This window comes from Colossoma macropomum, unplaced genomic scaffold (assembly GCF_904425465.1).
Source record: "Colossoma macropomum unplaced genomic scaffold, Colossoma_macropomum, whole genome shotgun sequence".
NCBI lineage: Eukaryota > Metazoa > Chordata > Actinopteri > Characiformes > Serrasalmidae > Colossoma > Colossoma macropomum.
In genome coordinates, this window is record NW_023495350.1 from 89,430 (window position 1) to 161,518 (window position 72,089).

The 72,089-nt window shown below is 38.8% G+C and overlaps 1 protein-coding gene across 1 annotated transcript; it reads right to left on the reverse strand.

Annotated features, from left to right (window-relative positions):
* Nucleotides 1–10,318: 10,318 nt before the first annotated feature.
* On the reverse strand, nt 10,319–43,964 carry LOC118801854 (CD209 antigen-like protein A). Its single transcript, XM_036562245.1, has 5 exons — nt 43,757–43,964; nt 15,411–15,680; nt 11,985–12,127; nt 11,697–11,803; nt 10,319–11,595 (listed from the first exon to the last, which is right to left on the reverse strand). The coding sequence occupies exons 1-5, from the start codon at nt 43,905–43,907 to the stop codon at nt 11,448–11,450; spliced, it is 819 nt and encodes a 272-aa protein (XP_036418138.1). The 5' UTR covers nt 43,908–43,964; the 3' UTR covers nt 10,319–11,447.
* Nucleotides 43,965–72,089: the final 28,125 nt, after the last annotated feature.

Genomic DNA, 72,089 nt, shown 5'->3' on the forward strand with positions numbered 1-72,089 from the left:
AGCAATGCATTGCACTGAACAGAAAAAAAACAATCCAGGAAAGATCTCACTGTTAGTGCAGGCCTATTTCTAATACTCACAAGACACCAGAGGACACTTTCTACTTCCTCCCTGCCCTTGTCTTGCTCCTTCCGATGAATCCTCGGCCGAGTGCACAAGTTCTTGTGTAGAGTGTGTGGTTTTGGGATGTGCTGCTTCTTCTTTCTCTAAACACACCACCACCTTCACTTCCACATGGCCAAACTTTTCTCTCTCCTTCCTCTTCATGTTTCCAGTCAACTGTCCCAGTGACTCCTTAAAAACACCTCTCATGTGGCAGCGTCACAACATCACACATAGACTAGATTCCTGAACCCATATGTGTTGTACTCCAGACCTAGCAAGACCTTTTGAGTTGATTTAAGCATCAGAAGAGGAAATATCTTCAGAGTCATGGCCCACCAGGAGCCAAGACCCCTGTCCTAAAAGGTTATGGGTTGCTGAGCAACTATGTACTCATGGTCTTCCTCATGTATTTTGTTATTTGTTAGTGTTATTGTCCACTTAGACCTTTGAAAAACCCAAATTCAATATAATTTCTACCCATTTTAGGTCCCTTAGTTGACTGTGCCTTTTTTCAGTGATAAACTGTATTTTGATGAAAATATATATGATTTACAAAATGAGAAGTGAAGTGCATTTTCATTTTCAAGCAAATCAACATTTATAAAAGTGTTTTATTGTGTCTAAATGTTGTTTTCTTAGTATAGAAGTTGCACATGGTTTTATCATTGCACAGCTGTCTGCGGTGGTGTAAACTTTTTTTCACAACAGTTGTTCTAACTCCTCCTTGCTCAATAACCACAACATTTCACACACAGACAGCCAACATTGTCCTTGCTACTTGTCGTACTGAAGTGTGTATGTATATAATGTGTGTGTGTGTGTGTGTGTGTGTGTGTGTGTTTGTGTGTGCGTGAATGTATACAAACACCTAAGTATTCATTTGTATAATAATTACATATTATGACCTTCAGTATTTACAAGAGGTATGTTATGATCTATTTAAACCCAAGGCATTAATAGACAGTAAGAAGATAAATATTATCAACATTAATAGAGTACTTTCTACTGAGGTATCTCTCAAACCCTAACCCCTAAATTTAAACTCGTGAAAATAATAATGCTTATTACTTTTTTATTGATTTCTCTTAAAGTGGTTAGAACATTTACATTTATCATGAGTTTCATTTTTAAATTAAAAAAAAAGAAAAATTTGAAAAAACCTCTCCCTAGTTTCATGTCAACACCAAAACACAGGTTGTTTCTCAATATCAAGAACTCAAAGAACATATATGTTCTTTGAGTTCTTGATAAGAACATATCACTATCAAGAACAACAAAGTTATATTCTTGGGAAGTACACATTGACGAGTTACCATGTGATAGTGAATTCACAAGAACACATGGAGGAGACACATGCAGAAGTTTGAGAGAGATTGCAACTCTGAGTCCAGCTGATTTCACCAGCGTTAAGCTACAATTTAGTAGACCATAACTTCAGATTATTACACACAGAATCCAAAAATGCTTTTTACAGTAAAAATGACACAACAGAATATGATATGAGCTCTTTGTGCTGTTTTGCTAGAATAAAGCTAAAGTTCATCAGCTGCAACTGTGAAAGTTATGTTGCTGGATAAACTGATTAAAAGCCTCGATTTCTAATAAATTAATATAACTTTAAATAATTTAATAAATATATTTGCGTCAAACAATTCATTTCTTAATGTAAGTTTCTCCAAAGTCGACCTCCAAGTGTCCATCCTCAGTGTGTGTGTCTCAAATGAGTGTCATCATCAGTCTGGCCCAGATTCTGCCTTGAAAAAATAAATAAATTACAGAAGGAGTCTGTATGATTTCACTCTGATAGTTGGAGTGAAGTGTGAACTATTAACAGCAAATATAGACCTGTGAACTTGGCCATTGCTAACTTAACTAAGGCCAACGCAGTTGGGTAACATTACTGTTAATCTAAACGGAGCCTCGTCTTGAAGAAATGTCAGAACAAGCTTTCATATTCGGTGTTGTTTGTATGAAATGAGCAAATATGTGATAACTTTAGTGTCAAATGTGGAATTAAGTAAACATTTTTGTGTTTTAATGAAAATATTGTGATTTTATGTGTTTGAGTTTGTTAGTCATGTGACTTCCGAGACGTTTGGTAAAAATGGTAGTAATTTCTGAGACATTTGGTAGTGACCAAATTGAACATTCAGTATATAATATACAACATAATTAAGGTATAGGATCACTCAAAGCCAAAGTGCAAGTCCATTAAAAGTCTTAAATGTGTTTTGAACTCTGAAATTATACTACTTCGATAGAATCATTATTTATTGTTGCATCAGTGCAGAAGAAGACTTGGAGTCAGGAAAATGCTCTTCATTCAAACAGCAGAGTGGGGAACTAAACTACTGTGGTAAATGTGTAGGAAAGTCACCAAAAGACAACCACAGCACGAAGAGCAGTGGTGGACGAAGTACACAAACCATGTACTTGAGTTAAAGGAGAGATACCCAAGGTAAAATATTACTCCAGTAAAAGTAGAAGTTCCTCCCTTTAGACCTCCACTTGAGTAAAAGCACAAAAGTATTTACCTTCAAATGTACTTAAGTATGTAAAGTAAAAGTACTAAAAGATTAATTATGATTCTGATGTTTATTATCATTTTTGTAAGAAGACTCTTGCTACATTAACTCATTTTAGGTGAAAATACTCCATTGTCACTCTTGGTAAACCAATCCTTTAATAGAATGTCATTAATTAGTCTGACGCTGATGTCTATTAAAATTATCATAAGCACAAAACACTGAAGGCAAACAATTTCCATTAGTTAGAACCACAAACATGCTTTCCTTTACTATAATGCATCTGTAGGTTCTCTGTTCATAAACATAAACTAGCAAAAACAAACCTACTATAAAATGAAACAGGGTTTGTATAAATTCAGAAAAAAAGACACATCAGTCACAACTGCATATGAGTACATATCTCTATATTGTGGTCTATTTACACAAAGTTAGGTTAGAGTCAGGAGTTTCTTCCATCATTTATGTTGAATAGACCCTCCCAAAATTTTACGCTGCTGCACTGATGTTGAACCGTATGCTTGCGCTGGGTCGGTATGTCCAACAGGTCAAAACAAGCTCAAAACTAAGTGCGCTGTGCCCTGATTGGTGTTCTTGCTTTGCGCTTCTATCATTTTGACATGTTGTGTTTTTATGCACACATAAGTCAAAAGGAATGACAGATTTCACATAATGTAGTGGAGTAAAAAGTAGGATATTTGACTTTTAAATCTAGTAGAGTGAAAGTAAAAAGTTGCCTAAAATGGAAATACTTCAGTAAAGTACAGATACACAAAAAAACTACTTAAGTACAGTACGAATTACAATTACTTAGTTATTGTCCACCACTGATGAAGAGGGTAGACACTTCCAGTCACTACCTTCACTATGAGAGAACATGAAAAAACACAACCAAGTTGTAACACATACTACACATAATAAACCACAACCAATTAAAACTAAGTCAGCAGAGTGTTGGCGATTTTATGCACTATGCCCCTCAGCACTTTGGTAACCTGCTCTGTAACTTGCCGTGGTTTCTAAACCCTTCCACTTTTCAATAATACACTCACAGTTAATTGTAGAATATCTTGGAGGGAAGAAACTTCCTAAACGTACTTGTTGCAATGGTGGTGCATCCTATTACACATTCGAATTCAGTGAGCTCTTTAGAACGACCCATTCTTTCACAAGTGTGTGTAAAAGCAGGCTGCATGGCTAGGTGCTTGATTTTATGCACCTGTGGCAATGGGACTGAATGAACACCTGAATCTGAATTCTGTGATTACCAGGTGTGTCCTGAAACTTTTGTTCATATAGTGTATCTTCAGAGTCATGGCCCACTAGGAGCAGAGACTGTCACCCTTGTCTTAGAAGGTCATGAGATGCTAAACAACTATGTACTCTTGGTCATACTCATGTAATTTGTTATTGTTATTGTCCACTTAAAACTCTGCAAACTGCATCTGGTTAAACTTTTTTCACAGAAGCAATAAAATAAAATTTACATATCAGTTCCCTCAGTTGGACTGTGTCTTTTTTCTTCTTCAATGATGAACTATATTATGATACAAATGTAAGATTTACAAAATAAGAAGCAAAGTGCATTTTCATCTTCAGGTGAGTATATCATCTTCAGGTATATATATATATATATATATATATATATATATATATATATATATATATATATATATATATTCAATATTTACAAGGATTATGTTATGATCTATTTAAACCTGAGTCATTAATAGAGATAGTAATAAGTTAAATTTCTACAATATATCAACATATCTAGGGTAAAAACACAAACACAATACAAATGACAAAACCCAGTCTGATACGACCACTTTGTTGTGTTTTTCTTTACTAGAATAAAGCAAAAGTTCATCAGCTATAACCATGACAGCGGCACTAATGTTGCGATGCATCCTAGCCGTTCAGGGTAGAATGAGAACACATCCGGGTACTTTAACCGTTCTTTGTACATGTGTTCTTGAATACTGGAATGGAACTTGGGCACTGAACGATGACATCGAGGAAGAATATGAGAAAGCAAGAACACACAAGTACAGAGTTTTAGTCCATAGGTGGACATTTTTAGCCACGTCCCTGCATTTCAGAGCAGGGAGTGAAACTGCATCCCTCATTTTGATCAATTTGGTAGAATCATTTTTTATTTATTGTATCTTCAGCACAGAAGAAGACCTGGAGACCATTTTCTGCTCTGGAAATACTCTTTATTTAAATATCAGATTGGAACAGAACTGCAGGGTGAGATATGGGGAAAGATCACCAAAAAAACAACCACAGCACAGCATGAGAGTAGTCATTTACAACCACTAGTTACACCAGGTATGTCAAACTGGGGATCTTCCAGGCCAACGTGCTGGAGAGATTAGCATTTACCCTCATCAAATGCTCTGAAGTCAATTTATGAAGACCTTGCTAATTAGCTGATGGACTGAATCAGGCAGCGTGCTGAAGTCTGCAGTGCTTTGGCCCACAAGGACTGGAGCCTGACATATGTGAGTTATACTATGAGAGAGCATAAACAAACACAACCAAGTTGTAACACATGATACACCTAATAAACTATAACATTAACAAAACATTTAAAATAAACATGGCTGCAGAGAAGCACGTGGCATTCTGAGACTCCTCTACATGCTCCTCTCCTCGCTCCCAATGGGGCCAAAGTCTGGTAGCGGTGACATACAGCACCACCCTTAAGGGTCAGGGGGAATTGAAGGCCACACTACCAGGCAGCTTTGGCAACTTTCAGCCTCGTCTCCACTGCTAGCTGCCGCAACCGGCTTCATCTGTGCTGTCCCCAAGCCCAGTGTTTGCTTCTTGAGGCCCCCCCAGCCACCACCAGGAAATCCAAACCGTGAATGCTCTTTGATTTGAGAAGGTTATCAAAAGACAGAGTAGACTTTTTTAATCACCATGAGAGAACATGAAAAACACAATCAAGTTGTAACACATATTTAAGCATTACTACAGTGAAATATCTTCAGAGCCACGACCCACCAGGAGCCGAGACTGTCGCCCCTGTCTTAGAAGATAATGAGATGCTGAACAACTGTAACTCATGATCATACTAATGTTTTTTATTGTTATTGTCCACTTAGAAGTCTGCAAACTGGAACTGGTTAACCCTTTTTTCACAGTAGGTATAAAATACAATTTCTACTTACTCTGGGTTCCTCAGTTAAACTGTGCCTTTTTTCTTCAATGATAAAATATATTTTGATGGAAATGTGTATGATTTATAAAATTGAGAAGTGAAGTGCATTTTCATCTTCATAGGTGAGTCAGCATTTATGAAAGTGTTTTTTCTGTGCATAAACAGTTTTTTTTACTGTGGCAAGTGCACATGGTTTTATCTCAGGACTGCCGTCTTGGTGAAGAGACATAAACTGTTTTCACACAGTTGGTCTCAACCCTCCTTGCTCAATAGCCACATTTCACACACACACACACACAACCAACAGTGTCCTTGTTACTGCTCTTTACTAGTTACTCTTTACAAGTGTGTATATATATATATATATATATATATATATATATATATATATATATATATATATATATATGGTTGTTGTTTTTATCTTTGCTAGAATAAAGCCAAAGTTCATCAACTACAACCATGACAGCTGTATAAACTATAATTAAAGCCTTGATTACAAATAAATGAATATAACTGCAGGGTGATTCAACTTGTGAAAATAATGCTTAAATGATACATTTTTTTTTATTTCGTGTAGAGTGAAGTTTTAAAACATTTAGATTTATCTAACAAACTTACAAGAAACACAAGGATGGAGACTGCACGTACAAGTGTTTTGGATGTGATCTGTTCTTGCTGTTGCACAACACTGAGTCCAGCTGATTTCACCAGCATTAAGCTACAATTTAGTAGCCTAGACGTTCAAACTATTACACACAGAATCCAAAAAAATGCTTTTGTACAGTTGAAATGACAAAACAGTATCTGATATAACTGTTTTGTTCTGTTTTTTTTTTTTATCTTTGCTAGAATAAAGCCAAAGTACATCAGCTACGGTTGTGACGGCAGCAGTGATGTTGTTTAAATGTTTATGAGCCAGGGGGACAGTGGGTTATATGATTATGATTAAAAGCCTGGACTTCTGATAAAGTAGTATAACTGCAGGGTACGGGACAAGAGGAGGAGTAGGAGAAATGTAGCGAGAAAAGGTGCTACAGTCGTCACTGCTGAGCTGAGGTTCTGCCTGTGTGATGTGTGTGTACACATAGGGGAGTCGGATTCTGCTGTGGTTGGATTCAGCTCTCCTATAAAAGTCGATTCGGCTCCCAAACGGCTCTTCATTCTGCAGCAATATTGACCATCGGTCTTGTTCCTTGCATAGAGGGATTTCTCCAGACTCTCTGAATCTTTTGATGATATTATGTACTGTAGACGGTGGGATATCCAAAGTCTTCGCAATTTTACGTTGAGGAACATTTTTCTGAGTTTTTCACAGATTGCTGAACCTCTGCCCATCTTTGCTTTTGAGACACTCTACCTCTCTAAAGTGTTCTTTTTATACCCAGCTGTTTGAGTTAATTGCAAATTGCTCCTCCACCTGTTTTTTTTACTTTCCTTACTTTTCCTTTTGTTGCCCCTGTCCCAACTTTTTTGAGATGCGTTGCTGTCAAGTTCTAAATGGGTTAATTATTTTCATGAAATGGTAAAATGTCTCAATTTCAACATCTGATATGAGTTCTATGTTCTATTGTGAATAAAATCTATAACACCGTATTTTTTTTACAAACAGTTTCAAATGATGTGAATGAGGAGGTGATAGTCGGGGCCAGATTGTACCAATCAGTGAGGTACAATCTGGCCCCCTCTTTAGGGTGGTAGATCACCAGGATCAGGATTGAGCACCCCTGATGTACAGTATCTTTTTTTTCTTTGACAGTTAATGTAAAGTGCAGGATTTTATTTATTATGTGGTAACAAGCAATATAAATGTTTTTTTTTTTTCAATTCAAATACATTCAGTGTAACAATGCAAAGCAGTAGCTTACACCAGTTAAAACCTCGCTTCAGATCACCCACACTGTTCCACATAATCAACCAAAAAATAATAAACTTTAATAAAATAATAATAAAAATTACAATACAAAACAAAACTACACAGCAAATAACTCTTTACAACTTCATAGATTTGCATAAAATAGTGGATCTGTCTGAATGCTAACAGTTGTTAGTGTTTCTGAGGTGATTATGCTGGGATTGACAAAGTATTCCTGTTGTAACAACACTAGTTGATGGTCAGATCCTGACCATTCCTGCTCTGCCCCCTTACTATCCCCACACCTGCTGTTTGTTGTTTGTGGTTTTGTTCTTGGTGGTTATTAGCTGTGTTTCCAAGTGTGGCCTTAGAGCTGCTTTCCCTTTTTCGGTGAGCTCATAAATAATTTGATGAGTTTTGCTCTGATTGGTTTACAGAGAGGCACCATGATGGCTCTCGTAGAAGCAACATGTCAAAATAGACACATGCAGGAAAATAAAATTAACATCCATATAAATAAGCTAGGCCGTGATACTATTTAGTTAGCTATTCTAGTTACTTGAAGCTTGCTAGTAGCTAACGTTACCTTGACCACAACACAAAGTAAATTAAAGTCATTAGCTCACTATGAAACTTTTGATTTATGATGATCTGGCTTCAGCTGTCAAAAAGTGGATAAAATCTCATAGCATGGCTGATACTTATAGGCTGCAATTGGGCTGTGATGCTAATAAAGTTGGTTGGTGTAGTGTAGTGGGTAACACCTCTGCCTTCCATGCTAAAGACTGGGGTTCAATCCCTGCCTGTATGAGCACCCTACATTATACCAATAAGAGTCCTTGGGCAAGACTCCTAACACTACCTTCACCTACCTGTGTAAAATGATCAAATTGTATGTCGCTCTGGATAAGAGCGTCTGCCAAATGCCGTAAATCTAAATGTAAAGTTGGAACTGTCCCTCTCTTCAGTGTCAAATGTGCGGCGCAAACTAACAACTTTGAATTAAAGTTGTCTGGGATCCTGTTAAAGATGTGGGAGCTGAAGATGGCTTCTGATATGCCAGCTTGTTTTGCAAATTTTACATTCCACCTTAAATGGTGCTGCAGTTACATTCTTGCACTGTACATTCCAGCACTTGGAACGGAATATTCGACTAAGAAGCTGGCGAATAGGAAGCCAAGTTCACTTTCTTTTAAAGATGAACATCAGCCATGCCTGATGACAGTTTAGATCCCTGGGAAGGGCAAGAAAAGCACCAAGACAGCCTAGAACGACACATTTCTTCACAGTATGCCAATTTCATTGCTGTTGATCCAATGTCATTGTTTTGTTCTTCACAATATCTGCTGGGCTAGAACACAGGCTGGTGTATGTAAACTTTGGCTGTGTAAATATTAGTGAGTCAGGACTGTTACATAACAGTTTTTAGATTTTGGAAATGGCCCGTTTTACTACCCACTTTTGCAAATGCAGGATTTTCATTTGAAGAAGGAGACAACAGTGTTTGAGGTTCACCGTATGTCAGTTTCATGTACTGAACTCTCCTTATTCAACTGTGTCAATGTAAATACAGTTTTCCATTCTATAACATCTTTAAGTCGTTCTGTTTTTTGACTTTAAATCTCAGATGACTCCCTACTCCACTACATAAGCCATGAAACTCTGGTTTCTACACTCAAATATTACACTTCATGTTAATTAGGGAGTCATGCAGCCTGTGGCTGAATCTCATTTGACTTTCTATTAGACACATGATGGGATACATAGAGGGATTCAGCCTCAGGCCAAACGACCCCCTATTTAACATGAGCTTCTGCACTATTTGAATGCAGGAATTGTTATTGCATGACCTACATAGTTCACTACATAGGCAGTAGGGAGCAAAATGAGATTCACCTTTAGTGAAACTGCTTCACTCAGTGGGTTCAGCTGAGTGGCTCCCTCTTGTGGTTGTTGAGCTACATGCACTTACGCAGGTCTCTTTTCTTTGATGTAGCTCTGGTTAAGAGGAGATTCTTATGGAGTTTTTCAGAGTTTTTATTGAAATAATTTAAAGGTTAAACAATAATATTTGAGTTTGAGCTAAACGTATTGCTGGTATATTATACAGTTAAGTGTGTAAAACTGGTTAGTGTTGGATCTGCTTTTCAGTTTTTGTTTGGTGCCCTCTTATGGTTCATTGTGATGTGGCAACCAAATTTAGCCTGTTTTAAAAGCAGGTTAATCAAGGTTCTTGAGAAGATTTTGAAACCAAACTACTGATCATACTCGTGTATTTTGTACTGTTATTGCTCACTGACTGATACATTAGAACTGTGTAAACTGGAACTGATATCTGATACTCAGTCAGAAAGAGTAGAAGTCGTACATTTACTGAAGTTATCATCGGGTTTGCAGCATTTAGGCACTGTGTTCATAACTCAAAGATAAAGATTTGATCCATATTTCCTTAATAATACATTATATATACATCTTATGTGGAGTATAGGTGTCTCAGAGTGTGTCTGATGATGTGTGGACAATTTTTAGTGAATTACACTCACATTGATCGCAAAATGTGCATAGATCCAAACAGGGTTTGTGTGCTTTTGCTATAAGGTTGTTTTTGTTAAAATGAGTCTCTGAAACCAACTAAATATTAATGTGTGTCATTTCTCTGAAGTTTTATTCATCTGAATGACTGAATTACTTCATCTGAATCATACAGGAATATGGTGATGATTGCACAACTGATGCAGTGAAACACCACCAACATAAAATATCAATACATTTTAAAAAAAAATAAAACATGACAACAAATATCATCAGCAACACATATTCATGATTTATTGCTATTTCTATTAGATAATCTATTAGCTCCATTAAATGTATTAGACAATTAAAGTTCTTACACAGATACATGCTTAACATTTCAAATGGAATTCATGCAATTCAGTAAATATGATCAAAAACAGTAAAATGTAAAAATTAATAATAAAAAGCAGATGTATAAGACAAATATTTAAAAGACTAGATTATAAACAGGTCCTGCACTGACTTCATTCAGCCTCTAGGGGGCAATCAAACTTTCTAAACACACATCTGATGTCTGATCACTTGCCTGAACATAAACAGTCAGAAAACAAACAAATAGAAAATTACACAGAAGCCTCAACAACTAAATACAATACCATATTTTTCTTGCTTTCAAAGAAATCTGCAGGAATAGAAATGGGTTGAATTTTCTGCTTGATGTTGAGGTCTTTAACCTCTGGATTCAAGGTGAGCACTAACCTTTTGTAATCCTTCTTTACTGCCAAATACAATTACTGTTGTTATTTCTTTATTCACCTAAGGGAATTTAGCAGCCTCACCTGGATAGTGGAGCCCACTGAGCCTGGAGTGAACTGTTTGGCTAAATTAAGCTAGGCTAATTCAAATCAGCTCACTTTGTTGAACACCTCCCAGGACAGACTGAACTGTCAGAAACTGATGTTTTAAAGCTGTTTGAAGGATCTTGTTATAAACTTGCCATCACCTTCAAATTATCATCATCACACAATTCTGAAGCTTTTCAAAATCTGATTCTAGGAGTTGCCAGCACTGTCTGACTTCCCCTATCCTGTTTCTCTTTTCTCTTCTACCATCAAAAAAATAATAAGCACACAGGTCAAATGTAATTAAAAGAGTGACAGTTATGAATGAAATACAAATATGCTGTTATTCACTCACATGCTGGTGACCATTCAGATAAATATTCCCTTACAGATCCAAACAAACTGCTGATATTCCTGATATTCATTCTAAAACACTCTCAGTTTAAAATACTTTTCTCACAAATCCAAACAAACCGGTTAATACAGGGATAATCAGCCCAGTTATTTACAGGATCAGACTTGTCACCAGTTATGACACAGTCCTCATCTCCTGCTCTACTGTTGGGTTCTCCACTTCCCCAGAACCTGAAAGAGAGAATCAGAGAATCCACTGTGTTTATCAGAGCAGTGAGGAGTGACAGTCATTAACTGTATCATGACCAGAGTTCAGTTCAGTGATCTCTTACCCAGTGGTCAGTGCTGAGCCGTCCACCCATTTCCAGGCCCTCTCTGTCTCACTGTCAGTCAGACCAATCCAAGCTTTCTGTCCTCGTCTCAACTTTTCAGTAAAGTTCTGTTAACAACCAGATGTACATTCTCAGAAACAGAGAGGAAAAGTAACTTACTGCATACATATATGTGCTTGTGTGGTCTGACATAAATTACCATCCCTTCCCCAAATATCTCTCTCTCTCTCTCTCTCTCTCTCTCTCTCTCTCTCTCTCTCTCTCTCTCTCTCTCTCTCTCTCTCTCACCTGTTCTTCTCTGCTGTTTATGATCACCAGGTCTGCTCCTCTCTCTCTGCAGTCCTGTTTGCTTTCACTCCAGCTCTTGTTCTCAGTAGAGATGAAGTACATACTGGTCTCAAAAAATGTCCAACCCTCCTGCACTGCCTTCACTATGAATTGAAAACATACACATAAAAGCAGAGATTCATTATACACTTAAATATCTGAGTTACTTTCTTCTTTCACAGCTGATGCTAATAATAGTACCAATACATAAACATTTATAAAATTTACAAACTGGCACAAAGTCTACCTGTATTAGCAATACAACACTATCTTGAATATTTATTACACTTATGATTTTTAAGCAATTATCTGCCAATATCGATATGATTCCGATATCATTATGCATCCCTAATTGCATCACAGTGTTCCCTTGTGGTGTTAAGAACAACTTGAAATGTAATATGATGGTCTTGAATATGGAAATATAGTTGTTTCCATATTGCAGTGCTTTTGTTCATTGATGTTTTCAGAGTATGTCAGTTACTGAGATTCACAGAATTAGCACTTCAGGATGTGTGAAATAATGTGTGGTAATCACAAGTAAATGGAGTTTAACACACTTAACACACACATGAATAAATATTACAATCACAGTTAAAGGCTTTCAAAACTGATTCCACTCATTATGTAATTATCATACCTTCACAAAGCTAAATCACATCAGCTGGACTGAGGCAACCAATTGTAAAGTGCTATAAAGCTCCACTACTGAGAGTGAGGTTTTCCATCAAAAAGCCAAAGACCACCCTTTCAATTAGGTAGTTCTTAGTAAATTACAGGATGTCAGAAAAAAGCAGGAAACATATATTTAACACCAAAGACTCCGACACTAACTATAATTTATCAGTATTTAATATTTATCTAGTGCTTGGCAGTAGTTGTCATGCTTCCCTCTGACCCTGCTGTCACCGCTTCTTAGCCTCCAGACTCCATTTCCCAGAATGCCCCGCCAGATCACATGACCCCAGACCTCCCTCACGTGACTCCCCAACGCTTCACCAAATTATTGAATCAAGTCACCCATTTAACACACTACTTAAACCCCCCCAGTCTGGCAGTTTATTGCGAAGTATTGTCTTTGTCTCACAGATCGTTAACAAGCCTTCCAGTGCGTAAGTTTGTCTGTCCATCTTTGACCTTTGCTTTGTTTGTTTTTTACCTCGCCTTAGCCTAACGTTTTGTGTATTGTTTGTATTTTAAGCTTTCTCTTCTGGTTTATGGACTCGAAAGAAAGACCTGACTGCAGAGAAGAAGTGCAGACGTTTCGCATTGTGCCTGTTTTGGCCAATAGAGGCCCCCCTAACAGCATCAGGCCATAAATCTCATTTGCCAGTCTACCCAGAGCCAGTTTATGAGGAGCCTGGCCACTTCCTATTTCCCCCATTATATTAAAAACAGGACTGCTAATCAGCAGAGGGCGCCCGCAAGTGAGGCCTCAATGAATGGGAGTAAATGGTGCTCAGTGGCTAAAAACGGAAAGTTAAAATAGTTTCTAATCACTTTCCCAGAACGTTTCTTTAATTTCAGAAAGTAGAAGGATGTATTTCACTAAAAAAACAAAGAAATCTCATCTATATGTTTCCCTTTTCTACAGTGGGTTTTGGGTAGCAGGAAGCGGGCATTACTGTTTATTATAAAACATTCAGTGACTAAGAAAACCAGCTAGCTGTTTTGATTGTTAGTAACGTTGCATTACATTTTCTCAGTCGTTTACTTTACAGGCATTTCTTTTGTCAACAAAATCACGTGTTTGTGTTCTTACTGTATTTACTAATAACATGCTGGCTTAAGCGTTTTAATAACAACACTATAAAATCGCTCAAATGATTTACTTAACTACACAATAAACAACAGGGAAAATATTATTAAAGCAAGCATTTAGTTTTTTATTCAAAAAACTGCAGAATGAAAAATCTTGGGCTCTATTTGCAATACCACCCCATGACACTAGATGGTGGCAATAATGGCAACAGCGCCACCTCCTCTTTGGGGCCTCAGCTAGGTACCACAGGAGAGCCTCGGAATGAGATCTGCAGACCACTTCTAAAACCGATAGTTCCAGTCATAAAATCTGATTGGCTGAGCCGCGTTCAAAGCCGTTAATACACAATATAGACACCAACTGACCGCCTCACAGCACCTGAACTCTGTATTACAAATGACTAGTTTTTAACTATATCATGCACTGTGGTGGTGCAGGATCTAGTATTTAAATTCCTATATAAAGCACTATGTAGAGAGCAGGGAACCATTTGAGATTCAGCCCCAGCACAAGAAGTGGGGTGCTGTGGGGTTGGTGGTAATTTGGTGACCAAAACGTACTTATAAAGTGAAGGTTTTTGCTTTAAACAGTGCTGTTTTTATATGTTCATCCTTATACAACGGAAGGTTGAAAAGTTCATGAAATGACTGCAGTGTAAGTGATTTTTTTTAAATATGTCCCTTTTAGTGATTGACTTACACACCCCTGCTCTACAGGAACTACATTTCTTGGTGACAAATTATTTTCTAAAAATTGTGTATTTTATCATTTTATGTTGGCTGCCATTTTATAACAGCAGTAAGCTTAATTCTATCACTCGCTCGTCGAGTTTTGGAGAATACTGCTGTGTAAAACTCGACCAGAAGCTACCAAGTGTCAAATGAGTCCACAACATCACCACAAAGTCTTTTGAAGACACGAGGTAACCCAGGGATTAAAAGCAGGGGTGGTTACAGGACTTGAATTGTATAGGCATATAGTTTACTTGTATGTTGGCTACTAAACGTGCTATTCTATAAATAGCACATACTTTTTAAAAACTGCATCACTTTTTCAGCCATCCATATATGACATATCAGTTTATTAAAGTGCAACAGTTACCATGATCAAAATACATGAAACTAGAACTGTCCCCCCTTTTTTATTTGATAGATTAAAAACATTGGATATTTTAATCATATATTGACCGCCAAACTGGAAATGTCTCCGGTTTTCTTTTCAGAAGTCTGGTCACCTCACTGTGGTGTCATCTCTGGCCTGCTAACTAAGTTATTGTTAGCTCAGCTGATGCCACAGAATAGCTAAGCTAATGCTAATCAGGCCTTCATGTTTATTCTGTTTATTGGTTCTGTATTTATGCCTGTATAACATGAACTAGTTTCAGATGTGAAGAGTGCAGGCCTGAGCTAAGCTAGAGCTAGCTGTTGTTAGCCTGCAGCCTTGCCTATTTGTCAGGCTGTGGCTGATACAGCCTTTAATAAAGCACAACAAACTGTGCAGTAAGCTATGTGTCTCCTATAGCATATAACACTACAATGTGTATTGCTTGCTTACAATTTCAATTTGCCTAAGTTACTCCAAAAGTTAAAGTTAACCGTCTTAAACCTTAGAGATGATTTGCTCACCCAGATTACAGAAATTCTGAAGACAGTCTTTCTGATTCTGAAGCTGACGCGTCACAGAGGCGTAACTGGTCTTCAGTTGATCTCGTTCATTTCTTACATCCAGTAATCTGGTCTGTAACTGGTCTTTCTCTGCAGTCAGGTTGGTGCAACTGGTCTGTAACTGGTCTCTCTTTGTAGTCAGGTTGTTGAACTTGATCCAAAGCACTGTGATGGCAACCAGCAGGAGAACACACAGCAGCCCCAGACACACTGCAGTCAGTCTGTAGAATCCTGAAAACAGTAACAATGAGTGAAAACAATGTACACACTTGATGTCTTGTAACTTTTTACTTATAAATATATGAATAATATATGAATAAAACGTCTATATTCATAAGCATAACCAAAGATATTTTAAAAAATGAAAAAGGAGAAGTATTTGTTCTCTATCTTTTCACATATGTAGTCTTTCAGAACTTTCTAAAGGATGCATTATTGAACAGAACAACTCTTGAATGGAAAAAGCAAAAAACTACACAGGTAGAACAGAGACTGCATCACCAAGCCTCTCTAGGAGGGGCTTGCAGGGGGCAGCAGAAGTCAAGTGCTGATGCTTGACATTTTATTCTTCACTGTAAGACAGCATAAAGCCGTTAGCTTGCAAAATCAATTCCTGAGTTTCAGATTACTTGCAAAAAGTTATACCTCAGCACTGCATCATACCTAGACAGCTCACTTTCTATCTGTAATCAGTAGCTACAGTAAATAAGTAAATACAACTCATGATTTTTTTTTTGGACATACACTCCCTGAGAACATTATTTGGTACACCCACACTCAGTGTTCAGCTCCACTTGCCGTATAGGAGCACTTTGTAGCTCTACAATTACAGATGGTAGTCTGTCTGTATCTCTGCATACTTTGTTATCTCACCCTATTCATCAGTGTTCAGGACCGCCACAGGACCACCATAGAGCAGGTATTATTTGGATGGTGGATCATTCTCAGCACTGCAGGGACATTGACGTGGTGGTGGCGTGTTAGTGTGTTGCACTGGTTTGAGTGGATCAGACAGAGCCTCAGAACAGGCTGAAAGGACTAACAAAGTATGCAAGTTTCTGTTGAAAAAGTAAGTACACCCCTGGCATCAGTTCCTGGCTTCAGTACCTTTCCTTTAGCAGAAACGACTTTAACTTTACAATAACTGTCTACCAGTTTCTGACATATACTTTTTTTGGGAAATTTTTGTCCACTGCTCCATACAGAATTTAGATCTGGTCTCAGATCTGTGCTTCTGCCTTGCCATTTGGCCATTTCTTCCTTTTGAGCCACTCCTTCGTGAATTTGCTTGTATGTTTGGTATCAACTTCAACTTCTTTGACAGATGGTCTAACATTCTCCTCAAGCACTGTTTTGACAGATAATTCATAGTTGATTCTGTGATAGGTTGGCCAGGCCCTGAGGCAGCAAAGCAGCCTTACATGAATAAACCACATAAAAGATGACAAATTTTCATTTTAAATGTCACCTGGCAAATTATATCATCTTTGTCAATCAACAATGTTAAAATGGAGATGAGACATCTTTATGTGTAAATATGGGGTGTACTTACTTCTTCACATGACTGTACCTAGCTAAATAAAATACCTTGACACAGGAAATCGTGTGAAATCAGTCTATCACATACACTGGAGATCAGGTTGGATGTAATTGCAAGGTGCTTTATTAAACACTCATAGAGAACACAATACACAGTCCAGGTAGGTGTGAGAAATCAAGACGATGCAGAAATCCAAAAAATCAGAAACAGAAAAAAAAAACAGACAAAAGGTCTAATCCAAAAAAAAGCAACAGGGGAAAACATACAACACATGGAAACTAGCTTGTATGACAGAGACTTTACAGAGTAAACTCAATTAATTTGCTTGGCTGTTTTAAGTAATCTTGTAGGTTTTGGCACCAAAATAATATCAAGATGTCTTCTGAATCTTTTCTGATAGAAATGAGTGTCAAACTAAGGCCAGTTACTGGAACTGATCCTTTCGCTAATTTAAAAGCTTTAGTTTGACACCCATCTAACATCAGGAACCCTTCCTGTCCTTTTACCTGCTTGGATCATCTGCCTCCAAGTACAACGCAATACAGTACAGTTTATACAGAAAACCTTTTTCAGAAACAGTAAAACACTTTACTGCCCGGTCCAATGCCACCTAGTCAGATTCTGCCAATGTGCTTCTCAGACTACTGTACACCAGCCTTCTTACCTAACATGTCCAGCCTTCCTTCCTGACCAACGTCACTAACCAATATAACTAAGCAAACAGTATTAAACTACGCTGTTAGCAAGGTAGGTGCAAATGTGTGCCTTTGAGAACGGTCAGTCAGCAAAACAATAGCCTAAACACCATAGCTGTGCAAGGCTGTTAAATTTAGTAAAAAGCCATTTACATGGACAGACCTACTGTATAGCTTCCTCTACTCAAACTCCACTGATTCCTCTGCCACAGAAAGCTTTAAATAACGGCAAATCATCCAGGCTACTTGTTGAGGTATAACGTAATTTAAACAATATACTTCTTCACAAATAGCAGGAATGAACCAATGAATACTTACATGGTCATGAAACTCAGTAGAACGATATGAGGAGGACCATTTAAACGCACTGCAGCAACTGTTAGTAGGTTACTTCTTACAGTCATCAACACATCAAATAGTTAGACTGAGACAAGTCTGAATATAAATACTACCAGGTCCAGCACAAGTCTGAGACCGTTAAAAACGTGTCAAGTCCAGACCTGAGTTTACTTGTGGTTTTGAAAACTTCTGCCTTAAATCACGGCAATTTTCATGGTGTGTGTCTCAAAGAGCTCTCTGCTTCAGGAGTCAGGGTTCTGCTCAGGGAATCAGACATTTTGAGGAGAGTCTCACTGTCAGAATCGCTCCAGTGCACCAAATTCCCTCAATGCACTGTAAAAACCAGTAAATGTAGACTGTTCACCATGATCCACACCAGAAACAGGGTCACACATTAAGCTCAATTTTCAAGAAAGTTTTAAAAGGAGGATGAATGCTGTATGTCATCTCACTTGCCTCTCCACATCGAAACAATATTGTTTATTATAAGCAATGTATGAGATTTTTTTTCTAGTAAGACACCAACTGAAACATTCATAGCAACCTTCCCAGACAGACAGCAAGCATATATCGGCCACAAGTCTTTTTTCCTGGCACAATATTACTGATTAAGTAAATCAGCATTACATTGCAAGGGCATGAAACTGAGTCCAGCCCTTGTCTTGTAATTGTAATGAAATTTCTGATAATTCATTAATTATGAAATGTTCACACAGTGATGCCATTGAGTTTCCTGCAGATTAGTGTATTGGTTATTAGCCTATAATGTGGTTGATGTACATCAATTCCATCAGACATTATGCATTATAGAAAGGGTCCTAATTAATATATTAAGTCATGGTATTAATTAATAGACTGAGTTAGATTTATGTTAATCATTAATGACTGCCTTTATTAATTATTCATAGTTCATTCAGTTCGTTATTAATGTATACACTTCATTATTTCCTGATGTATTAAGTATTAGTCCATGAATTAATTTACTGTGATAAAAGCATTAGTTATGTATTAACACATGCTTATTTGTGGACCAGTATTGTAAAGTGTTACCAGTGAATCACACTATATGTGAAAACACTCTTGGGGATTCAGATCAGACTTTATACGATTTGGTGAGTCAGTCCTCCTTCTTGCAGTAATTTTCCCCCTGACTGTGAGTTTGCTGTCTTCCATATTGTTTATTTCTGTTTGCTGTGAGCAGTGAGCCCTGGTTAATTTGTTAAAATATCTGATGTTTCTTGATGTAAAATTCACATCTATTTATTGCCCAAAATGATGCTTCAAAATGAGTGATGTGTCTGTTTCAGGGCTTTAAAAGCATATTGTAGTGTTTTCAAGAAATGTTTTTGATCTTCAACATTTATTTACAGTTTATGCTGTTATTGAGAAGGCAGGGCTTTTTTTACCCAGGGCAGAGCAGGAAGAACTGAGAGTCAGCTGAAAGTCAACAGAGAGCTGACACCTGAGAGAATTAGGTGTAGCTTGGCTTAGAGTGAACTGTAAACCTCTAACACGGCGTAGCTGTGGCGCACAACAGTTGGTCAATCAACCATCACTGCCTGAATGAAAGCTGTGGCTCTATTAATAGCTATGAATGCTACAATATCAACTGTCTTGTGCAAAGTTCTCAATGGGCTAGAGAGCGAAGGCCTTAAACTGGATTGCTCCTGTATGATACAGTACAATGCAAGACAAACCTGATCGTTAAGCTATAAACTTATAAGCACACATCAAAAATCTGGCTCACTTATGATTTGAGAAATCTTGAAAAAAACTTTGGTTACTGATTAAAGCTGGTTAAGCATTAATTAACATAGTAATACATGAGTAAGTGAAAAACCCCAATAAAGACTTAAACTTACTTCTGTTCTGAGGATCTGCTGTATGTGAGTGAGAGGTTTTGTCCACTTCCTCAGCATTTTTAATGTGTATATTCTCTTCAGTTACTGTACAGGAGTTCCTTCTGTTGCTCCTGGTCTGATGTGTTTCTATGTTGTCTTCATTGACGTAAATGTCTTCATGTGAGTGTCCACTGCTGTCTGAATTTCTCCCATTGTCTGCAGTAATTCCTGAATTTGCGTATATATTCTCCATCATTTCCATTCTGCTCTGACTGATGTTAACTTTAATAACTCTGAAAACTCTAAAAGTGACTCTGTATGTCAGGTTAATGCTACCGCTGACAGCAAGTCACAGCAGAATATGTTCAACTGTGATAGTAATCAGTCTTCTCTAAACTAAGAACGCTGTGTTAGATAGTGACGCTGGCCACAGATGTGAGACTGTGAAGATGTTTAACATGTGTGAGTCACATGGTACATGTGCAGAAACGTCTTGAAGTCTTGAAGTTCGTCAGCTTAATTCAACCTCTTGGTAATCTCTTCACTTATGAGGATATTCTTATGCAGATGTTCAGAGCTGGGTTTGCAGCTGTGCGCATATTGGATTCAGTTCAAAAACTAAAAATAACATTAGCTTTTGGATTTGTCCTGCCTGGTAAATTATACAGCAATGTGTGTGTGTAACCAAAGTCCTTAAGAATGGAGAGAAGTCCATAAACCCCAAACTAAAAGCCACAATAACGTTTCAAAATCAAATTTGAAATCGCTGGTGAAATCTAACAAAAACAGCATAAACAGTGTGTAGTGTTTGTTTCATCCTGTTCTGTTCACTCTATAAAGACTCTACAGAATACCAGATATCCAGATAGTATTAATTCCTTTTGTTCATCAACTCAGACGTTCTCACTGACTGACTTACATAACCCCCCACCCATGACGATGCTGTCAACTGCCAAACTATTCTCATGATGCACCTTTATGAGTTTCATGGCTTTGTTGGCTCTTTTGACTAGCAGTGGTACTGTACAATGACTATCTACCACCTGAAACTCCAGCTGGTACAATTTCTGATTTCTTGGATTTCTTAATTTCACTTCGCATTTTCCAGGTGGTCTCAGTTTGCTTTTCAATAAGTGCATGCATCGTTCTCTCTTGAGTAGCCAAGTCGCTGGTTGAAGTATAAAGCCCACCACCCAAAAGGCCCAGCATGGGGGAGCGGTGCAGTGCCATATAGGCGGTGGGAGATGGCAGGAAGGTCCTTGGCGACATAGAACCCTGCAGCAGAAACTGGCTCTTGGCGCGTTTAATGTAACCTCAATGAGGGGAAGGAGCCAGAGCTTGTGCTGGAGATTGAGAGGTATCAATTAGATATAGTTGGGCTCACCTCTACCCACAGTGTCAGCTCTGGAACCAAACTCCTTGATAGGGGTTGGTCGCTCTACTACTCAGAGGTTGCACAGGGCCTGAGGCGCTGAGGGGGTGTAGGGATACTTAAAAGTCCCTGAGTGGCTGCCGTGCAGTTGGAGTTTGTCCCGGTGGACAAGAGGGTCACCTCAATGTGAATTAAAATTGCAGGGAGGAAAACTCGGACTGTTGTTGTGCTTATGCATTATGCATGTTGGCAAAGACTGGGAAACCTGGAAGGGGAATATTTGCTAGTCATGAATTGTCCATAATGAACACCAAGTTCGAATACAAGGACATTCATAAGTGTCTTTGGTACCAGAGCTCCTTGGGTCAAATGTCAATGATTGACTTTGTTGTCCTTTCATCTGGTATGGGACCATATGTTCTGGACACTTGGGTGAAGAGAGGTGCTGAGCTGTCAATTAATCATTATCTGGTGGTGAGTTGTATCAGATTGCAGGGAAGACTGGTAGCCCCAAGCAAATAGTCAGGGTATTCTGGGAACGACTTGCAGAGGCCCCTGTTTGGAATGATATTTACTCCCACCTCCGTGAGAACTTTTCTCATGTGGGGGACATGGAGGGGGACATGGAGTCCAATGGACCTTGTTCACAACCTCCATTGTGTAGCTGTGACCAAAAGCTTGTTGGTGACTGTCAGAGCGGCAACCCAAGAAACCCCTGGTGGACACTGGTAGTGAGGGAGGTGGACAAGGACTGGATGTCCCAGTGGACTCCCAAATTAGCAGATAGGTAATGACAGGTAAAGAAGATGGTAGCCACAGCAGTGGCTGAAGCTAGATCTAGAGCATGGGAAGAGTTTGGTGAGGCCTTGGAAAAAGGTTGGCTTCAAGTAGGTTCTGTATAACTGTCCACCAAGTAGGGGGTGCCAGGGCCGCTACTCTGGCCCATGCGATCTCTGTACTCCTGGAGTAAGAGTTGTTTCCGTATACTTCACATTAAGTGAACTTATTGTCATGAGCTTTGGCTAATGACTGAAAGAATGAGATCATGAATACAAGTGGTGGAAATGAGCTTTCTTTGTCGGGTGGCGGGCTACACTCTACTAGATAGGGTGAGGAGCTCGGTCATCCAGGAGGAGCTCAGAGTAGAGCTACTACACCTCCACATTGAGAGGAGCCAGTTGAGGTGGTTTGGGCAAATGATCAGGATACCCCCTGGGCACCTCCTGTTGGAGGTTTACCAGGCATGGCCTACTGGGCAGAGACCCTGAGGTCGTCCTAGGGTCGCTGGAGGGTTTATGTCTCTAAGATAGCCTGGGAGTAGCTTTGGGTCCCGTGTAATGAGCTGGAGAAAGCTGCGGGAGACAGGGCTGCCTGGGATTCTCTTCTCTCCCAACCGTTACAGCGACCCTATCTGGATTAAGCGGTTTAAGATGATGATGATGATGATGATGATGACTATGGATGGTCCAAAGTGTTTATCTGCTTGTAAATTTCCACCAGGTGTATGATGGGGAAATCTAGTTGCTGGCTTGTAAATAGCAACACTGCAAGATTCCTAGTCTTTTGCAAAATCATAGTCGGTGACTAAAAACCGTGACACTGTCTTTAGATGTGAGGGGGTGTCAGACTTTAGTCTTTCAAAAGTGTTTTCAAAGTCTTTTCAAAGTCTTCTAGTGTATGGTTAGCATTACAGAGTCAGAAATGTTCACAGCGGTAGTGATAGGACCCAGACGTCTGAAGAGTTTAATGACTCTAAAAGCTCCATCACAGAAAGTTATTACACAAAATGGTTTTTAATACGCTGTCTGATGTCTGAGACATTGTTTTAGGATAGTTTTCTGATAATGTTTTGGCCAAAAACATCTTGTTAATCCATTTATTTGAATCCATTCATTGCAGACCGGTACATGCAGGGCACTATAAGGCAAAATTGTCTGCAAAGAAAACGCAATTTTTCAGATCTTCCACTGATTTACCATCATCAACATTACATATAAAACTAAGAAGACGTGTTAGGTTCACTGGTGGTTTTGGATAGTACATAAAATTGCTTCATTTGTGTTGTAGGTATTGTGATTCCTGGTTTCTATTACCACCACTGTACAGAAATAAATTGTTAAATTTCTCTACAGTTAAACATTTTACATCAAACCACTCTGAATGACTTTGTTTACATTGCAACTACAGAATCATGCAAATAATCAAAAATTGGTGGAATTCTCCTTTAACTGATTTTAACTGACGTTAGTTTAGACTAACAAAATCATTATTTTGCATCAAGTCAAACTTCAAAAACACTTTGTCACCTTTTGCCTTTTTCCATTTTTGTACAGTGTTATTTAAATTATCAACCAAAGAATAACGAACAACTTACAATATGAAACAAAACCACAGAGCAAATTAATATTTACTACTTCATAGATTTACATAAAATACTTTAATGCCAACAGTTGTTAGTGTTTCTGTGGTGGCTGTGTTGTGATTCAACTCGTCAGTGAATTAGCGAGACTTTTATGGGTTGATCTAAGCATCAGAAGAGGGAATATTTCAGAGTCATGGCCCACCAGAAGCCGGATAGTCACCCCATCTTAGAAGGTTATGAGATCCTGAACAACTACATATTCAGGGTCATCCGCGTGTTTTATGTAATGTGTTACTGTTATTGTCCACTTAGAACTCTGCAAACTGGAACTGGTTAATCTTTTCTCACTGTAGCTTAAAAAAACCTATTTTAGGTTCCTCAGTTGAACTGTGTTTTTTTTCTTCAATGATAAAATGTGTATGATATGCAGGATGATAAGCAAAGTGCATTGTCATCTTCAAAGCTGAGCAGTCAAATCAACATTTCTAAATGGTTTTAGTGTCTTAATGCTGTTTTTCACTGGAGCAGTTGCACATGGTTTTATCTTGACACGGCTGTGTTCATAGAGAGGTGTAAAGTTTTTTTTTTCACAGCAGTTCATCTCACACATCTCTTGCTCAACAGCCACCACAGTTTACGTTTTACACTCTGAAAGCCAACAGTGTCCTTACTACTTCTTAACACACTCAAGCATTCATTCATATAATAATTACATAATATGACTTCAGTGTTTACAAGGATTATGTTATGATCTATTTAAACCCAAGGCATTAATAGATATAGTAATAAACTAAATGTATACAATTTATCAACTTGTATAGGTAAAGGTTAAAACAAGATTTATCACGATTTTTTATTTTATTTTATTAAACACTTTATTAAAATGCTGTCCCCTGTTTTCATGTCACTATTGAAACACACAGTGTTTCTCAACATCAAGAACACTAAGAACTGAGATGCATTCTTGGGAAGAATGTTCTTGACAAGTTACCGTGTGATAACAATCTCAGAAGAACACAAGGAGCGAGGCTGCACATACAGCAGTTTGAGATGTGCTGTGTTCATGCTATTGCGCAGTTCAGCTATTGCTATTCTGCTGATTTTACCAGCATTAAAATACCATTTAGTGGCCCATAACTTTAGACTATTAACTTTATAACTTTAGACACACAGAATCCAAAAAACATATCGTACAAATACTTTTATACAGTACAATTAACAAAAAAGAATCTAAAATTATCATTGCGCTGTGTTTCTTTGCTAGAATAAAGCCTAAGTTCATCAGCTACAACCATGACTGCAGCGGTATGTTGAGCCAACAGCTGGATGAATCATGATTAAAAGCCTGGATTTCTAATAAATGAGTGTAACTGCAGGGTAAGGGGCAGCTCGAGAAATAAAAGCAGACTCTACTGGTTCCCAAACGGCTCTTCATTCTGCAGCACGTCATTTTTTATACCAAAATCAGCCAAATTAAATATTATCTATCATTTAATTTTTAGTCTTAGTCTACTTGTTAATTAATGAATGGACAAAAATGGGGGCGGGGGTCCTGTGATTTTCAGCTACAGCTTCATGAGATCTAAAAATAAATAAATCAGTAAATAAGTCAGCTCCTCAATGAGAGACGACATTCACCTAACTGAATTAAAGAGCTGACTTGTTTGTGAATGACACATCACTACAACTGCTATGTATCTCATATAGAGTAAACCTTTATATATGCTCCCTGGCTCAGTTGGGTGGCTCCCTCTTGTGGTTGTTGAGCTACATGCACTTACACGGGTCTCTTTTCTTTCCTGTAACTCAGGTTAAGAGGAGATTCCAGCAGTGAGTTTGGCGTGGACACAAAAACAGCCATACAGAAAAGTACTTCATCCTGACTGTGAAGTATGGTGGTGGATCTGTGATACTGTTGAATTGATTAATGGTATCACAGATTCCATCAAGTACCAGCAGAAATAAAATCAAAATCTGCCTACCTGTCAGGAAGCTTAAACTGGGCCATAGTTTGGATCTTCAAGCAGGACAATGATCCAAAGCACACCTCAAAACAACACAAAAATGGTTCACTGACCACAGAATTAAGGTTTTGCCATAGCCACCCCAGTCCCCTGACCTAAACCCCATAGAAAACCCATGGGATGAGCTGAAGAGCCACAGTGTGGTCCTCGGAATCTGAAGGATCTGGAGTGGTTGTGTATGGAGGAATGGTCTCAGATCCTTTACTATGTGTTCTCCACTCTTATTAATAGTATAGGAGAAGAGCTGTTTTGTATCTTTGCAAAGGGAGGCTGGATAAAGTATTAAATGAAGGGATGCCAATAATTGTGGCACGCACAGATTTGAGAAAAATACTTAGTTCCTGATAAGATTTAGGGCTTTTTTCAAACCATTGTACTTCAAAAAAGGTAAGATTTTTGTTAATATTTGATTGAAAGATCTAAAGGATCAGCAATGTAGAATGTCTTTCACAGCCTGCTTTGCTTATGTTTACCAGGTGTGCCAATGTCTGTGAGTGGCACTGTGCAGATATGAAAAGATTACATAAATTCTACATCCCTATTTAAGCCCACTAGCAATAAAGTTGCTATAGCGTGCTATATTATTCCCAATATTCCCAAGCAAATCATCGTTAAAGACATCATCAAGAAAGATGTTGCCATTAGTTGGGAAGAGTTGATGCAACAAGTAGTGATTATACTGAAGGTTCAAGGGCTTCCTAAAGTTCTCAGGGACAACATTGTTAAACAACATTCAAATAGAAAAGCCATAACAAAAACCTTAAAGGTGAAAGAGTCAAAATGAACTGAAATGATTTATTTAACTCTCGACAGTGACCAGCAGAGTTTCATTTAGTTTGACAGCATTAATCAGGTGGGCAGAGATTATGCTAACACTGCTTGAGAGAAGATCAAAATGATAGAGCTTACATCTCAACAGAGCACACTGGGTGCAGCTCTTTTCATAGCTAAAGCAATAATTTCACAAGATGTTAACAACAGTGAATATCATGGCTATCAGCTGGTGTATCTCAGGGCGGCTGTGCTTGCTTTCAGGAACCTAGCTAAAAGATATAAGCACCAAGAGAGGACTACAATACTGCTGTCCCCAAGATAAAATATTCTACTTAGTAAATTATGATGGGATCATGCATCAAACTACTGTATCTTTCTCTTTTCCAGACAGACTGCAAAGCTTCAAGCCTATGAACACCTGACATTTATTTCACATTGATTTGCTGCTCGAGAATAGTCAAGAGTGTTCTGTTTTCCTTTACAATGAGCTGTAATGAGGCAAATATCACCTCCACAGCTGCATTTAAGGTGGAACGAAAAGCTGGAATAAGAAGTCAACTTCAGTTTCTACCAGCAGAGCAACCATAAATACAAGTTAAGATTGTACTATGAACAGTGGAAGTCATATCAACAGATCAAGAAACGCTGCCGACTTCTCTGAACTCAAGCTCATCTGAAACAGACTGATGAACAGTGGAACTGCGTATTATGGTTTGACGAGTCAAACTTTCAGATTGTTTATGAAATAATGGATGTTGGGTTCTCTGGGCCAAAGAAGAAAAGGACCATCTAGATTTGTACCAGCATAAAGTTCACAAGCCAGGGTCTGTCATGATTATTAGTGGGTAACTTGCACATCTGTGAAGACACCATTAACACTGGACACGTTTTTGAGCAGCATATGCTGCTTCTACATGGTGTCATTTTCAGTGGCATCAATACTAATTTCACCATAGCAACGCCAAACCACATTTTGCACACGTTGCAACAGCAAGCTTTCATCATCAGATAGAGTGCAGGTGTTAAACTGGCCTTCCTGCAGTCCAAACCTGTCTCTCATTGGTGTCTTATTAAGCTTGATAACGAAGGCCCTGTAAGGCTGCACAGCTGAAGACTTTTACAATAAAAGAATGAAAAAAAGTTCAGCTTTCTAACCTGGATCAGTTTGTGTCTTCAGACCCCAAGAGATCATTAGTGTTGTTAAAAGGAACAGTGAAGTAAAACTAAAGTAAACATGCTCCATGCTTTTGTACTGTGTTCAATATAATACAGGTCAAACAGAAATACTAATCATTCTGTTTTTATTAACATTTTCTACACTGTACAAACTATTTTGGAAATGGGTTTGTATAACCATGTAGTTTACTGTCTAAAATGACCAGTGAATGTAAAAGGGTCTTCTGAGTTTTTATATGTAATGTTGATGAAAACTATTCATAACCATTTTATGTAATAACCATGATGTAGCTTTCAGAGTCAATAAACACTGTGTTATCTGGTTCCTGACACCACCACTGTGAACAATTCAAACGTGGGAAGTTTCTCTAGAACAGAGAAACTTCTCTGAATGAATTTGCATATTTTGCTGAAATTGAGAAAAATCTGTGGAATTCCCCTTTAAAATGACTGGAAGTTATCTACAGTGACACAGAGGTCAGTGGAAAAGCTGAAGATGCAGATTACTGACCTGTATACTGAGGATCTGCTGAATGTGAATAAGAGGTCTTGTCCCCTTGATCAGCATTCCTGTAATGAACAGCTTGATTTTGAGTTTGTATATTGTCTGCAACAAATCCTGTGTTTACATATATATCCTCCGTCATCTCCATTCTGCTCTGACAGAAGTTTCAGTAATGAATAAGTCTATATGACACAGTTAGCTCTGTAAACACCTGTGTGGTGATAACTCTGGTGTGTGGAAGTGTGAGGTGATGCAGATGGAGGGCAGGAAGTCACAGAGGAACTTTAGCTCTGCAGACATTTAGTTTTCTTCTTATTAAAGTTAAAATTATTTACAATTCTTCTACAACCATACCGGTTGGGAGCGGTAATGACCTTAGTTGGAACGCTGGGGTCGGGAAAGCTCCTGGACCTTAAGGGTGGGGTGAAGGAGCTAAGGATGGACCCCGAGTATTGAGGACATTAGGGGTCTCTGTTTGCTTGAGGCCTGTAAATGCTTTGCGAACCCTCTTAGGGCTAAATTGCCTACTGGATAAAGACCGTGGACAAACTGCAATCCTGGTTTAAAACAGCATTTTAAAGTCTAGGTCCTCCTCCATCCCTGGTTCATTTTGTGAGTCAAAATAAACTAGCTGAAGGTGGCTGTAGTATTGTTGGGGTGACTCTTGCCTATGTTGTTTAACTGTCAGAGCCGCAATTAAGCCTGTTTGTGCCAAATCGTTGGAAAATTCCTCTATCAGGGCCTGACAAAGAACATCATAGTGAGATCTAACACTGTTAGGCTGACGCTCAATGAAGTCTCTGACTTCTCGGCTGGAAGTTCTTTTGATTAAGTAAATTTTGTTCTCTACCGTGGCATTTGGGAATCATGGTTGTGTGATTTGTCACCAGGTCTTTAGTTATTTTTGTTGCTACAGACTATAATTTACTAGTCACGCTCCCTGGCAGATGAAAACAATGGTCTTCTATTACTTAAATCAAGCACCGCTCTATAACTGCCTTGGTACTATTTAGCTATTACGTTAATGTCAAGCAGTACCGCGTGGGTGTTAGTTACTTTTATACACAGACTTTGGATTTAACAAGGGCTTTATATTATAAATATAGGAACAACACGCTCTAGGCTGGTGGATGGGTGGGACCCTGGACTGACAGTTAAAGACCTCTTGGGCTGTATCAGAATTGAGCATCCTAGGGAGGCGTCACTCGTATTGGTGTTCACCTTGGGGAGACCCAAAACTGACCAACTACAGGTGCAATAACTCGAAGGGAGGGTCCCTCTAGGTGGTTTGGTCCAAAAGGGAAGAGAACTCAAAATCAGAGAATAAAGACCCATGTTACTGAATCCAACTGCCCCCTCCCCCACACCCCACCCCCACTCAGGCTCAGATGGGACCAGGTTCAGATGCAATAAACCCAAGATTGAGAACCTTCTACCAATGGATACACCAACTCCCAAAGGGGGAGACTCAAAATTGAGTGGATAAAGACCCACGTTGCTGAGTCCAAACTGAACGCTGTTTAAAAGATGCACTGTTGGCAGTGGACCTTCAGGTCGCCCGCAGGAAGGACCAGAGCCAGGTACAATAAACCACCAAAATTGAGAGACCCCGTCAATGGAAGCACCTACAGTGCCAAAGCAGAGGCAAATGGACCCGAGCACCATGAAACAGACAAGCCGCAACGGTGGACCTAGTGGAAGCCACAACTAGTAGATTCTGCCAGTGAATGCTACAGCAATTTGACCTGCTAAGCTCTACTTATGAAATATTAGAATGGTTATCAGTAATGGCTGAGTGAACTAAATGCGAAAACTGTAACTTATGGCTCAATTTAGAGGTAATTCAAGTGTAATGTAACAAAGTTATACCATGAGTACCTGAGGATATTATAAACTTTATTCAGTTATATCTGACTTACAGAATTATTTAAGGCAGTGTGGAAACAGGGTGTACTCGCAAGGTGAAATACAGTTACACCAGTGACTAGAGATCACTAAGTGAAAACAGGGAACAGCCAACACCAAAGCTCACTTCACTAGATGTCTATTAACACGGGACAGCACAATGTTGACAATGGCACAGATCCAAAGCTTTACAATAAAATAGGTAGAGCACTGTTCAGCAAAATCACACAGTTGAAACCCCAAGAGCATTTATCGAACACAAACAGGGTAAACAGGGTAACACAGAATCAAAACTGTATTAGCAAGACAACAAGATTCCCGACTTAAGTCTCATCCGACTCAACTCCCTTCTGAACTTAAGTTGTGATTCTCAGTTTATCCTCCACAGTGCTAAACACACACACGTTCACTCCAATAATCTTTTATGAGGAGATGATGCGAGATTAACTTCTACTTATAGCGCATTAAATCCAACACCTGAGAGCACCTCTATCTGCAATATGCTAAATTGGACACCTGAGGGCGCCAAAGAGCACTTCTATTTGCAGTGCATTAGTTCAAACGCTACAAACACGTGGTGCCCAGTGATCGTTGATTTCTATAGACCATTGTAAGCAAGCCAAGTTTAATTCCTTCCTGCTCTAGTTTACATTCACCTTTCCCAGCTGGGGGCTAGTGTTCTTGTGTTAGCCACGTAGCAAAAAGAAACATTATTCTAACATAAAATCGGTTTAACTTTCAAAACCAAGGAATGGACAACTAGGATATTCATGTATGTTTCAGAAAAGACAGTTTAACCCTTGTTACCTGATACACAACACATGTAAAAGAACACAGGTAACATTTGCCTGTAATATCTGGATATTGCTGGTTACGAATACATTCAAACAGGGCCGTTACCCAATGTATGAAGAACTAAAATCAACAACAAAAGAAAAAGAAAGAAAAGAAAACCACATTCAGGATATATATTTGTCAGCGGTCTAAACTCACTACAAAGAAATGGTTGCATTTGTCTGTTATCAAAGTTACACACTATGTCTTTCTAGCACTTAGCAGGAGAAAAAGATACAGGTTTTAACTAACACACACAACAAAAAGATTAATAAAACAAGTCGTATTACTTACAGATTATATAAATGTTGATAATCAAGCAGACAACGCAACAAGTTTTCTTGGGTTCTTATAAGCAAATGTCTTTACGGTGGCAGTGTGTTGTGTCTCATTCTCACCACTTGAGGGTGCTGTGGCTTCATATCTAAATTGTCACTAAAATCGGGCTACCTCTGTTATAGATTCTCATAACAACCTCGTTTTTGGGGTCTCCAGACTTCATGAAATGAACCCTGTTGAATGGTGGCAATCCGGAGTTGATGCTCATTTTACAAATTTGATATAAGTAAGAGTCTTGGTAAAACTCTGTAGCTGGATTCCAGGTAGGAATTTATGGCTGCCTGGCGTGCCTTTTGAGGCAGAAGGTTGATAACCTCCTGTGGTGTCCATGCTTGGTCCCAGGGTAACTTCCTTTTAAGCTGTAAAACTTGTTAGACAATATAATCCTGTTTATGGCTTCTAGCGCAGACTTTGTGGAGCTAAAGCTTTTAGTTTGGTAATGTGGGGGGTTCTTGTAAACAAGAGTGACTTTGCCTCAACCAGATGGTGGTGTTCACAACAGTTCTAATGATGTGACATTTATTACATAATGTAAAATTATACAGGATGAAAATGTTTCATGAAGTGGGATGTAACAGATACAGTCATGTTTCATAAAATAAAAGCTAATTATACTATATGGTGTATTTGGCTAACTGGAGTAAATGATACAGGTAAAAAAGGGACATTTGAAAATGTTTAAATTAATCTGTTAATACCCAAAACAAATTTCGATTTCGATTGAGAATTTTTGCTTTACGTTGATCAAACCATATGGCTAAAAAGTGAGTTTTCATCATTTATGATATTAAATTCAGTCTTTTGGCCATGTGGGATTATAGATTTTTAACAAAATAATACAAAATCCAAATTTTATTATGAGCAAAAGTATGAAAACTATGTTTGTTTTTTTAGTTTTTTTAAACAAACAAAACTGATTAAAATAGCTACAGTTACATCCAAGGCATAACTATACACATGACTATATACATATTTATATGGACGTCATACTGTACAGGACTCAGGCCACACACATACTCACAGCTACTGTATCTGCATGAATAGGTGTTTACTATGGCTGTTTATATATATATATGTTTAAGGTAATACTAAATACCCTCCATAACTGCCCACTCCTTAATTACCAGCTTAATTACATCCACAAATGAGCAATTGTCTCAGCTGAAAAGCACACTTTTTTCATGCTAATCACAAACATCAAGACAAGGTCTTCTGAAGAGCCACAAATAATCAAACTGCTGTGTACTGACTGGCAAAACTGCACTTTGAAAAGTATCTATCTATATTTTGTGAACTTGGGGCTGCACAATGAAGCATCAAATTAGAATATTTAACTGCTAGTTAGCTCGCTAACGTTAAGATGCCATAGGCTGCAAAACACAACCAAACCAAAAGTGGTGGGGCAAAACATATTGTTTAAAAAAAAAACTGGCTGAGTGAAGAAATGCAATTAGGCCACTGACTAAAATTGCCTTTTATGTCATGCTAATGGCATATCTTCATAAACCTGTTCAGAGGTGGATAGTAACTAACATTTACTCAAGTGCATGTACTTTAGTAAAATATAGATGATTTTTCACTCTCTTGAGCATTTTCAAATCATATTACTTTTATTAAACTACAGCCCCATTTCCATAAAAATTGGGATGCTGTGCAAAATGTAAATAAAAACAAAATGCAATGATGCACAAATCATTTAACCCCTATATTTAATTGAAAATAGTACAATGACAACATATCAGAAATTTCATTGTTTTCTGAAAAATATTTGCCCATTTTGAATTTGATGTCAACAACATGTTCCAAAATGGTTGGGACGGGGGCAACAAAAGGCTGGTAAATTTGTGTCATGCAAAAAAAAAACACCTGGTGATTGGGTATAAAAAAGCATCTCAGAGATGCTAAGTTTTTCAAAAATAAAGATAAGGAGGGGTACACCACTCTGTGAAAGACTGCACGATCAAATAGTGCAACAATTCATAAATAACATTTCTCAATGTTGCTTATCATCGCCTATGGTAAATAATATCATTAAAAGATTAAGAGAATCTGGAGAAATCTTTGTATGCAAAGGACAAGGCCAAAAACAGTATTTGCTGGCCATGATCTTTGAGCCCTTGGGTGGCACTGCATTAAAAACAGACATGATTCTGTAGAGGAAATCACTACAGGAACACTTCTGAAAACCACTGTCTGAGAAAACAGTTCATCACTGCATCCACAAATGCAAGGTAAAACTCTAAAACGTAAAGAAGAAACCGTACATAAACAGGATCCAGAAACACTGCCACCTTCTCTGGGCCTCAGCTGATTTAAAATGGACTGAGGTGTAGTGGAAAAGTGTCCTGTGGTCCGACAAATAAAAATTTGAAATTTTTTTGGAAATCATGGACACTGTGTCCTCCAGGCACTCAGTTTGTTATCAATGCACAGTTCGAAAGCCAGTATTCATGATGATATAAGGGTGCATTAGTGCACATGGCATGGGTGACGTGCACATCTGTGAAGGCACCATTGATGCTGAATGATATATACATGTTTGGCAACATATGCTGCCATCTAGATGACATCTTTCTCAGGAAAGGCCTTGCTTATCTCACCAAAATTATGCCAAACCACATTCTGCATGTATTACAACAGCATGTCTCTGTATTAAAAGAGTCCAGGTGCTAAACTGGCCTGCCTGCAGTCCAGACCTGTCACCACTGATAACGTTTGGCGCATTATGAAATGAAAAATATGATAAAGGAGACCCTGAACTGTTGAGCTGCTGAAATCCTGTATCAAACAAGAACAGGAAGGGTTGTTAAAAGAAGGGTTGATGAAACACAATGGTAAACCTGCCCCTTTCTCAACTTTTTGGAATGTGTTGTTGGCATCGAATTCAAAATGGGCATATTTTTCAAAAAACTACAACATTTCTGAATTTCAACATATCATGTGTTGTCTTTGAAATATTTTCCTTTAAAAATTTAATACTACAATCATGGTAACAACTCTGGCTGTTACAACTATTAATATACACTTGTGTAATTGCATGAGGCAAAACTGAAGTTGATACACTTTTGTAATTACATGAGGCAAAACTACTGCAATGTACTACTGTAATCCATCTGTAACAGTGACTAAATTATTAGTAGTTACATTGTTGTTGCATATGTTGTTCACATGTAACTACACAGTTATTAGAGACACTTAATATAAAGTGGTACCAAAAAAGACAATGTAGCAACCAGCTACAAGCGTCAGATTCAACAGTCCTCAAGCTGAGTGACAAAAATGACGTGTTGCAGTGCAAAGATAAAAAAAAAAATTGTATCTGAGATCTATGTAAAAAATGTTCCATGTGGGTAGAACTATAGATTATATATATTGACTTCCGACGCCGCTGTGAGTGGCAGAGTGGTGAGAGCGGACAGGGACGCTAAACTGAGCGGTAAAAAGCAAAGGTGGGGGTGCTTTTTGTGAACATCAGATGGTGTAACCCAGGACATGTGACAGTGAAGGAGATAATCTGTTGTCGGGATATTGAACTGCTGGCGGTGAGTCTCCGTCCCTATTACATGCCAAGGGAGCTGTCCCACGCCATTGTTGTTTGTGTTTACGTTCCTCCTCGCGCAGATGCTCAGACGGCGTGTCACGTCATACACGCAACCATCGTGAGACTTCACACTCAGCACCCCAAGGCTTTCATTGCTATCTCTGGTGATTTTAACCACATTACATTGGACTCAATGCTCACTGCTTTTTACTAGTATGTAGACTGCCCCACTAGGAAGAACAGGACAATTGATCTCCTTTACATCAATGTGAAGGATGCATACACCACCACACCCCTTCCCCCTCTAGGAAAATCTGATGACAACCTGGTCTACCTGCAGCCTCAGTACAAGCCCCGTGTTCGAAGACAACCTGTAACCACAGGAAATGGTCTCCTGCAGCCGAAGCGGCTCTCAGGGATTGTTTCGAGTCCACTGAATGGAGTGTACTGCAGGAGCCATATGGGGAGGACATTGAGGGGAGTACACACTGCATGACAGACTACATGAACTTTTGCATGGACATTGCTGTTCCTGTGAAAACTGTGTGCTGCTTTGCTAATAACAAGCCCTGGATAACCAGCAATGTCAATGGCCTGCTGAACAAGAAGAGAGCCTTTAAAGACAATAACCAGGAAGAGCTTAGGAACGTATAGAGGGAGCTCAAAGTCCAATTGCGAGAGGCCAAGGAGTCCTACAGGATGAAGGTGGAGCAGAAGTTAAGGGAGATTAATTGAGGGAGGTATGGAATGGTATGAAGACCATTACAGGCTGCACTGTAAAAGATTTTTTTTTACAGACATTGACCGTAAAAATATACAGTTTTTTTCTGTATTTTTCATGATAAGAGGATATACCTGTAAAATACAGGAAAATCACATTTTTCAAAAAATCTGCTGTAAAAACTGCTGTCAAAGTCTGTTTTTTCAAATTATAAGAATCCACCGTTTTTAACATGGTTGTACCATTTTTTAAGAGTTAATTTAGTAGTTACAATTGTAAAAACACAGTTATCAGTGTAAAAATACAGACCAATACAGTTGTTTTACAATTTTCCTGCCCTGTGTGTGTGTTTATTTAAAAATACAGAACATTGTTTTTTACGCATGTTTGTTGTAATTATAAGTAATAAACAAATTATAAAACCTAATGAAAATTAATTTACAGAACTGTCCTATAAAATTACTTTCAATACAGGGTAGTAATAATATAACAAGTCCATTGCCTATTGTAACTTAACAGTAATTTGTTGTTTTAAAACAGTAAATGTATGGTAAATTAATTTAAACTTCCATATTATGAACTGGCGTACAGCATCAGACCAGATATTTTGACTAAAATGATGAGGTTTATATAATTCAAATAACTATCCAACCATTGAGTAATTCATAACATTACTCTTTAAAACAGGCAGTGAATTGTAATATCAGTTCAAAGGTATATTATTGTCTTATATTTGGTAGAATTCAAGTTTAGAAACCACAAAAAATAAGTTTAGCAGACAGTTGTGTGTTCTTAGGACAAAATTATGGTTATGATCTGTTCAGCCAATGAATTTGGAGAATCCCTGTTTGAATCTGAGCGCAAGCTGCACCGGGAGAGCGTCGTTCACACTGAATCACAGAGGAAGAAACCAGCCCGGCTGCACTGAGGTCCCTGTTCACACCATGTCTTCATGTTCAGCTCCGAGGTGATGTCTTGGTCTTGTCTTTATTTTTTTACAGACCTGCTGCTTTGCTGCGAGTGAAAACGGCTCACTTTGCATTTAGTCTCTTTATTACGAATAGCAGTGTTAGCAGCAGTGAGCTGACATAGATACATACATAATCTGAACCGCTTATCCTTCTGGGTTGCGTTGGGGTGCTGGAGCCTATCCCAGCTGTCATTGGGCGGAAGGCAGGATACACCCTGGACAGGTCGCCAGTCCATCGCAGGGCAGACAGACAGACATACACATTCACACCTAGGGGCAATTTTAGCATGTCCAATAGGCCTGACTGCATGTCTTTGGACTGTGGGAGGAAACGGAGTACCCGGAGGAAACCCACGCAGACACAGGGGGAACATGCAAACTCCACACAGAAACGACCCTAGTCGGCCGGGCGGGAATCGAACCCAGGCCGTTCTCGCAATAGCTGTAAACCTGAGTACAGAGAGCGCAGACAGAGAGAGGTTCGGGGTTTTCAAGCCAAATTGGGCTCGTTTGAAAATGAAGCCGTGAGTGAAGTTCTGAAAGTCGCGGGGTGCGGAGTTTTGGGCTCCTTTCAGATTGAACCACGGCTGAGGAATCGCCGTATGAGTGACTGAATAGCCGCAAACTTGAGGACACACAGGCAGGTACAGTGGAGTCCAGCTGAGAGAGAGAGATGCAGTAATCGTTAGCTAGCTAGTCAGTGCAAACAGAAACAAAGGTGAAACCTAAACGTTTACTGACGTCTATCAGGAGTATTTGGACAAGTTATAATATTCAGTGTTTAGTGAAATAATGTCTGCAGTGAAGCACCTTAAATAAAGAACTGTGCAAAACGTCACAGACAGCCTAGAACATAGTTTAAAACAATAAAGGTGTTTTTGCCGGTTATTAACATGCTGGTTAGAAGAAAACAGTTAGAGGAACACAGTTCTGAATCCTGATTTCGCACTGCAGTTCAGAATGGATCTGTTGAATTCCAGCACTGCTGATTTAATTTAATGAAGGATTGATTAATAAGCTAATGCTGAATCTCAGATGGCTGCCTGCCTCCTGTCTGTACAGTGCACTATGTGAATTATGGAGTTTTGATGTCCCGTAGTGAATGTAGTGAATGTCCTGTAGTGAATGTAGTAAATGTCCTGTAGTGAATGTAGTGAATGTCCTGTAGTGAATGTCCTGTAGTGAATGTAGTGAATGTCCTGTAGTGAATGTCCTGTAGTGAATGTAGTAAATGTCCTGTAGTGAATGTCCTGTAGTGAATGTAGTGAATGTCCTGTAGTGAATGTCCTGTAGTGAATGTAGTGAATGTCCTGTAGTGAACTGTATGCAGGTGGTTGAATCACCAGTATCTCTCTGTTAGACAGTATGCAATGTTTGAGTGCAGGAGCTATAAGTTAAGGCCTATGTTGTGCATTATGCAGGGAGTAGGGAGCCATGTGAGATTCAGCCTATTCATTGGATGGTATTAAGGTTCAAAATAATGTATTCTTTATTTGTGTGTTTATATTTAATGTTTTTTTAAATAATAACATTTACTGCCCAGATCAATACATTTACATAGAATACATATAATTGGGAATTTTGTACAGTATTGTTTATATGCAATTTACAATTTCTTTTGCAGTTGAATTTGCTGGACCTGGCAACCCTGGTTAATCCCTTTAACAAGTTAGGTACATTAGTCTTAGAAATGTAATGTGATGGTGCATCTGTTAGGTTCAGTTTAGGCAAACAGTATCAAACATTACTTAGTAGTGGTCGCTATTGTATTTCTGAGCTTATTTAATGTGCTAACCTGGCAGAAACGGTAAAGGTGAAAGATGTTAGCTCTTGATAGAAGTATAAAGAGCTGCATGTGATTATTGTTATCAAGCTGACTAGGGTAGTAATGAAAACCCACTGAAAATGTTTGGGAACTCTACATAAACAGTAACTAAAATTTTAACTCTTGTTTTGTTTCTTGTGTTTTTTTCTTTTTTTTTATTTTTTTTTTGGTCACTTCTGCCCCAGTCAGGAAACCTCCGTTCAGTGCTGCATCAGGGACACATTTTGCTGTGTTCCCGCGTCTTCAAAAGATTCCTACAAACAAAGGGATGCGATCAAGGTATGTTTTTTGGTTATGTTCACATAACATTAGGAAGTTAAGTAATGATGCAGTATGAAGGCTGGAATGTTACTGTTTGTGCTACAGGCTCGCCTGACAGATTAATCACTTCTATATTTAAATCACAAGAGCTGCAATATTTATTATAGAAAACATATATTAACAAGGTTTAAATGAGGAAATTTCAATGAATCATACAGAGCTTGTGAACTGCCTGTAGAGTTTGATCAACGCATGTGCTGTATATGTGATAACCACTAAATGGTAGTCTTGCTCACTCAGTGTTCCAGCGCCTCAAGCCAGAAAAAGTAGATATTCTGGTCTCGTCTTGGCCAAAAAAAATATAATTTATATTAATTTATAGAAGATAATTGCATTTAAATCCATATTGCAATATTGGTCAGAAAAATTGCAATTAGATATTTTCCCCAAATCGTTCAGCTCTCGCTACAGCTTGCATATACTACGATTCAAGATTTTTGTTTTTTTTTAGAAATTATCAGACAACAGAATCCTAAAGGTTAGAGTTACAATGACATGGAGCAGAGAGAAGAGGCAAATCAGTCATCAAAAGTCAGTAACTTCCAGTTGATCAGCTAATTCAGATATTAATACTACAATTACAGATGATAACAGTAACAACATCATGATTTCAGATTTTTTGCATTTTACATTACAGTGGTATGGATGCTAAATTGACTTGAATGTGCATAGGATGTGTCAGGTTACAGGCTAAAACAGAGAAGTGTTTGATTTTCTTTTTTCACAGGTGAGACAGAAGTCACTGCTTTAATGGTAGCTAACAAGATCATTGAGAGATCCCACAGTGTCCAAAGCCTGGAATTATCTTCCTTATGGATGCCTCCTCAGATGACTCATCTTTCTCTGAGTTCTTTAAACTGTTATGTAGTGACGGTTAAGGGTGAGTGGACTGAGACTGAAGAAAACAAAAGTGCACAGTGAGAATGAACAGTGACATGTCATTCTATGAGATATTTGGTGTGAGCATGAAGTCCCAATCCTTAAACTACAAACCCTATTTCCAGAAAGTTGGGAGATTTTGTAAAATGCGATAAAACAAGAATCTGTGATTTGTTAATTCTCTTGAGTCTATATTTACTGACAAAAGTGTAAAGAAAAGATTTCCAATGTTTTCACTGACCAACTTATTTAAAATAATTTTAGAATGTGATGCCTGCAACACACTCAAAAAAAGATGGGACAGAGGCATGTTTACCATTCTGTTACATTGTCTTTCCTCTTTATAACACTTTTTGATTGTTTGGGACATGAAGATACTAATTGTTACAGTTTTGTAAGTGGAATTTTTGCCCATTCATGCTTAGAACTTAGTCTGTGGTTGTTGTTGTCTGATTCTGCTCTTCATGATGTGCCATACATGTTCAATAGGAGACAGATCTGGACTGCAGGCAGGCCTGTAAGGCTCACACACTCTGTGTCTATAAAGCCATACACAGAGGCAGAATCAGGCCTGGCACCGTCTTGGTGAAATAACCATGGACTTCCAGGGAATAGACGTTGTCTTGATGCTTATGTCTCTTTAAAATCCTAATAAATGTGTCAGTGGTACCTTTCACACATATTCAAGTCACCGATGCCATGGGCACTGATGCCCCCATACCATGACAGATGTTGCGATTCTCACCATTCACTAACAGAAGTCTGGATGGTCCCTCTCATCTTTGGCATGGAGAATTCAACATCCATTTGTCCCCAAAACAAGCTGGAACGTGGACCCATCTGACCACAGCACACATTTCCACTGTCTTTCAGACCATCTGAGATGACCTCGGACCCAGAGAACTCACCAATGTTTCTGCATAGAACTGATGTACAGCTTTCTCCTTCACAATAGAGTTTTAAAGATGCATTTCTTGATGTAGCAGCGGACTCTTACAACGGTTTTCCAAAGTACTCTTAAAGTACTCCCTCCCTTCTCGTGCAGTGCCGTCTGAGGGCTTAAAGATCACACACATTGAGCAGTGGTTTCTCAGCTTTTTTTGAGTGTGTTTCAGGCATCAAATTCATAATGTATTTATGTTCACAAATACAAATAAGTTGGTCAACCAAAACATTAAAAATAATTTCTTTGTACTTTTGTCAGTTAAATAAAAGTTTAAGAAAATTAACAAATCACAGATTCTTGTTTGTATTGCGTTTTACAAAATGTCCCAATTTTTTCTGGGTTTATATTGTCAGCACACTTTCCATCTTTCTGTCATTGTTGAAAATGCCCTTAACAACTGTGTGTAGGCCCCTTTTAAGGACTGTCATAACTGTTGCAGTGCTAGGTTCTGTTATTGACACGTGTGCTTTGTATTAGCCAAAAGTCCTCATTCTAGAGGCATATTCAGTGTAGCTAAGTCCTGAGTGTAGTGTGGTTGCTTAGTTTTTCAGGTTGCTGGTTTTGTTCTGAGCATGTGTAAATGAAATCAAGAAACTTTTTTCTCATGCAGTTCCAATCTGAATCTCTTAACAAGTGCATGCTGTTACAGTCCAAACTACAGATAAATCAAGAATGATACAAGAGGTAATTAGTCCTCTAATTCACATTATTGTTTATGTTTTAGACAAACATAATAAATCTTTAAAACTGTAGAAAGATTCACAGTAGCTATCTTTTTGCTGCCATTTGGTGTTTATCTTGAATGCTAGGTTGCTGGGTGATGTCATGATTGTTAAAGTTCAGCTGTCAAAATAAAAAGATGTAAAAAAGGTTTTACATTGTGTATTGGTTACAATAGTGTATTGGTTGTTGTGTATTTATGTAAAATTAAAGCACATTAAATTAAAGCATGTGTAAGGGGAGGGCAGGAGGAGGAGTACAAGACCCTGGTGAAGGACTTTGTGGAGTGGTGCCATAGGAACAACCTGCTTCTGAACACTGCCAAGACCAAGGAGATGTTGGTGGACTTTCCCAGGGATAGGCCACTCACACAGCCAACCTCTATTGAGGGGGTTGAAGTGGAGAGGGTTATGACAGGTATCTCGGTCTGCAACTGGATGATAGGTTGGACTGGTCAGCCAACACAGACATCCTGTACAGGAAGGGGCAAAGCCAACTCTATTTTCTGAGGAGGCTGAGGTCCTTCAATATCTGTAGGAAGCTCCTGCAGATGTTTTATCAGACCATGGTTGCCAGCTGTCTTTTTTATGCTGTGGTGTGTTCGGGCGGAAGCATGAAAAAGAGAGATGAGATGCGACTGGACAAGCTAATCAGGCGAGCGAGGGTCAGTGGTCGGTGTGGAACTGGACTCTGTGGTCAAGGTGGCTGAGAGAAGGACACTGCACAAACTGCTCTCCATTATGTAGGATGATGGCCACCCACTGCTACACCATTATCATGGAGTGGAGGAGCATGGTAAGTGGCAGGTTGCTGTCACAGAGCTGCTCAACTGACAGATTAAGGAGATCCTTTGTCCTTTGGACACGTTACTGCACATTTTGCACCAGCGAGCTGGACTCCATCACAGGAAACTTTAAAGCTTTGCTCAATGTTGTCACATGAATTTTGGTTTCAGTTAGGTTTAAATATGATTTTGGAATGTTTTATTATTCTTTTACTTCTTAGCTGTAAGTTATTGCTTTACATCTACTACTATTCCTTTATCTGTTTGCATTAATTTTGATTTATTTTTTCCTATTTGATCTATTTGACCTATTTGATATATTGATGCAATTTTTGTTTATTCTGACTTGATTGAGTTTTGCTATTAAATTTACTATTATAATTATTACTTTTTTATTCATTTAAAGCCTTTGGAATTTTTTGAATACTGCAGTCTTTCTTGTATTAGTAATGTTAACTAATGACTCACGTTACCAAATTGAGACTTTTGATAACCTACTGAATTAAATGTTTTAAGAATATTTTTAACAAAAAACCCTGAATAACAGGGTTGAAGTGAGTGATATATTTGACACAGAGATGATATTCCCTCATTAAGTTTACATTAATGAAGTAAGAAGCCATTTTAAATTTCATTTCATTTAAAAAGTAACTGAAGGTTAAAAAATGGGATAACAGGGTTGCAAGTAACAGGTAACAGCCTAAAATAAGGTAGTACTCAGGAGTGGTTAGCTGGACAGGGTGCACATGTTGCATGCTAACTACTAATAACTATATAGTTTGTCCAAAAACATTTGGCTACAGAGTGTATCCTGACTGTGGTGAATGGTCGTGATGTGAGAGTAGTGTCCAAAAACTTTTGGCTACAGAGTGTATCCTGACTGTGGTGTATGATCATGATGCAGGAGCAGTGTCCAAAAACTTTTGGCTATCCTAGGAGTGGATCCTGACTGTGGTGTATGATCATGATGTAGGAGCAGTGTCCAAAAACGTCTGGGTATCCTAGGAGTGGATCCTGACTGTGGTGTATGATCATGATGTAGGAGCAGTGTCCAAAAACTTTTGGCTATCCTAGGAGTGGATCCTGACTGTGGTGTATGATCATGATGTAAGAGCAGTGTCCAAAAACTTTTGGCTATCCTAGGAGTGAATCCTGAGGCATTAGGCTCAGACAGTGTATACACAGTGTGAAAAAGTTTCAGTCCCCTGAGAACAGATTTGGACCAACAGTGTGAAAAAAGCACAAGAACACTATTCAGTTTCCACAGTTCTGACAGGTTTGATGGTTCGAGGTTAAAAACTGTAGAAGGAGAAACACTGACAGCTTTTAAAGGGGAGTTATAGTTTTCTACTTAATAGTAAGAGGAAAATAAAGAACAGTCAGTTGGCTTTTCCAAGATAACTTAATGCGAGCATTGCCTCATGGTCATTCCGCAGAAAACAAGATGACGTAATTCCTGGATGTATCATAATATAGGAATGTTCTATGTTTTTTACAAAGGGGGAACAGGTTTGGGTAACGGGGTTCCACAGAAAATGTGGGACAAAGTTAAAATGATTCTAACAAAGTTAAAATGATTCTAGTAACATTACTTTGCTTGGAACTGAACTGAATAACCAGTATTTATGGTGTTACTGTAAGATTTTAATGAATATATTTCATAGAGTTGTTTAGTGCTCAACATCACCATAGTAAAGGTGGATAGAGACATTTTAGGTGCTTCTGTGATCAATTAAAAGCTAATTTTAATATTTTTATTTGAAGAAAGTACAGATTCCTTCACTTTACAAAAACAACAATAAAAACAAAAACAACAGTCACTTCATTGCTTTTAAAAAGGTAATGGGACAGAAACCGGAAGTGGAAAGTGTCAATCCAAATGAATATACTGCACCTGAGTTCTCAGATTCCTTGGTGCTTCTGGTCGTGTGAGTCTTCAAGTTCTTCTCATTTACAGAAATGTATTCGCATGAAATGTCACCATCAGTAGGTTTGCTGTCTGCAGTAATCCTTGAATTTGCATCTGTGTTCTCCCTCATCTCCATCCTGCTCTCTGTCTGCGACTGACTAGTGAAGCTCACAGATGTGATTCACAAAGACCTGCAGAGACCCTCCCTCAGAGGGATCAGGGAGACCAGAGGCTCTGACTGGGTAAATTGGAGTAACCGGAGGAAATGCCTGTGGACACTGAACTAACTGCTGGGCTTCTTCATACCTAATCAGCTTTACTGATAGCATTTTTATTGTTTTACTCCGGAAAAATGAGCAGAACAGCCAGATAAAAGTAGCACACATTCAAATAACTGGCAAGCCAGGAAAAAACCAAACTGTGCTCTTTCTCCATTTATTTACTCTCTGTTTCACAATCTTTGTACAATAAAAGGCATGTTCATGTTCCACAACAGCTTGTAGCAGAAAAGTGAAGGAGAGCTGGACATTTAATGTAGTTATGTTAGAACTGAAGTTTGGGGGGGGACCATGGCTGAAACCCCTCCTTCTTCCAATCTAACACCCTATACATTCACATCCCCACCTTCCGTTCCTGTGAGGAAGTGTTTGCAATCCCCACCGGCACCCCATCTCCTCCCTGTTCTTCAGTCCTGCATCAGTCCTACTACAGCTATGAGGGCGGGGGGTCTGGCCTTCTAGCTACAGGCAGAAGCTGCCAAAAACTCCAGCCCAAGTTCTCAGAATTCTCCCCCTCCCTCAATCAGTCTTCACTTACACCACCACATATTGAAGTCATGGACTGAGCTCTCAAAAACAGTCTGTAATTAGAGTCGGAGGCTGTGGGTCATCAAGGGGATATTACACACACAACCTGTTGGTAACTTAAATTTACAGCAAAAGCTTAATAATTACTTAAATCTAACGCCTAACACTGAGTACTTTTACAGTAGCCTGTTAGCTACCTAGAACTTCCATAGCAGACCAAATAGTGCCACACAGCACAGACTTGATTCCAACTTACTGGTGCTCTGCAGACACACAATAACAACTCATGTCTGAGAGAGCAAAATCAAGTGACTGTTGTTGGAGTGACAGAAAGCTGATATTAAGTGTTCTTTGGTGTGTGTAGCCGTCACTGAGGTGTTTCCTGGCCCTGATCTTTCTCCTTTCTATCAGGCTCTGTCACCACCAATCAGAAACAGCTGACGCTGTCATAATTCTGAAAGTACATCATCATTTTGAAATACCATGGTACATCTTATTACTGTCCAACACTAGAATAATATTAAATACTGATAGATTACTTAGTGCTGGAGGCTTCAGCTTTAAATGTGATTCCAGCTTTTTTCTGACAAGGAAAATGAACGTCTTGTACTGAAAATTACATAAATGAAAAGGTGATTTTTGGCTTTTCAATATTACTTTACATGGAAATATTATGGAGTTATGTTCTTCACTCTCAGTAGTGGAGGATTATAGCACTGTACAATTGGTTGGTTTAGTCCAGCAGATAATTACATAATGAGTGGAATCAGTTTTGAAAGCATTTAACTGGGAGTGTAGTATATATTCATTCGTGTGTTAAGCTCTATTTACTTGTGGTTATCACACTTTATTTCACACATTCTGAAGTGCTAATCCTGTTAATCTCAGTATTTTTTTAACACAATGGACTCTCTGATCCTCTCTTCCAGGTTATGGGGACATGTGGAACCCAGCAGTTACGCAGGAGATGAGGACAGTGTCGTAACTGGCCATGGGTCTGATCCTGTAAATAACTGGGCTGATTATGCCTGTAAGGTTTAGTTAATTGGGATTCATGAGGTTAGTTTTTAACTGACAGTGTATTAAAATGAATGGCAGCAAATACCTGGAATTTCAGCAGTTTGTTTGGATCTGTAAGAGAATATTTCACTGAATGGTCACCAGCATGTGAGTGAATAATATTAACAAATGACCAAGATGGCGGCGCGGTGACACACGCAGCGGCCTCTCCGGGTCCGACTAATGGTGCTATTTCTGTTTTATTAGTTTAAGTTTCATTTTCTTTCCGACGCAAGTACATGGAAATCACCGGAACTTTTGTTTACCACCACCAGACCCTGCTATAGATAAGGAAACAGACAGAAACCAACGTTGAAGATGACCTGCTGCAGAAGCTACATGAGCTCAGTTTGCTAAGTTTGCTGCTGTTCAATTTGCTCACTCACGACTGTGTGGTGATTCACAGTTCCAACCACATTATAAAGTTTGCTGATGACAATACTGTGGTTGGTCTCATCAGCAAGAACGATGAATCAGCATACAGAGAGGAGGTGCAGCGACTGACAGACTGGTGTAAAGTCAAAAACCTACTTCTGAATGTGGACAAAACAAAGGAGATGGTTGTTGACTTCAGGAGAGCACAGAGTGACCACTCTCCGCTCACCATCAACAACTCCCCTGTGGAGATCGTATTGAGCACCAAGTTCCTTGGTCTTCATCTAGCATAAATCATATCTTTGTTTATGCCAGACATTTAATTCATATTTATAAGTACAAATTCACAAGACAATAAGTGTGTACATTGTTTCCACTCACTGTTACTCTTTTCAGGATACTACAGACTGACTGCAGTGTGTCTGGGGCTGCTGTGTGTTCTCCTGCTGGCTGCCATTACATTGCTGTGGATCAAGTTCACTGCAGAGAGAGACCAGTTACAGACCAACCTGACTGCAGAGAGAGACCAGTTACGGACGAGTTACACCAACCTGACTGCAGAGAGAGACCAGTTACAGACCAGATTTTTGGATGTAACAAATTAAAGAAATCAACTGAAGACTAATTACACCACTGTGATGCATCAGCTTCAGAATCAGAAACACTGTCTTCAGAAGTTCTGTAATTTGGGTGAGCAGATCATCTCTAAGGTTTGTTACCTTCTTTTGGAAAAACTAAGTTACATGGAAACGTTAGGCAAGCAATACATATGATTACCATGTTTGAAATGGCCATTAAATACAAATGTAAAAATGTTGTAAGCGACAAAAGCATTTACATCACTTTTGCACCATCTCATCCTCTGTTATTTCAAAACGTAAAAAAATCAAAAAGTTTATTACAGTCACAAAAACATGAACAGAGTGCATCATTTCCATTCTGCAACAAGTTAGTCTTCTGGAGAGCTGGAGCGTTGATTGGTGGATCGTGGAAGTTTATGGGTCATGTGATCTCCCAGACAGTTCTGGGAAATGGAGTTGTTATGGACGTCAAAGCCAGGAGGATGTGTGATGGTAACTCCCCCATAGAGTATGGGATAGCTGAGGAACGAGGCTGACAGCGACTGCCTCCCACACGACTAGAGGTTTGATGTGATGTATGCCCACAGCTGCCGTGGAACTGGCCCGAAGGGGCACTCCCACTTCGACAACCTAGGCACGAACTGCAGAAAACCCTCCGCGGGTGACCCCTGGGACGAGGAGCGGGCCTATCCGGGTGGTGGCTGTGAAAGTCAGCGATGAGTCCAGGGTCCAGGATATAACCAGCAGGTACCCAGCACTGCTCCTCATGGTCATATCCCTCCCCAGTCGACCAGGTACTGTAGTTGGCCTCCCGTCTTCTGGAGTCCAGCAGCTGATGTACAGCGTAGACTGGGGTCCCAGTCAATCTTCTCTGGAGGAGGGGCCACATCAGCAGATGAAGCCTCGTCCAACAGACATGGGACAACAGGTTCGAGCAGGGAAAAATGGAAAGAGTGAGATGATAGAATGCAGGTCTAGTTCATAAGTAAGTCATTGACTTTTTTTAAGTATCTTGAATAGACCAGTGTATTTAGGATTTAGCTTTTTACTTCCTCAGCAAACCTGAAGTCCCTATTCGACAACCAAACCTGGTCTCCAGGTTGATAGGAAGGGCTGTCACCACAGTTGAGATCCGCTTGCTTTTTGTTCCTTCAAAGCACAGCTTCAATCCTCTGATGCGTCCTCTCCCAGATGCCATCACTGCGCCGCATCCACTCCTCCACCGCAGGCACGAAGTCCACGAAGCTACAGGAGGTTGAAATCCTTAAACACACTGTAATGGGGTGATACCAGTAGCGGAAATTATCAGAGAGTATTGTGCTGTTTCTGCCCAGACTAAATAACGGGACCAGTCATTGGGGTTGTTATGGCAGAAAATCCGCAGGAAATGTTAAAAGAATGCAGACCAGACTTGGGATGTGAACTGAGGTCCACTATCAGAGAGAATGCCTTCTGGAATACCGAAATTTCTGAATACCTGGTGGAACAAAGTTTCAGGAGTCTGAACTGCGGTAGGCGCCGAAGCAAAGGGGATGAATCTAACACTGCCTGAAAATCTGTCTATTACAGTGAGTGCAGTAGTGAACCCTTGTGATTCTGGAAGGTCTGTGACATAGTCACGTGCAATGTGGGACCTATTCTGGGGTGTGTGGCTCTGTAGCATGTTAGCTAATCTAACATTAGCTTAGTTAGCAGGCCAAAAAGTGCTACACACCACAGTACAGATAACGGCTTGAAATTAAATGTTATATTTATCCAAATAAATGTTATATTACTAATACAGGTGGTTTTAGTCTCAATTTCTACATTTTATAGATGTTAATGTATCGCTATAAGTATCAGCATCAGCAGATGTACATAAACATTATCAGACAGTCATCATATCACTTCTGATATCAGTGTATCCCAACATGCAAAACAAATCACCAGTACAGTAATCCCTTTTTAATGTGAGGAATAATTACCAAGGACCCAATTACACTGACTCCTCTGTGAAGAAGAATAAGTCTGGTATTAAAGTGTACAATGAGTCTCTGCTTTTGTGTTTGTGTGTTCAATTCATAGAGAAGGCAAAGCAGCAGGGTTGGATGTTTTTTGAGACCAGTATGTACTTGATCTCTACTGGAGAGAAGAGCTGGAGTGAGAGAAGACAGGACTGCAGAGAGAGAGGAGCAGACCTGGTGATCATAAACAGCAGAGAAGAACAGGTGAGAGAGAGAGAGAGAGAGACAGAGAGAGAGAGAGAGAGAGTCATTTGGGGAAAGGATGGTGATTTTTTGTCAGATGACATAAGCACCAAGTATTCAGTAAGTTACTTTTCCTCTCAGTTACTGAGAATGTTCATCCGGTTGTTAACAGAACTTTACAGAAATACTGAAATGAGGACAGAGAGCTTGGAGTGGTCTGACTGACAGTGAGACAGAGGGGGTCTGGAAATGGGTGGATGGCTCAGCACTGATCACTGGGTAAGAGATCACTGAGCTGAACTCTGGACATGGTGCAGTTAATGACTCTCACTCCTCACTGCTCTGATCCTCTCTTTCAGGTTCTGGGGATGTGGGGAACCCAACAGTGCAGCATGAGATCAGGACTGTGTTGTAACTGAAAATAACTGGGCTGATTTTCCCTGTAATCACAGGTTTGTTGGGATTTGTGAGAAAAGTATTTTTAACTGAGAGAGTTTTAGAATGAATATTAGTGAATATCAGGAATATCAGCAGTTTGTTTGGATCTGTAAGGGAATATTTATCTGAATGGTCACCAGCATGTGAGTGAATAACAGCATATTTGTATTGAATGGTAGAAGAGAAACAGGACAGGGGGAGACAGAGATTAACAGTTTTGCAAACTCCTAGAACCAGATTCTAAAAAAATAAAAATTGTAATATTAAATATTTTTTATCATACATCAGGTTTTTTTTGTACATTTTACAGTTTTTTAATCATATTTACTTAATTGCATAAATTTAATTTGGAATGTTAAACATGTAGCTGTGTAAGAATTTTAACTGTCTAATAAATTTAACCAAGCCAATAGATTATCTAATAGAAATAGCAATAAATCATGAATATGTGTTGGTGACGACATTTGTTGTGATGTTTTTATTTTTTTAAAAATGTATTAATATTTTATGTTGGTGGTGTTTCACTGCATCAGTTGCGCAATCATCACCGTCTTCCTGTATAATTATTAAATGGAGTCATTTAGATGAATAAAACTTCAGAGAAACAATACATTATTGGAATGGTTGGTAGCAGAGACTCATGTGATTAATGTGAGTTTAATTCCATATGGAAAAAATATATTCCAAATGTATTTATCAAATGTATTTTTGCAATGTATGAAAATCGCCAAAAAATCAGTTTGTTAAAAAAAAAATGCATTTATTTGTTACTAAATATTTTTTTTTCAATTGTATGTAGTTTTAATGAAGGTTACAGATATAAATAAATATACATGTATGAACGGTACTGACCTCTGTGTTTTGTATTGTACTTTGCATTAACCATGTAAATTTGCAGTAAGACCCTCATACTAAATATATTTCAAAGAAACAAGATATCAAATCATAACTGCATTTTCACAGTGTATCAATACCTACAGCACTTGCTTTTGCCTTGTTAAAGGTTCATTTGCTAACATTTAAAATAAAGATGCTGGAATACAAATTCATTTCAGTAACCCCAACACAAGATAACACAATAAACACATACCTTTAACTGATGAACAGCAACATAAACAACAACACATATAGTGTAACGTCCCAGCCTCCTGCTAGGCCACCTCCAACCACTAGGAGGAATCAGAGAACCGGGACAAGCTGATTGAGGCTGATCAGGTGCAGCTGCGCACGCTTTACTTAAGGAGAGCTCTCCCACAGCTCACTGCTCAGTCTTGAGTTTATGCTGACATGTGCATGTCTCTGCTGAGCTGGTAATTGGTATTCTCTCGGGTTTCAAGTTTTTGTTAAACTCTGGGTTCTTTCCCAGTTGTCTTTTTTTGTGTGAGTATTAAAAAAAAGAAAGGAAAAAGAAGAAAACTTTGAGTGTCCGTTTCTGTTGACCGCTTTCGCCTTTAGTTTTTAGAAAACTCTCTCTTGCGTGAAGCGCTGCTCTGGCATTGCTTTTGTTTGGCCTTAGTCCTTAGTCCCCATTGTGAGGTTGTGAGGTTGAGTCTCACTTGGTGCAACTTTGCTTTTTTTCTTTATTCACATTCTCTATCTCTGTGCTTGGTCGGTGGCTTACCCCATAGTTTTCTGGGTTTCTAGCATTGTCAGTTTGAACCTCACATGGGATAAGCCAGCCACCACATTACGTATAGTCGCTAATGCTAATTCACTGATGTTAAATCAGGTATTTAATGCGGTAGAATGTTAAACTCTGCAGCGCTGCAGCCCACCAGGACTGGAGTACAACACACATGTTTTTAGTCTTTTTAGCCTTTTTCAGTCTATGTTTAGTGTCACAACATAATGATCCACATGAGGGCACCAGTGACCAGCATAAAACCTGGTCCAGCACTAATCAGTTATTCACATAACTTACTAAGAAAACCAAATGAAGAAGCAAATGTTATTGTTTGTCCCTGAACCGAATCCAATATGCACAGACCTGCAAACACAGCTCTGAAAGTCTGAATAAGAATATCCTCATATGTAAGGATATTTGCAAAGGGGGGGAATTAAAGTTGACAAACTAAAGGGAAATGTCTGTAAAAAAGTAAATTTGAGTTTGAGGCCGTGAAACAGACACAAGTCAGTTTACTTATTTAAAAGTGGCTTATGCAAGAAGATTTCAGGTCAAGAAACATGAAAATAATTAAGAGAAATGAAGTTAAAAGTGAATGGCACCTTTATACCAAAAACACTGAAAAAAGTGGAACCATTAAATTATATAGTGAAGCTCTCTGCCCACAGCAAACAAAAATAAACTAAACTGAAACGGGAAAAATACTTCAAGAAAGAGCGCCGGACACTCATTACCATATATATCATATATGCACACATACACAGAAAAAGAAATCTGCATGAATGTAAAAAGCTCTCAGCAGTTACGAGGGAGCCATCCAGCTGATCTGAGGCCCTAAAACACAAACGCATATGACTGAAGAGGAGACTCTTTCAGTGTAGCTCACTCACTGTAGCTCCCTGATCTGGCAAAATACCGCTCTTAGTTGAAATACCACTAATGTGATGTAGATGGTTTATAAAAAAATATAAACACATAAGCCACATCAAGAAGATTAAAGGATGTAGGCTAATATATTTAAAGATAGCCAGCTAATTTAGCTAATCTTGTGACTGAAAAATGCTGGCTTGTTTTAATACATACATACATAATCTGAACCGCTTATCCTTCTGGGTCGCGGTGGGGTGCTGGAGCCTATCCCAGCTGTCATTGGGCAGAAGGCAGGATACACCCTGGACAGGTCGCCAGTCCATCGCAGGGCAGACAGACACATTCACACCTAGGGGCAATTTAGCATGTCCAATTAGCTTAACTGCATGTTTTTGGACTGTGGGAGGAAACCGACACAGACACAGGGAGAACAGGGAAACTCCACACAGAAATGACCCTGGTCGCCTGGCTGGGAATCGAACCCAGGCCATTCTCGCTGCGAGGCAACAGCGCTACCCACTGCGCCACCGTGCCGCCGGGCTTGTTTTAATACTTTTATATAAAATTGGTATATGTTTAATTTCAAATGTTGTGAATGAGGAGGTGGTGGTGAGGGCCAGATTCTACCAATCAATGAGGACGAAACAATGAACCTCACAAAGTACATGTTTGACACTGTTTCGGCCGGGAATGAAGAAAGAGCCACTGCAGCATTATTGAACTGAGTTGGCTGATCAAAGGCGTCAGCTACGAGCACTGACCAACAAATGGGTTTAAATCTGCAGTTGCAATGCTTTTTTAGGTCAGGCTGCTTTTGTAATATCAGTAAACTGGTAGATTCTGAACCACTGCACCATTTAAGGTGGATACTCCATTCCACCTTAAATGGTGCAGCTGTTACGTTCTGGCACCTGCAGGTGGAAAGAAAATCTGAATGAGAAGCAGACCTCAACTATGTGTGAGTCTCTGATCATTTTCCTGACACCCACTGATTCTAATTGATAGCTTTATTGGCAACATTTTAGTACCAGCCAAAACAAAGTAAATTAATTATTTATCTGTTGTTTATTAAGCTAATATTTTTTTTTTTTTTGGCTGTTTGAAGTTTGGCAGTTCAGTTGTATTTGATTTTGGACCAACTGATAATAAGGACACTTAATTTCTTCCAAATGTTGCATTTATCATTTGCAAATTTGGAAAGCGTTAACTTTGTTAACGTGGCTGTGTTGTGTTTAAACGACAGGAAAATGTTCCAGAGCTTCCAAGACAGGAAGCTGAGGGTGAACAAGGAAGACGGCGACATTCTGAAAAAAAAAAAAGAAAAGACGTAAAGTTTCACAAGGCTTTACTGTACAGGTGAGCAACTTTTTCACCACACACAACCTGGAAACAGGTTGAGAAGTTTAAAAGCATTTATAATAGTTCAGCGAATACAGATCTGACTCCATCCTGTAATGATCTGATCTCCGATCTTGGTGCTAGATTACGGAAAACAATTTCTATGAGAATTTTCAGTCAGGTTTTCGTTCTAACCATCGTACAGAGACAGCATTTGTTCGCATTGTGAATTACCTCAGGCTCAGCGCTGATGCACAAAATCCTTCTATTTTGGTTTTATTAAATCTTAGTGCAGTTTTAGATACCGTTGACCACAGTATTTTAATCCAGCGTCTTGAATGCTGGGTCTGCCTCTCAGGCATAGTTTTAGAATGGTTTAAATCATATTTATGCAATAGACAATTCATGGTTTCACTTGGAAACCATTCATCAAAAAGATCTGACATTTCTTGTGGAGTCTCACAAGGTTCAGTTTTAGGGCCTTTGCTGTTCTCTTTGTGCATGCTACCTCTAGGTGACGTCATTAGGAAGCATAATATAAAATTTCATAGTTATGCTGATGACACCCAGCTATACATTTCTATTCCTTCCGATGATCAAGACAAGAGCAAGACAGACTAGCCAGCTGTGTCATATATTTCTCAGTGGATGTTGCAAAATTTTCTACAACTAAATCACGACACAACTGAAATACTGATCGTTGGTACAGAAACTCAGAGAGAAATGCTTTGTAAACTGGTTCTTTAGCTTCATCTACCAAACCTGAAGTACGAAAACTGGGCCTGACTCTGAGCTCTGTTTTATCCCGCATGCAAATGCAGTCACTCAAGTAGCTTTTTATCATTTGAGAAATACCACTAAAGTTCGGCCTTTTCTATCTCAGAGCGAAGCAGAGAAACTCTGTTTAAAAAAATCTGTTTATGTTCCAGCACATAACCTTAGATCTGCAGATACTGACATTCTGCAAGTACCCTCTGTAAAATACAGAAAACATGTAGAGGCCTCTTTTAGTTATTCTGCTTCTGCCTCTGCCTCAATTTCACTTTTTATTAGACAGTCAAGTTCAGTGCTCACTTTTAAGAAGCATCTTAAAACATATCTCTTTAAGTTAGCATTTAATTAAAATTCTACGTCTCGTGTTTTTGTCTTTTTAGTTTGATCTGTGTAATTTTCTTATGATTCTAAATTAATATATCTTCTCTTCTTCTGTTATCACCTGTCTTTAAGCTGCCACTGGCATGAAAAGTGCTATATAAATAACATTATTATTATTATTATTATTATTATTATTATTACTATTATTATTATTTTATTATTGTAATCATACAGGAAGATGCTGATGACCACCAATATAAAATATTTTTACATAATACAAAAATGAAAATATCACAACAAATATCGGCACCAACACATGTTCCCGATTTATTGCTATTTCTATTAGATAATCTATTGGCTTGGTTAAGTTTATTAGACAATTAAAATTCTTACACAGCTACATGTTTAACATTCCAAATAAAATTAATGCAATTAAGTAAATATGATTTAAAATAAAAAAAAATCAAATGGATGAGAAATATTGAAAACAATCAACTACAGATTATAAACAGTCCTGACTTCATTCAGCCTCCAGAGAGTAATCAAACTTTCTGATCACACATCTGATGTCTGATAACATGTCTGACTACAAACAGTCAGAAAACTGTACATTTAACAGAAAATTACACAGAAGCCTCAACAACTAAATAGATCATATTTTTTCATTTCAGTATTTTGGGAGACTTGCTTTCAAACAAATCTGCAGGGATATTTTTTCATACCTGTAAAGTTCAGTCTTAGAAGTTTGAATTTTCTGCTTCTCACATTCAATTAAATCCCAAACACATTTCGTGATGTTGAGGTCTTTAATCCCTGCATTCAATTTTATAATCCCTCTTTACCACCAAATAAAATTACTGTTGTCTTTTCTTTATTTAGCTGAGGGAATCTTTGACACATTCATCCATTCATTTGCTCTAAGCGCTGACACAGAGTGTCTATGAGACTGTAGTCATTTATTGAGAGAGTTATTAAATTTAGGTGTCGTCAGTGTAACTATGATAATCATCAGCTCTACCTCTTCTAATAATCTGTTTCTCTTACTGACAGACACTATTACACAGTTCTGTGGTGTCTGTATCAGTGAGTACAGTTTAAAATACTGATCTTTATTAACAGTAGACGTTTTTATAGTCAAAATTATTTTGGTCGATATAGTTTTTGTGATTAATGATTTATGTGTGAGCAGATGATTAAAATGAAGCTATTAGAGCTATAGAGTGGACTGTACATTTCTAGAAAATTGATTCAAGTGCTATTAGAAAGGCTATCATCATGCTTGTCCTGCTGAAAAAAACAGCACAGATCAGCATGCATTCCATGCTGGCATATGCTGGTCTAGTGCTGGTTTGGCTGGTAACCAAGCATTATCATGCTGGCTGGCCAGAATACCAGCATTCAAAATTCTGCACTCTGGTGACCAGCTCTGGTCGTCTACACTGTATCTTTTTAGCAGGGACCCCCCCTTCATTTTGAGTATAACGGTTTCAGTATGACCCTACTCCAAAGTCCATGGGAATTCCATAAGGCGGGCTAACTCAATAAGCTAGTATTTTTCAATAAGCCTGGCTAATTTTCTTCAATTTTGGTTTCACAAACAAAGCCAATCTTAAGCCCTACTCAGTTACCATGGCAACATATGATTTTGGACAAATCTGCTCTGTACCTAGCTAGTAGCGCGATCACTTCTGTTGGACAAGCTATGTGACATCATAGACTTGCTGGGTTAAAACAATAATCTAGAACAACAGCTGTATTTAATTTGTTTTATTATTATTGTTTTATAACTATATTTAATTATTTCATTAATGTGTATCCTAGTAAGGTTTGCCATAGGAATATATTTACTTAAAAAAAATGCATACAATTAAAAAGCCATATAGAAACAAGATGAGTTTAACTGAGTAACTAAAAAGGTTTAGTAGTAACTAAAAAGTTCAATTCTAATTCGTCCTTAGTGTGAAAAAGTAAACTAATACAGAGAAGATATAAATAAGTCTTTACCAGCATAAAAAAAAGATTGAAATCAGAGGTTTATGCAGGATAAAATATTAAAGACCCCCAAAATATGAGTTAGTATTGCCTGAGCAAATGTAACTGTAATGCTTACTCTTGTGTGTATATTTTCAGGCCTACTGCGAAGAGTTAGTAATGTTTATTGTACATCCTGTTCAGAACCTGCACTTTATCACGTAGAGTCCAGATTTATAAGAGTTATAAGGGACATTGATTCACTCCCTGAAATTAATGTGCACATATTTTTAAAACAAGTGCCTTTTTATGAAGGAAAATATACCTTCTATTAAAAAAAAAAGTTTTATAGTATTTTATACTGCTATGTTCAGGTATTAAGATTTATTTGTATTAAGTATTATTTGCTTGACTGAAACAAATTAAACATCTATGGATGTTTTCAATAAAATCATTTTTTTTCCTTGCTTTGATTAGCTGATATATGTATACTTAACTCGTGTACTGCATATAAGCATTTGAACCTCGATTACTAAGTTGCAGCTTGAATTGGTGGAAACAGATCTCACTTGGATTGTGTTAGTGGAGCCCACTGAGCCTGCAGTGAACTGTTTGGCTAAATGAAGCTAGGCTAATTCAAATAAGCTCACTTTGTGGAACACCTCCCAGGACAGACTGAACTGTCAGAAACAGATATTTTAAAGCTGTTTGAAGGATCTTGTTATAAACATGCCACCATCTTTAAACTACACCATTACACAATTCTGAAGTTCTGAAAATCTGATTCAAAGTGTTTATCTCTGACTCCCCTATCCTGTTTCTCTTCTACCATGAAAAAATAATACCCAGATCAAATGTAATTTAAAAAGTGGCAGTTATGAATTAAATACAACCCCAATTCCAAAAAAGTTGGGACGCTGTGTAAAATGTAAATAAATGTAAATAAAAACAGAATGTAATGATTTGCAAATCTCATAGACACATATTCACAATAGAACACTGAACACATATCAGATGTTGAAAGTGAGACATTTTACCATTTTATAAAAAATACTAACTCATTTAGAATTTGATGGCGGCAACGCGTCTCAAAAAAGTTGGGACAGGGCCGTGTCTACCATTGTGTAGCATCCCTTCATCTTTTAACAACAGTGAGTAAACATCTGGAACTTGAGGAGACCAATTGCTGGAGTTTTGGGAGAGGAATGTTGTCCCATTCCTGTCTGATGTAGGATTCTAGTCCTGGGTCTTCTTTGCTGGATTTTTCATTTCATGATGCGCCAAATGTTTTCTATTGGTGAAAGGTCTGGACTGTAGGCAGGCCAGTTCAGCACCTGGACTCTTCTTCTGTGAAGCCATGCTGTTGTGATGGATGCAGAGTGTGGTTTAGCATTGTCTTGCTGAAATATGCAAGGCCTTCCCTGAAAGAGACGTTGTCTGGATGGGAGCATATGTTGTTCTAATACCTCTATATACTGTTCAGCATTGATAGTGCCTTTCCAGATGTGTAAGCTGCCCATGTCATAGGCACTAATGCAACCTTAAACTATTAGAGATGCAGGCTTTTGAACTGTGCGCTGATAACAAGTGGGGTGGTCCCTCTCCTCTTGAGTCCGCAGGACACGGCGTCCGTGGTTTCCAAAAAGAATTTCAAATTTTGATTCATCTGACCACAGAGCAGTTTTCCATTTTGCCTCAGTCCATTTTAAATGAGCTTTGGCCCAGAGAAGATGGCAGCGTTTCTGGATTGTGTTGACATATGGTTTCTTCTTTGCATGATACAGCTTTAACTGAGCCCATGCAGTGATTTCCAGTACAGAATCCTGCCTGTTTTCAATGCAGTGCTGCCTGAGGGCCCGTAGATCACGAGCATTCAATATTGACCGTCAGCTTTGTCCCTTACATACAGGGATTTCTCCAGATTCTCTGAATCTTTTGATGATATTATGTACTGTAGATGGTGGGATATCCAAAGTCTTCTCAATTTTACATTTGAGGAACATTTTTCTGAAATTGTTCCACAGTTTTAGACGCAGCTTTTCACAGATTGGTGAATGTCTGCCCATCTTTGCTTCTGAGAGACTCTGCCTCTCTAAAATGCTCTTTTTATACCCAGTCATATGAATTAATTGCAAATTGCTAAATCCACTTACTTTTCCAGCCTGTTGTTGCCCCTTCCCATCTTTTTTGAGGTGCATTGCTGCCATCAAGTTCTAAATAACAACATTTTTCATGAAATGGTAAAATGTCTGATATGAGTTCTATGTTCTATTGTGAATAAAATATGGGTCTATGAGATTTGCAAATTATTGCATTGTGTTTTTATTTACATTTTACACAGCGTCCCAACTTTTTTGGAATTGGGGTTGTACAGATATGCTGTTATTCACTCACATGTTGGTGACAAATCAGATAAAAATTCCCTTACAGATCCAAAAAAAAATGCTGATATTGCTGGTATTTGCTGCGATTTATTCTAAAACACTGTCATTTAAAAATTTTCTCACAAATCCAAACAAACTGGTCATTACAAGGATAGTCAGCCCAATTTTTTACAGGATCAGACCCCTCGCCAATTACGACACAGTCCTCATCTCCTGCATTACTGTTGGGTTCTCCACTTCTCCAGAACCTGAAAGAGAGAATCAGAGAATCAACTGTGTTCATCAGAGCAGTGAGGAGTGACAGTCATTAACTGCCCCATCACCAGAGTTCAGTTCAGTGATCTCTTACTCAGTGATCAGTGCTGAACCGTCCACCCATTTCCAGACCCCCTCTGTGTCTCGGTCAGTCAGACCAATCCAAGCTCTCTGTCCTCGTCTCAGTATTTCAATGAAGTTCTGTTAACAACCAGATGTACATTCTCAGTAACTGAGAAGAAATTGTAACTTACTGCACACGTATTTATGCTTATGTTGTCTAACATAAACCATCAATCTCTCTCTCTCTCTCTCTCTCTCTCTCTCTCTCTCTCTCTCTCTCTCTCACCTGTTCTTCTCTGCTGTTTATGATCACCAGGTCTGCTCCTCTCTCTCTGCAGTCCTGTCTGCTCTCACTCCAGATCTTCCCTCTAGTAGAGATGAAGTACATACTGGTCTTGAAAAATGTCCAACCCTGCTGTGCTGCCTTCTCTATGAATTGAACACAATACACACAAGCACAGAGATTCATTTTACACTTTAATACCACAGTTATTTTCTTCCTTCTCACGTGAGTCAGTTTACTTCAATCCTTGGTAATTAAGTAAATAGAGCTTAAAACACTCTATGAATATTTGTCTCAGTCACAGTTAAATGCTTTCAAAACTGGTAAATCACAGCAGCTGGACTGAGCCAACCAATTGTACAGTGCTATAACCCTCCACTACTGAGAATGAATTATATAACTCCATGAAATTTCCATGTAAAGTACAATCAAAAGTCCAAAGACCCCCTTTCATTTATATAATTTCTAGTAAAGTACAAAATGTCATAAAAAAAACAGGAAACATATATTTAACATCAAAGATTCCAACACAAAGTATAATTTATCAGTTTTTAATATTTATCTAACGTTGGGTGGTCATAAGGTTTATCACGGTATTTAAAAATGATGCTGGTATTTCAAAATGATGATGGATTTTCAGAATTATGACGGTGTGAACTGTTACTTTCTGTCAGTCCAACAGTCTCTTGACTTTGCTCTCTCAGACATGAGTTTTTATACCTACACTTGTCTCAGCAGAGCATCAGTTAGTTGAAATGTAGCCTGTAGGTGATCAGACGTCCCTGTTTTCCAGGGACAGTTCCTGGATTTGGTGGCCTGTCCCCAGCTGGAGCTGTCTCCAGAAATGTCCCTGTTTTTAACTGTGAATTAAAAACATACTGGAAAGTCCTAAGAAAGACCCGTCAGCAGAGCAGATGTGCAGATGTTTCGCCTTGTGCTTGTTTTGGCCAACAGAGGGGGCTGGTTGCTGCTATCTACTAATCACTTATAAAACGGATAGTTCCGGCCCTAAAATCTGATTGGCTAAGCCACGTTCAAAGTTGTTGTAAAATACAGGCTCACAGCAACTGAACTCTGTATTACTGCACCACAGCACTAAAAACCCTTGTGCTGTTCATGGAATAATCTTAGACTGTAAAGCTGCTTGCATAGACCACCGAGTGTACTGGTGAAGTAAGAACCCGTTTTTGGTTAAATTGACAAGCTGACAACTTAGTAAAACACTAAAGAAAGTCACTTGAATGTTGGTTCCGTATTTATGCCTGTATAACATGAAGAACAAGTTTCAGATGTGAAGAGTGCAGGCCTGAGCTAAGCTAGAGCTAGCTGTTGTTAGCCTGCAGCCTTGCCTATTTGTACAGCGTGGCTGTGGCTGATACATCCTTTAATAAAGCACAACAAACTGTGCAGTAAGCTATGTGCCTCCTATAGCATATAACACTACAATATGTATTGCTTGCTTACAATTTCAATTTGCCTAAGTTACTCCAAAAGTTAAAGTTGCTCACCCAGATCAGAGAACTTCTGAAGACAGTCTTCCTGATTCTGAAGCTGACGCGTCACAGAGGCGTAACTGGTCTTCAGTTGATCTCGTTCATTTGTAACATCCAGAAATCTGGTCTGTAACTGGTCTTTCTCTGAAGTCAGGTTGGTGTAACCGATCTGTAACTGGTCTCTCCCTGCAGTCAGGTTGGTGTAACTGGTCTGTAACTGGTCTCTCTCTGTAGTCAGGTTGTTGAACTTGATCCCCAGCACTATGATGGCAACCAGCAGGAGAACACACAGCAGCCCCAGACACACTGCAGACAGTCTGTAGTATCCTGAAAACAGTAACAGTGAGTGAAAACAATGTACACACATAATATCTTTTTAATAATAACTTTTTACTTATAAATATGAAGGAAACATCTGTATTCATAAGCATAAACACAGATATATGATTTAAAAAGGAGAAGTATTCGTTCTCTATCTTTGTACATATGTAGTCTTTCGGAACTTTCTAAAGGATGCAGGGACAACATGGAACAGAACAACTCTTGAATTAAAAAAGCAAAAACTACACAGAACAGAGACTGCATCACCAAGCCTCTCTAGGAGGGGCTTGCAGGGGGCAGCAGAAGTCAAGTGCTGATGCTTGACATTTTATTCTTCACTATAAGACAGCATAATGCTGTCAGCTTGCAAATCAATACCCCGTTTGCAAATTACTTGTAAAATTACCTCAGCACTGCATCATATCTACACAGGTTGCTTTCTAGTTGTAATTATTAGCTACAGTAAACAAGTAAATATACCTCGTGATGGACATACACTCACTGAGAACATTAATTGGTACACCTACCTTTTATCTACACTCATTGTCTATTTTCTCAGCCCCACTGGCCATTTAGGGGCACTTAGTAGTTCTACAATTAAGGACTGTAGTCCATCTATTTCTCTGCATAATTTGTTACCCCACCTTTACCCCATTCGTCAGTGGTCAGTACCCCCACAGGGCCACCACAGAGGTATTATTTGGGTGGTGGATCATTCTCAGCACTGTGGTTACATGACATGGTAGTGGCGTGTTAGTGTGTTGCGCTGATTTGAGTGGAGCAGACCCAGCATCAAAGCAGGGTGAAAGGGAGCTAACAAAGTATGCAGAGAAACAGATGGACTACAGTCTGTAATTGTAGAACTACAAAGTTCACCTATATGATAAATGGAGCTGACAACACAGACAGTGAGTGTAGAGTGAGTGTAGCAGGTGTTCCTAATAAAGTGCTCAGTGAGTGTATGAGGACATATCAGTATTTGATCTTCAGATAAACAGTACAGATAAACATGTAATTCAGTGATCACCCTATTTATATTTCTGACATATACTTGTTTGTCCACTGCTCTATGCAGAATTCTTTTAACTGTGCAATGTTTGAGAGATTTCTTGTATGTACAGCCCATTTCTGATCCCTCTACACCATTTCAATAGGAGTCAGATCTGGGTTCTGACTATGCCATTCAGAAACCTATCATTACTTTCTTCTTCTTCCACAGGACCCTTTTCTACTTCACCTCAGTCCATCTTGAGCTCAGGCCCAGAAAAGGCAGCGGTGTTTCTGGATGCTCTTTATGTATGGTTTCTTCTTTGCATGGTAGAGTTTTAACTTGCATTTTGGATGCAGTGATGAACTGTTTTCACAGACAGTGTCTTTCAGAAGTGTTTCTGAGCCCAATGCAGTGATTTTCCACTATGTAATCGTGTCTGTTTTTAATGCAGAGCAACCTCAGGGCCTGAAGATCACGGCCAGCCAATATTGGTTTTCGACCTTGTCCCTTGCATACAGAGATTTCTCCAGATTCTCTGAATCTTTTCGTGATATTATGTACCGTAGATGATGAAATCCCCAAGTTCTTTGCTATTTTACATTGAGAAATATTATTCTTGAATTGTTGTATTATTTGTCTTTCACAGCATGGTGAACCCCTCCTCATTCTTACCTCTGAAAAACTCAGCCTCTCTTTGGCCAGCAACAGCCGATTAGTACAGCACCATGACTTACGCGAAAGCTGTGTCTCTTTTAATATTGGTGAATGCTCTAAGTGGTGTTCAGAAAAAAAAATTAACAGCAGGAGATAATTCAGCTGCTAGCAGCTAAGCTAAGCTACGTAGCTCTGACAGAGGGGATGGAGCAATCTAAAAAATTGAAGAGGGTGGCCGCAAGTATGCATCTTTAGAAGCGATGCTGCCGAGAAGGGAGAGTAGTACCATTCATGAGAGCTGTGAGAGAGCAGTTGGTGGTGACAGAAGAGCTAAGCTTGGAAGCACTGGTTAGTTCAGATGCCAGAAGCCTTTACGCACCATACCTGGCAGCACCCTTGTATAGCACATAGTGGTAAACAGTAAGATTGTAAAATGAGTTGTCTAATGAACAGAAAGCCCTTCAGCTAACGCTTTGTTTGACTGAAGATGCATTAGCTTGCCTGCTATTGCTAGACCCTAGCAAGAGCGAGCTAGCACAACACCAGTTCTTCATGGCATTTTCTTCAAATGAGCTGCGTGTCCATGCAGCTTGCCTGAGGCCCTGGAGTTGGCACTGGAGAGGGAGTTGGCATGGTCAGCAGTTTCACTGTGCACAAATATTACCAGTTCCACAGTCAGAGCTGTGGACCTATTCTGTTAATAACCTATTCTGTTAATAATAAACCCCTCTCTTAGCCATGGCACCCAGTTAGGTTTAAAGACTTTGTGTTCCTCGGAGGCAAAGACTTTTTTAAGGATGCTTTGGCTACACGGTTTGACTCAACGTCTCACAGTCTACACTAGACTTGGTTTGCCTAAAATCAGTGACAATATCTTTCACGGATACAGTTGACATAACTACGTACTGGCACACTGATATGAACAAATATTCCAGAGTTTATTATTGACAGAATAGGCTTGATTATTTCTGAAAAAACTTCTTTGTGTAAACCTGTAGGAACTGGATCTAATATGCAAGTAGAAGATTTTGAGGAGGAAATAATTTCAACTAGTTCATTTTGTTGAATTAAGGTAAACAATTTCAGCCTCTCTGCAGTAGTTACGATATTCTCAAGATCTGGATTGGCTTTGAAAGGCAGCGGGTTTGTAGAGGTTAACTGTGTGTTCTGAATTTTTTGCCTGATTTTCTGAATTTTATCACTGAAGAAATTCATAAAATCATTTTACGACCAAAGAAACCCACAAATGTAAATATTTTCTCTGTTAAAAAATTATGATAACCATTGTATTATCTTTAATGTTGTTTCAATATATTATGATCGTTTTATTTATAACAAGCATAAAAAATCGCTAATAGCATGCTAATGTCTCGGTAGCTAGCTAGGTAGCTTTCCCGTTCCACCTTAAATAGTCCAGCAGTGTTGACGCCTGAAGCGCCAGAATGTAACTTTTTGAAAGCATACGATGTCCTAAATGTAACTAAAGCCCAGCAGTGAGGTTGCTAAACTTTTCCCTTCTCTGCCATCACTGAAGACGGGCAGGGTCACCTGCAGAGCAGCGCTAGTAGCCTGATAATGAAGATTTTGAGGGTCCCATTTTGAAGGGCAAGATTTCAACCACTACTCCTTTTAACTCAGTTCCAAGGGGTTAGGGTGTCACTCAAAGACAAGGGGTAGGGGTAAAAAGATGAAATGGCATTAGGCCTTTGAGTGCAACCTACAGAGTCTAAGATAGATATAAATGTCTTACTTGGTAGATCTTGAGGTTTGTCAAAGTGGATATTAAAATCTCTGACAATTATTACTGTATTTGAAAGTGTTATTAAACTTGATAGAAACTCAGAATTCCCGTAAGAACTGAGAATACGGCCCTGGCGGCCTATAGATTGTAATTAGTGAAAAGGAATCACTTGTATTAAGAAAAAGAACTTCACGTCTAAAACTTTAGTATGGATGGTTGCTGTACCTCCACCCCGGCCGCTTAAACGAGGGCTATGCGCATAACTGTAGCCTGTGGGGGGGCTTCATTTAGACTAAAGTATTCATCAGGTCTAATTCTGTGAGGCACAGAGCACTGAAATCATGATCGGTAATAATTTCATTTACAACGATGGCCTTAGATGTCCTCCTAATGATAGCCAACAGGCTATAACTATACAAATTTTTACCACTTTAGATTAATCAGAACACGTTCTGTGGTGTTTTTCCATATAACAATTTAGTTTTTGGACATGACTGGCTTTAAGTTTTAAAAATGAATTAAAATGATATAATACAACCATGGCTTCAGTTTGCAAGTCATATACTGTGTTTTAAAGCCTCAGATTGCCTCAGTCATCAGCTGAATGGCTCCCTCTTGTGGCTGCTGACAGCTACTTACATTCAAGCTGATTTCTTTTGCTGTGTCCACACACGTATGATCAAACCATGACTATGCGTGGTGATAAGTATTCAGTTCTCTTAATGTTTTATTTCTGTTTACTGTAAGCCTCACATATACAGTATTTTAAAGGGGAAATCCACCAGTTTTTCCAAATGTCTTTGTAAAACTATCATTAAGATGTAAACAGGCATTCAGAGTGGTTTGGTGTGATATGCTCTGTTCTAGAGAAACTTAATGAGTCAGACTTGTTCACAGAGGTAGTGATAGGAACCAGATGTTTACCTCAAAAACCTATTGCATTACATGACCATGCTGCCTGATGCCTGAGATGTTGCATTAAGATAGTTTTGAAATGTTCTTGGCCTAAAATGTGTAATTTTTAATATATCCAAAGTGGAGAGCTACATGCAGGGCTTTGTGAGGCAAAATAGTCCTTGTTCTTTTGTTTCAGATTGCCCACTATTTTACCATCATCAACATTACGTATAAAAACTCTGAAGACACCTGTAGGTTCACTGGTGGTTTTGGATAGTAAATAAAATGGCTTTATTTGTTTTGTAGACATTGTGACTCCTGGTTCCTATCAGTACCACTGTACAGTAATGAGTCGTTAAGTTTCTCTAATACAAACCATTTCACATCAGACCACTCTGAATGACTTTTTTACATCTCGATAGTTGAATTATGCAGGAGAAATTAGTGGAATCCCCCTTTAATGGTTCCAATTTACTTGTTTCAGTGTCTTTGATAAAGAGATGCTGTTCATTTAGTAAATTCACCACTTTTCAGTCTTTTTGTGTTTCTTAATTTCCAAATTTATTTACTGCACTGGCTACTTGTGATTGAGTCTGTTTTAGGGCCTCAAACTTGCATTTACTCTCTTCTACAAAGTTTCTAAATGGTTCAGAGGACAAAAGGCATTACATTGGATTGCTCCTGTGTGATACAGTGCAATGCAAGATAAACCTGCTAGTTACAATGTTGTGAGATATTAATCAATCTCTGCTACCTTTTAGATCCCTCAAAGATATGAGAAACTTTCAAGGAACAAAGAGGATTCCTTTTGGTTACTGATTAACATATTGATTAATACTACATTTTAATGTGGGTTTATAGCACTATTTAGCATATTAATACACGGACAGGTGAAAAACCCCAATAAAGACTTAAACTTACCTCTGTACTGAGGATCTGCTGATTGTGAGTGAGAGGTTTTGTCCACTTCCTCAGCATTTTTAATGTATATATTCTCTGCAGTTACTGTACAGGAGTTCCTTTTGTTGCTGGTCTTATGTGTTTCTGTGTCGTCCTCATTGGCATTAATGTCTTCATATGAATGTCCACTGCTGTCTGAATTTCTTCTGTCATCTGCAGTAAATCCTGAATTTGCATAAATGTCTTCCATCATTTCCATTCTGCTCTGACTGACTTTAATAACTCTGATGACTCTCAAAGGGACTCTATGTGCTGCATGTCAGCTTAATGCTACTGCTGACAGGAAGTGACAGCAGAGTTTCTGTGCTCAACTGCCTGGTCTGTATTAAGGAGATTGTGGTAGATAATGATGCTGGCCACAGATGTGACACCTGTGATGGCCTTTGAGATGTGTGAGTCACATGCAGAAGCAAGTTTTATAGTATGTGAACCATATTTCACCCTTTTCTGGTGAGAAAACACAGAGTCTTTATGGGGTGTTCTGCTCTACTGTGGTTAAGATGGTTTGGTATTAGATTGTTCAGTGTGGTTGTTGATCTGCCTACATTTGTGCAGGTTTCTTTATCAGATTCAGGTCACCACTGATATCACCATCTTTAAAGGGGACCTATTATGCTTATTTTCAGTGTTCATAATTTTATTTTTGGTGTCTAGTAGAAAAAATTGACATGGTTCAATGTTCTGAAAACACATACATTTTCTCACACTGTACATCGTTATTCACCCTCGGTCTGAAACGCTCTCATTTTTATTATTTTATACTTTTCCTTTTTCTTTTTACCGTTTTTTCTTTTTTATTTAATTAGCCTATTTTAATCTATATTATTGGTAGTTAATATTTTTGTAAAATGCTATGACAAAGAGAACTGGGAACTTGAGATGCTCAGTAAAGAACTGGAATCATTGGAGGCCAGAATTAAGGCACTGCTGGAACGACAAACTCAAATGCACGCTCAGAGAACTCGCCACGAGGCCTCCCGTGTAGGGAGTTTTCCCAGGCCTGTGGAAGGTCATGTTAAACTCACTAGCCGACAGGTCACCCGAACAAGGCCTTACGCCGGGGACTCTCATGGCTACCTCCGCACCTGTGGAAAGTGGAGTCTGAGAACACCAGCATCACAGAAGATGGCATGGATCCCCACCATCGCCTCAGCCTGAACTCACCACCAGCAATACATTCAAAGTCTCTCTCTCTCTCCTCCGCTGCTCCTCCCTCGACTAATGTTTTAATAATTGCCGACTTAATCATGCGAAACATGAATTCTGCTTCAGCTATAGGAAAAGTGTCTGTTTTATCCTGCTCTGGTGGTCGTTTCACGGATATCGCAAAAACACTGGCTACTGTTTTTAGAAGCATAGGGATTTTGGTTCCGTCATTGTGCATACAGAAGTAAACGACACACAAGGTCGAAAGAGCAAAGTTTTGAAAGACCATTGAACTAACTATCTGTCCCCCTTATCCCCCCTTATCCACCCTGTTCAGTTCACTGCTGATGGAAATGTGCCAAACAGTCAGCATAATGATGTTTTAACGACTGACTCTTTAGACACTGAGGACAAGCTGCTAATAAAAACAACAGACAAGCCATAGAATAACAGCAAAGAGATGCATTTGATTTGAACCACTGACAAAGAAGCAGGTATCAGGTAAGCCTTAACATTACTGTTAATTGTGACAACGCTAATCCGGAAGCCCAGTGAGTGGAGTGGTTTATTTCAAATGAATCACAAAAACCCTCAAAACTAGAGACATCTTGAGATGAAACACCTACTCTATTGGAAAAGCCAGTGAAAATATGAAGTAGTGAAAACGCGATGGACTGCAACTCCGAGTCACATCTACCTTGTGCCTTTTTTCCCCCTTTTTGACGTCACTACAGCCATGTGGTTTTTTTAGCATGTTTCATGTTTTTTAACAGACTTGCAAATTTTGCAAACCTATGACAACCAGAATGGACAATCTGATCTTTTTGAGGACCTAATTTCCAGGTTTTCAGGTCAGCATTTAAGAAAAGAAAAATAAAGTTTTTTATTTAAAAAAGCTGATTAGTTTTCCTGTGGGCCGCTATGCTTTGTAGTTATACACAGGTGGGCAGAAAAGGTTAAGAACCACTGGCTTAGCATACAGGAACAAACAGCAGCCAGAGTTGTAGTTTTTGGCCATCTGCCAACAGAAGAGGAAAGGAGATTTTTAGCAGACTCTGCACACTAAACGAGTGGCTGAAAAGGGTGACAATTGGAACACTTTTTGGGAAAGACCTTCTTTTTATCACCGAGACAGACTGCACCTAAGTCGCCGCGGATCTACTTTGTTATCATTGAGGCAATCAGTAAAATAGAGAAGTAAATGAAACAAATAGCAGCTCACCGTACTAACGGTTACTTCTCTATTCAAACTATAGTAAGCAAAAGCAATGCAGCACATACTACAAGAACTGAAAAGGAATAAATACTTAAAGTTATCTTAAAGTCAGATAGAAATTTAGAATGGTGCTGCTGAATATAAGAGCTTTGTCCAAGTGTGTTGGACTTGGTAAATTATTCTTTGGAAACCAGCACTTTTCCAGACACATTAAAAACAGCAGCTGCATTTGATACTATAGTCCATAGAATGCTTCTGAATCGGCTTAAGAGTGGTTGGTCTTTCTGGAACTGTGTATTTTGTAAGCATAGGTGAACATATAAGCACAATATTCTCTGTGGTGTACCACAAAGCTCTGTACTTGGTCCACTTCTGTTGTCTTTGTATATGCTGCCACTGGGTCAAGATAAATTCATTTAATTGTTTTTTGAACATTGGTGTGTCACATTGTTTTTTTGTGCCCGCTGTTTGAAAGCAATAGGTCACTTAGTGGCATGTTACAGTGTGTTAAGGGCATTGTAGGCCACAATGCAATGCAGAAATCCATGTCCTGGCACAGACAGCACACAGCATCTGGTGGCTTATTGCTTTAATAAGCATTAAAATTTTGTCTTTCACAGTAAACAATAGCATAGTCTGTTTTACTCCATAGAATTCTCCAGTCTGATTAGAATAAATAAGACACCTGTCAAATTAATACCTGTCAAATACTACAACAGCTACACCAATCAGAACACATTCTGTGGCTTCTGTTCATGTAATAGTTCATTTACTTTTTGTACATGAATGAGGTAAAGAGACTGATGCTTCCTCAAAGGGCAGGAAGTGAGTCGTGGGCAGAGTCTCTGCTCTCAAGTCACACGCTTTTGTGTTTTAGGGCATATTTTTGGCCATAGTTTCTGCTCAGAAAATGCTCTTTTATTAGAACAAGTGGAAATGTCAATGAAAATACAGCACAATCGATGGGGGGTTCATGACCAGCCATGCACTTTCTCTTAATGGGTAACACTCAACCCAGTTTACAAACCCCACTACCAAACACAATTAACACCAAGAACATGCACATACAACTTAAACCAGCAAACAAACACGACAACAAATGTGACAATATACTCTGCTCAAACAAAACACACTGTGTGCACAACTGACCACTGATGAAAGACTAGAGGTCAGCAGAACTGACAAAGTCAAACATACTGAAAAGACTGTGTAAGGATCATGCAGTCTCAAAGCATATATCCATGTTTTTTTCAACCAGTAGGTGTGAATAAAATAGCTGTTTAATACATGCAATATTACAGAGTGTGAATTATGCAGTGCGCTGAGGCCTTAAAAAGGTATTAATAAGCATTGAGTTAGATTTTAAATTGCACAGCAACCCTGTGATCACATACTAGTAACATGATGCACAAAACAGAAAGTATTGTCTTTTTGTCTTTGTACATGTTTTCTAAGAATGAACTCAAATGTCTCTCACTTGAACTTCCCATGTACAGAGACTGAGACACTGTCTGTGCTACAGTATCAACATTTGGGAACAGAAGGTGAATTAGGGTCATGTGAGCTTTTAAAATGTGCTTACATGACCCTAATTTATGTGATTTAAAGTTTATACTGTTACTCTTTACCTTTTTGTTTTTTTTACATATTTCTCTATTCACCATCTTTCCTAAAAATCATAAAATTTTACATGTTGCTTATTTAATTTTTGCACTATAAAAGGTTCTAAAATGTTTTTAGCATATTCACTGTTAAAGTTGCTGACTGTCTGAAGAACTGAAGTTGAGACATGAGTAACATTCAGTAGAAATAACAATGAATCATGACCTTCAGGTTCAATCACCTGCGCAGGTCAATGTCATTTAAGAAATGGTCATTTTAATCTAAAACAACTTTTTAGAAACTTTAGTTTGATGCATATTGCATATGACTGAAATAAGGGGCTCTGGAAGTGGGTGGAAGCACGGATATAGCACTGACCACTGGGGTAAAATATCAGGGCTCCGCAGGAACATCTAGATAGTGAAATAAAAGTGAAAAGATAGTGAAAGTAAAAGTACTGATATGTACAAACTGGAGGATGTTCACAGATGTTCCCAGCACCATGTGATGCACTAAAAGCTGCAGACTGAGTACTGACTTGTAGATCATCTTTACTTACGTACACTGAGGTTCTCTGAAATGTATTTATTATTTATTATGTATTGTTATTTATTAAGTACTATTGCTGTACTTGTTTCTGCCCATTGTTCCTGACAGTAGCTCAGTAGCCTCTTTCTGCAGCCCCCTAGTGGTCACTCTGCCAGCAAAATGGAAATCCACACAGATACACATTTTCTAAGTCACTTATCCTTCTGGTTCACGGGGGGTGCTGGAGCCTATCCTAGTGGTCATTGGGAAGGGCAGCACACACCCTGGACAGGTCGCCAGTCCATTGCAGGGCAGACAGACAGACATATACATCTGCACACACATTCACACCTGGGGCAATTTAGAATGTCCAATTGGCCTGACTGCAGGACTGTGGGAGGAAACCCACGTAGACACGGGGAGAACATGCAGGCTCCACATAGAACGGACCCTGGTTGCCAGGCCGGGGAACCAAACCCAGGCCCTTCTTGCTGTGAGGCGACAGCGCTACCTTCAGACTTATGTGAAAAGTTCACGCATATGGCCAGCTTGGCTGCAGTAGAGGCATGAATGTTCTCTGAGCCTCCACTGATGTTCCTCTACTGTCCATTGAGCCGTTCCCAGTTCCACAGGCTCAGGATCTGATGCTGATGGTTTGGGTATCAGTGAATACCTGCAGCTGCAATCGATATATTTCTCCCAGCATGTTATCCAAGGCAATCGATGTCTGAATGAACTGATTCAGATTCATTGCCTCTCCATGGAAGAGCATTTTCACTTATAGATCTTTTTGAGTTCCCTCTTTAAACAGTGAGCAAGGCAGAGTCACTGCATCCACTCCCCGCTCTGAGAGTGCGAAACTGATTTCAACACCAAAGGCCAGCTTAAGACCTGATCCAACACTAATTCACACATTGCTGTATAATTTACCAGGCAGACCAAATGAAGAAGCAAAGGTTACTGTTTGTCCCTGAACTTAACTGTTCAATATGAACAGCTCTGCAAACCCAACTCTACAAGTCTGCATGAGAATATCCTCCTAAATGAGGACGTTACCAGGAGGGTAAATTAAGGTTGATGAACTAAAAGAATACTTCTGCTTCCAGAAGAAGTGTCTACCACAATCCCCTTAATGTAGGCCAGGATATTTACTGTGACAACTGAGCGCAGATACTCTAGTGACTTCCTGCCAGCAGCACCATTAAGCTGATATGCAGAGTCACTTTTAGAGTTTTCCAAGTTATTAAAAATAACATCAGTCAGAGCAGAATGTTTACGATGAATGATATATATGCTAATTCAGAATTTACTGCAGACAACAGAAGAAATTCAGATTCAGATAGCAGTGGACACTCATATGAAGACATTTATGCCAGTGAGGACAACATAGAAACACATACGACCAGGAGCAATGAAAGGAACTCCGCAGAGAACATACACA

Excerpts from the sequence above, each read along its gene's own strand:
- LOC118801854 (XM_036562245.1), bottom strand. The coding sequence starts at position 43,907 with ATGGAGATGAGGGAGAACACAGATGCAAATTCAAGGATTACTGCAGAC. Across the intron at positions 15,681-43,756 it reads CAAGGAATCTGAGAACTCAG|GATTCTACAGACTGACTGCA; the intron begins GTGCAGTATATT and ends TACTGTTTTCAG. Across the intron at positions 11,596-11,696 it reads GGCTCAGCACTGACCACTGG|GTTCTGGGGAAGTGGAGAAC; the intron begins GTAAGAGATCAC and ends TCTCTCTTTCAG.